This window comes from Nicotiana sylvestris, chromosome 8, assembly GCF_000393655.2.
Source record: "Nicotiana sylvestris chromosome 8, ASM39365v2, whole genome shotgun sequence".
NCBI classification, from domain to species: Eukaryota; Viridiplantae; Streptophyta; class Magnoliopsida; order Solanales; family Solanaceae; genus Nicotiana; species Nicotiana sylvestris.
Genome location: NC_091064.1, coordinates 156,485,866 through 156,557,954, shown reverse-complemented (window position 1 = coordinate 156,557,954; position 72,089 = coordinate 156,485,866). Strand labels below are relative to the sequence as shown.

General features: G+C 39.1%; 4 protein-coding genes across 5 annotated transcripts; 2 read left to right on the top strand and 2 right to left on the bottom strand.

Moving 5' to 3' along the window:
- Positions 1-21,821: 21,821 nt before the first annotated feature.
- On the bottom strand, positions 21,822-38,020 carry LOC104235547 (uncharacterized). 2 transcript variants are annotated; one of them, XM_009789334.2, is made up of 10 exons: positions 37,154-38,020; positions 36,664-36,755; positions 36,274-36,379; positions 35,225-35,478; positions 34,827-34,958; positions 34,479-34,601; positions 30,480-30,608; positions 29,653-29,870; positions 22,392-22,545; positions 21,822-22,253 (listed from the first exon to the last, which is right to left on the bottom strand). In XM_009789334.2, the coding sequence occupies exons 1-10, from the start codon at positions 37,371-37,373 to the stop codon at positions 22,035-22,037; spliced, it is 1,647 nt and encodes a 548-aa protein (XP_009787636.1). In that variant the 5' UTR covers positions 37,374-38,020; the 3' UTR covers positions 21,822-22,034. The 2 variants fall into 2 exon arrangements, with proteins under 2 accessions (XP_009787636.1, XP_009787637.1); XM_009789335.2 differs by having other exon boundaries at positions 36,274-36,376.
- A 14,273-nt stretch (positions 38,021-52,293) lies between these two features.
- On the top strand, positions 52,294-52,988 carry LOC138875890 (uncharacterized). The gene is made up of 3 exons (XM_070154765.1): positions 52,294-52,342; positions 52,462-52,544; positions 52,647-52,988. Exons 1-3 carry the CDS (start codon positions 52,294-52,296, stop codon positions 52,986-52,988), a joined length of 474 nt encoding a protein of 157 aa, XP_070010866.1.
- A 5,162-nt stretch (positions 52,989-58,150) lies between these two features.
- On the bottom strand, positions 58,151-61,416 carry LOC138875889 (uncharacterized). The gene is made up of 5 exons (XM_070154764.1): positions 60,868-61,416; positions 60,469-60,676; positions 59,773-59,996; positions 58,621-58,641; positions 58,151-58,195 (listed from the first exon to the last, which is right to left on the bottom strand). Exons 1-5 carry the CDS (start codon positions 61,414-61,416, stop codon positions 58,151-58,153), a joined length of 1,047 nt encoding a protein of 348 aa, XP_070010865.1.
- An 8,927-nt stretch (positions 61,417-70,343) lies between these two features.
- LOC104235548 (uncharacterized) lies at positions 70,344-71,195 on the top strand. Its single transcript, XM_009789336.2, has one exon. It carries the CDS (start codon positions 70,344-70,346, stop codon positions 71,193-71,195), a length of 852 nt encoding a protein of 283 aa, XP_009787638.2.
- Positions 71,196-72,089: the final 894 nt, after the last annotated feature.

The following is a 72,089-nucleotide window of genomic DNA, read 5'->3' as shown; positions in this document are numbered from 1 at the left end:
CGGTCAAAATTGGTCATCATATTTTTACCCGACAACTCTTTCATCCTTCCCCGGTAAAGAGGGGCAGCTATTGACACCCAATTTTTCCCTATATATTTTTCAATATACAAATATCTTCAAAATAGCATATGTATACATATATAAGTATTTTCAAATGTTTTAGTATTTTTTTTCTTAATTTTTTAAAGATTTTTTAATCAATTTATTTCCCTATTTTATCCATAAAAACCCAATAATTATTTCCAAAATTTTATTTTTGGTAATTAATTTATTGGACATTCATAGTTATGTTAAAATATAGCCAAGATAATATTTTCATATTTTTATAAATTTATTTAGTATTTTTAAAGCCAAATTGCATTTAATTACAATATTAGCCTCTTTTAAGATTTAATTGCATTTACATTTATAAAAAAAAAGTCCAGTATTTTTAAATTGATAATTATATGTTATAAAACATTCTAGTACTTTCAATTTAATTCCAGAATTTAATTTGCTATTTTTACAAAATAAACGGGGAAAATGGTTATTTAAAATCTAGCCAGATTCATTTCAATTTCAGCCTAATTTGAACCACAATTTGAACCCAATTTACCCCGACCCAATTTCAAATTAAACTGACCCTTTACCCGTTTAAATGATCCAACTCGGGTTTCCCACCTAACCACTTTAATCCCAACCATTGATCATTTAGATCAACGGCTCCCATTACCCCTTACTATTTTTAACCCAAACCAACCCCTAAACCTAATTCATTTCTCACCTACCACTGCCCTTGAATCCCTTTCTCTCTCAACTTTCTCTGAAACTCTCATGAACCCTAGCCACCGCCTTCTCACCCCACCCTGATATCTGCCTAATCCATGGCCTTCCATTGTTATTTGAGACTTGTACCAGCCTTCCATGGCTTCTATGTGTTTGTTCTTGTGGTTTCACGGCCAGACCTTGAAGGAGCCTGGTCCAGTCCTTATTCTATTTCAGTTCATGGCTCTTCTCCGGTCATCCTTGACCTTTTCTTCGGCCAACCATGGTCGTTCGAGTCAGAACGTTGACTCTCCCGGTTAGATCGATAACTTTCAGGGCCTTTCTCACCTTTTCTGGGGTTTTCAAAAACCTAATCTTTAAGATCTTTTAACTTTTTGCTTTAGATCTGTGATTACCTTGAACTTTTAAACATTTTCTCAAAGTTTCTTTAACTTTGCTTTCAAAACGACTCTTCATCTTTTCCGATTAGGGTTTTTCTTTTAAGTTACTTCAAAATCTCTTCTCTAATTTTAACATATTTGTGATTCTGCTATGTTTTGCTCGTGTTGTTCTTCTATCTGAGTTAGCATGTTGAAAACCCTAATTTCTTTTGGGTCTCAATCGAGTCTTGAAGATGCTTGTTAAATGTGTGCTTGTTTGTTTAAACTCTTGCTTGACTTGTCTGTTTACCATCTTTTAAACTCGATTATTGCTGAAAACCTGGGTCTTCTTGGCCAGGAATTGTTTGTTTGAGCGTGCACGTGATGCGATTAAAGTTCTTTGTTTCTGGCTCTTTTCTTTATGAGGTTATTTGTTTCTGAGTTTTACTATCCTTTAAACTCAATTGTTGTTGAAACCCTAACTTTTTCAAGAGGTTTCCTCACTTGTTACTGTGAGACCTTTACTCGCTTTTGACTCTCTTCTTTGCTTTGGTTATATGTGTGAGCCTTGACTATCTACTGAACTGTATGCTTATTCCTGCTGCAATTGCATGTTGTTTCTTTTGCCAATAGGTTTGGCCTCGCATGTCTCATGTCTTGTTCACCCTATTTATATGCTGGAGTTTCTTCCTTGATTGATCTTCATCTTATGATTGATTTCTAAAGTTTTTCCTTTATGAACCCTAATTTCACTCGCTTGTTCAAAGCTGATTGATTCTTTTCCTTTATTGTAATATTTACCTTGCTGATTTCTTTCCCAAAATAAGCATATCTCTGTACTGAGACTTGATTGCTTACTTAATGGTTTTACTATTCCATTTATGGCAACAATCAGTCTGCTTACAAACTGATTTTCTTCCCTTATTTTGAATCTATCACTATCGTAAAATAGTGATTCCTTAATTAAAGGGAATCACTTGTGTAATTGATTCTGACTTATGATTGTTTCCATGTTTGTATCTTATTACTTTTCCTTCACTCATTTTCAAAACACACACTTCACTCAAAACTCTCTCATTTTTCTCTGTTACTACTTGTGTTTCTGCCTTACCTAGCCGGCTGAAAGCCAAGGCTAGGCTGTGGGAAATTTGCTTACTTTCTTTCTGCATTTGCTTCTTTACTGGTATGTTCTAATTAATCTTCAGCTTCAACAACAATATGTTTCTTTACTATTTCTTGCACTCTTGCATGTTTCATGCTTGTGTTAAATCGAGTTCCATTATTAAGCATGTTGTGATCTGCCTCTTCCTTTTCTGAATTAACGTTTTTCAAATGTTTGAACTCTGTCAGTCACCTATGATGATTTATGAATCCCAAACCTCCATATCCCCTATGTGTTTGTATTCCTTGGTTAGTTTGAGGGCATGTCAGCATTAGACATTATTGTGCATGACCCAAACATGATCTTCCCTGGATCATATGTTTCGTATCCTCTCTATGTGTTGTGTCCTCTGGCTAGTTTACGGGTATGCCAGCATCACTTATTGCTGCGCATGTCCAGATTTGACCCCTCCTAGGGTCATATGCTACCTGCAATGTATTCCCAAATCCCTGCCCCCTTTGAGCAATTACTGATGCTGTATAATTTTAGCTATACTACTATTGTTTTCCAAACTATCTTTACCCCTTGCTATTGTCAACCCAGTTTTAAACAAATCTCTGCTTCTGCACTTCCATTATACTCTTAGACTTAGGTTCTGCCCCTCTTATGTGAGCCTTGCCTTAGGACCCATGAGTTCCTTCTGAACTTGGACACATAAGGGTTGGCCCTTCCACAGTGCACCCATCTCTATCTGATTATGCAAACTTGGGTGTGAGCACTACCCGGGGTCCCCTTGAGACCCTTAGGGAGCTTTGACACACTCAAGTCTAAGAAAGGCTTTGAAACAATGGCATTTGAGGTGGTTTATTCTATAACTCAGAGAGGAAGTCAAGAATCAGGATTCCTCTGGTTGTAACTTCTTCTTTACACTTTTTCTGACACAATTCATTATTTGGTCTGTAATAAGTTGTAATAAACATTGGGGTTGGCTAGTGAAAAGGGATGGGTAATTATGCATTTTTAGCTGTAGAAGGGTAGAAGACATGCCTATAGGACTTGTTTAAATTTCTGCATGTTTATTACCACTCTTAGATGTCATGCCTATAGGACTTGTTTTCTGCATGTTTAACTCTGCAATTAGAGAACCTATCTATCAGATTTGTTAAATTCTACACGTCTAATTCAGCATTTAGATAACATGCCCATAGGACTTGTTTCAAAATTCTACATGTTATGACCACGCTTAGACACCATGTTCTTAGGATCTAAACGGCTAAAATCAGACATTATGTCCATAAGGTTAAGAATCAGTCCCCTTTTTGTAGAAATCATGCCTATAGGAAGTAAATCCTACTTGTTTCATTTTTTCGATCAAGCTAGATATCATGTCTATAGGAATTAAAATGAGCAATACTATATATCCTGCCTATAGGATCTGAAACCAATTTAAAATCAGTTTGACCCTGAATCTGTTTTAAACACTCTTTATTTTAACACGGTTAGAAAGCATGCCTATAGGATCCAAATCGTTCATTTAAAACTGTTATTGCTTTGCCACGTTCTGGATCAATAGTAGATATCATGTTCATAGGATCTCACCCAAACCCTTAGGCAAGCCTTAGGTGATAACAAATCAAATTAGAACCCGCTTTTGTTAGACAGTTACTGCTACAACCAGCAGACAGGGCTGACACGGACTTTTTATCTGAGTTATGTAATAAACTAGTCTGCCTCAACGATTGAAATTCTCCTTGCCTTAGTATTTTAAATTCAGACCTTAAATGTGTTTAAGTCATGCTATTTATGTGCTTTCTTTGAGGAGGCATACATGAGCCTTTTTGTTGTTTACATATTTCCCCTAATATGCAGTCCTATGTGTTTTTGTATGTTGCCTTAGCTTTTTCACCTTTTAAAACCCAAAAGTCAGCCTAATATCCCTCCCCTTTAGGAATAGTAGTCCTAAGTTCCTCCGAGACTGATAGGAATGGGACGGGTAATAGCATGCAATAGTGGTCGAGACCAATCCACGCTTTAATACCTTAATGGGGTGGGGAGGGTAGATATGGACATGATGACAGGTGCACTAATACCACGTGTATCCCCTCTTTTGAGGAGTGTCATACCGGGTATCGCATTGATGTGATCCATATTATATTTAAACCTAGGACCTCCTTTTTTTATATATCCTCAAGTATATGTAGAACTGTAACTCCTTTTCAAAATTCATCTTTTTCTTTCAAACTCTTATGTATTTAAATTTAAATCCCCTATTATTTGAGCCTATACTTGTCTATTTGCTAAATTGCACAAATTCACAAGAAACTGTCTGGTCGGGAATCACACTAGTGGATCCTAAGGGGTGTCTAACACCTTCCCCTTAGGATAATTTTAAACCCTTACCCTATCTTTGGTTATCAAACGAACTTAGAAGTGAACCCTTATAGGTGTCCTAATGCACCTTCAATCATTAGGTGGCAACTCTTCAAATGCAAAACCCAGTTCCCAAAAGGAATGAGTTGTCCTAAAATGTCATAAACCCGATTTCCCGATGCATAAGAGGGGAAAAAGGGGGCGCAACACCAGGTATTGTTTCACTCTTCCACAGAGATTCCTCTGTATTATTTGATCCCGGTTCTACCTTTTCTTATTTGTCATCATACTTTGCTCGTTATTTGGGTACGCCCCGTGAGTTTCTTACTTTACTTGTTCATGTATATACCCCGGTAGGCGATACTTTTGTTGTAAACCGTGTGTACCGGTCGTGTGTGGTGACTATTGGGGGTCTAGAGACCCCTCTGGATCTTTTATTATTGTGTTTGGTGGATTTCGATGTCATTTTGGGCATGGATTGGATATCTCTGTGTCGTGCTATTCTGGACTGTCATGCTAAGATAGTCACATTGGCTATACTGGGTGTACCACGGATTGAGTGGCGAGGTGTGAATGATTATGTTCCCAGTAGAGTGATCTCATTCTTAAAAGCCCAACATATGGTTGGGAAGGGTTGTCTTTTGTATCTAGACTTTATGTGGGAGGTCAGTGCTGAGACTCCCAGTATTGATTATGTTCTAGTTGTGAGGGATTTTCCCGATGAATTTCCTGCAGACCTGTCGGGCATGCCACCAGACAGGGATATTGATTTTGGTATTGACCTGGTGCCGGGCACTCAGCCCATTTCTATTCCGTCGTATCCTATGGCACCAGTCGAGTTGAAGGAATTAAAGGAGCAGCTTTAGGAACTCCTTGATAAAGGGTTCATTCGGCCTAGTGTGTCACATTGGGGTGAGCTGGTTCTATTTGTGAAGAAAAAGGATGGCACTATGAGAATGTACATTAATTATAGACAATTGAACAAGGTAACAATTAAGAACAAGTATCCTTTGCCTCGCATTGATGATTTATTCGACCAGCTTCAGGGAGTAAGAGTATTCTCCAAGATTGATCTCTGTTCAGGTTATCACCAGTTGAAGATCAAGGACTCGAATATTCTTAAAACAGCTTTTAGGACCCGATATGGTCATTATGAGTTCTTGGTGATGTCTTTTGGGTTCACCAATGCCCCAGCAATGTTTATGCATTTGATGAACAGTGTGTTCCGGCCTTATCTTGACTCGTTTGTCATAGTATTCATTGATGACATTCTGGTGTATTCGCGTAGTCAGGAGGAGCACGCGGAGCATTTGAGAGATGTGTTGCAGAGATTGAGAGAGGAGAAGCTTTATGCAAAATTCTCCAAGTGTGAGTTTTGGCTCAGTTCAGTGGCTTTCTTAGGGCACGTGGTGTCCAGCGAGGGTATTCAGGTTGATCCGAAGAAGATAGAGGCAGTTCAGAGTTGGCCCAGACCGTCCTCAGCCATAGAGATTCGCAGCTTTCTTGGTTTGGCGGGTTATTATTGTCGTTTTGTTTAGGGATTCTCATCTATCGCATTGCCCTTAACCAAGTTGAACCAGAAGGGTGCTTTATTTGTATGGTCGGACGAGTGTGATGAGAGCTTTCAAAAGCTCAAGACAGCTTTGACCATAGCTTCAGTGTTAGTTTTGCCATCAGCTTCAGGTTCATATACCGTGTATTGTGATGCTTCGAGAGTTGGTATTGGTTGTGTATTGATGCAGGAGGGTAGAGTTATTGCTTATGCTTCTCGTCAGTTGAAGCCCTATGAGAAGAACTACCCCGTTCATGATTTACAGTTGGCTGCAATAGTTCATGCGTTGAATATTTGGAGACATTACTTGTATGGTGTGTCTTATGAGGTGTTTACTGATCATTGTAGCCTCCATCACTTGTTCAAACAGAAGGATCTTAATTTGAGGCAGCGGAGATGGTTGGAGTTGCTTAAGGACTATGATATCACTATATTATACCATCCGGGAAAGGCCAATGTGGTGGCCAATTCTTTGAGCTGAAAGGCAGTGAGTATGGGGAGTTTGGCACATATTCCAGTTGGGGAGAGACCTCTTGCAGTTGATGTTCAGGCCTTGGCCAATTGGTTCGTGAGGTTAGATATTTCGGAGCCTAGTCGGGTATTGGCTTGTGTGGTTTCTCGGTCTTTCTTATATGATCGCATCAGAGAGCTCCAGTATGATTATTCGCATTTGCTTATCCTTAAGGACAGAGTTCAGCACCAGGATTCCAGAGATGTGTCCATTGGTGATGATGAGGTGTTGAGGATGCAGGGCCGGATTTGTGTGCCCAATGTGGATGGGCTTCAGGAGTTGATTCTGGAGGAGGCCCATAGCTCGCGGTACTCCATTCATTCGGGTGCCGCGAAGATGTATCAGGATTTGAGGCGGCACTATTGGTGGAAGAGAATGAAGAAAGATATTGTGGGATTTGTAGCTCGGTGTCTCAATTGTCACCAATTGAAATATGAGCATCAGAGACTGGGTGGCTTGCTTCAGCAGATAGATATTCCAGAGTGGAAGTGGGGGGGATCACTATGGACTTTGTAGTTGGACTTCCACGGACCTTAAGGAAGTTTGATACTATTTGGGTGATTGTGGATTGGCTGACCAAGTCCGCGTACTTCATTCCTATGTGTACTACCTATTCTTCAGAGCGGTTGGCAGAGATCTATATCCGAGAGATTGTTCGTTTGCATGGCGTCCCAGTTTCCATCATTTCAGATAGGGACACTCAGTTTACATCGCAGTTTTGGAGGTCTGTGCAGCGAGAGTTGGGTACTCAGGTTGAGTTGAGCACAGCTTTTCACCCTTAGATGGACGGGCAGTCCAAATGCACTATTCAGATATTGGAGGACATGTTGCGTGCTTGTGTCATTGATTTCGGAGGGTCATGGGATCAGTTTCTACTACTTACAGAGTTTTCTTAAAACAACAGCTACCAGTCGAGTATTCAAATGGCTCCATATGAGGCTTTATATGGGAGGCGGTGTAGATCTCCAGTTAGTTGGTTCGAGACCGGTGAGGCTAGACTATTGGGGAAAGACTTGGTGCATGATGCCTTAGAAATGGTGAAGGTGATTCAGGAGAGGCTTCGTACCGCGTAGTCGAGGAAAAAGAGTTATACTGATAGGAAGGTTCGAGATATGTCCTACATGGTTGACGAGAAGGTTCTGTTGAAGGTTTCGCCCATGAAAGGTGTTATGAGATTTGGGAAGAAAGGGAAATTTAGTCCGTGGTTCATTGGGCCTTTTGAGGTGCTTCGGAGGATTGGGGAGGTGGCTTATGAGCTTGCCTTGCCACCCAGCTTGTCGAGTGTGCATCCGGTATTTCATGTTTCTATGCTCCGGAAGTATATTGGGGATCCGTCTCATGTTTTCGATTTCAGCACGGTTCAGTTGGATGATGATTTGACTTATAATGTGGAGCCACTAGCTATTTTGGGTCGTCAGGTTCGAAAGTTAAGGTCAAAGTATATAGCTTCAGTGAAAGTACAGTGGAGAAGTCGGCCCGTGGAGGAGGCTACCAAGGATACCGAGCGAGAGATGCAGAGCAGATATCCTCACTTGTTTGAGGCTTCAGGTATGTTTCTTGACTCGTTCGAGGATGAACCTTTGTTTAAGTTGGGGAGGATGTGACGACCCGGCCAGTCGTCTCATGAGTTTCTGCTCCGTTTTCCCTATTTTTGCTTCTTTATACTTTGTTTATCTGTGTTATGTGGTATCAGGTTGGTCAGATCGAATCCGGAATGATTTTGGTAAGGTTTGAGATACTTAGTTTCTTTTGAGAAATCTTAAGATAGAAAAGTTAACCAGATGTTGACTTAGGAGTTAGAGGGCTCGAATGTGAGTTTCGATGGTTTGGATAGCTTCGGGAGGTGATTTGGGACTTAGGAGTGTGATCAGAATGAGCTTTTGAGGTTCGGAGTAGATTTAGGCTTGAATTGGCAAAGTTGATATAATGGCGATTTTCGGTTGCTAGGAGAGATTTTGATATATGGGTCGGAATGGAATTTTGATAGTTTCAGTAGTTCTGTTGTTTCATTTGGGATGTTTGTGCCAAATTTCAGGTCATTCGGGCGTGGTTTGGTTGGGTTTTTGATCAAAAGCGGAATTCGGAAGATTTTAGAAAGTTTGGATTGAATCCGATGTGTTTAGGTTGATTTGATGTTGTTTGAGGTGTTTTGAAGATTGGAACAAGTTTGAATGAGGTTTTGGGGTATGTTGGTGCCTTTGGTTGAGGTCCCGGGGCCCTCGGGTGAGTTTCGAATGGCCAATCGGACCGTTTCATGCCTTGGAGAGTTGCAGATTTTGGAGTTCAGCGGTTGCAGAGTTTTTACTCTTCGCGATCGCGTAGAGGGTCTCGCGACCGCATAGAGCTATTGTGGGGGCAGTCCAATTTGCTCAGTGCGTTCGCGAAGCTGGGGATGTTATCGCATAAGGTGAAAGCATTGTTGATCACGAATGCATGGAGTGTGTCGCGTTCGCGTAGAGTTAAGTGGACCGGGGGTCTTGGCTTGAAGTTGTTTATTGCAAACGCGGTAGCCAGTCCGCAATCGCGTAGTGTTAGATGCCTGAGCATCATTCACATGGGATTTTACGCATTCGCATAGGGTTAATTTTGGGAGCTGAGAATTTGTGCTTCGCGATCGCGAAAGATGTCCCGCGATCGCGATAAAGGAATTTAGGCCTGGGCAGAAGGTTTAAAAGGTCGTCTTGTCCGCGAATGTGGGGTTTATTTCTTCCATTGTTGGTCGTTTTTGGAGCTTTTTGAAGGGGATTGAAGAGGGATTCAAGGGGAATCACTTGGAGGTAAGATTTTTGGACTTAAAACTCGATTCTAATGTGAATTCCAGCTAAATAATCATGGAAATTAAGCCAAAAATTGAAGAACTAGGGCTTGGAAACTTACACATTTGATTGAGGATTTGAAGGACAATTTGAGGTCGGATTTCAGAACTTTTGATATGTATGAACTCGTGAGGAGATAAGGAATCTATTGATGTAAAAATTATCGAATTCCGAGATGTGGGTCTAGGGGTCGGGTTTTGGTAATTTCGGGATTTGTGTTGTATTTTGATTATTTTCACTTGGGCTTTGTTCCCTTAGCATATTTTGACGTCCTCGTTCTGATTTTTGATAGATTCGACGCGAGTGGAGGCCGATTCGAGGGGCAAAGGCATCGCTTCCTAGAGATTTGACCGGTTCGAGGTGAGTAATAATTGTAAATGATGTTCTGAAGGTATGAAACCCCGGACTTGCACATCGTTGTGCTATATTGAGGTGACGCACACGCTTGATGACGAGTGTGGGGTCATGTTGGGGATTGTGACTTAGTCCATCCCGAATGACTATTTTACCGCGTATTTGACTGAAATCTATTTGCTATCATCACGATTTGGGTTGAATGCTATATTTGGGACTTGTACTAACTATTTGAATCCTTCGGGGATTTTTACTGGTATTTCCTCACTGTTTTGACTTTATACTTGAACTCAGTCATGTTATATTTCGCTGTTTTCGTACTCAGCCATGTTTACTCTATTTTAACACTTACATGATCTTTTAAATGATAATTTGGGCTGAGAATCATGTTTTACTATTGCCCGAGTGGCTTGTGAGGATTTTGACTGAGTAAGGCCGAGGGCCTATGTTGTGAGGAAACATTTGATACTGATTTTGAGGCCGAGGGCCTAAGATATGTACACTACGGGGTGGCTTGATTGATATGAGGCTGAGGGCCTAGTGATAATTCCACGAGGTGGCTTGATATTGCGCTTGGGCCGTAAGGGACCCCTCTAGGAGTCTGTACACCCCCAGTGAGTGCAAGTACCCATTGTGATCTGAGATTGAGCCCGAGGGGCTGGTACTGTTCTGAGATTTAGCCCGAGGGGATGGTATTGTTCAGAGATATTGCCCGAAGGGCGGATTTGTTGATACTGTGCCCGAGGGGCGAACCTTTATGCATTTATCATTTTCTTAATTTCCTGTCAATTACCATGCTTAATTGTTTAAAAAGGATTTTCATGAAGTAAATTTTGAGTTAAAGGATTTTACCTATCTTTCACTAGTTTACTGTTTTAAATGGTTTTACTGCTTCATTATAGCATGCTTTGTGCCTTACGTGATTTCCTGCTTTCAGTCTTTATTTATTATTATTAATCACTGAGTTGGAGTACTCACTTTACTCCCTGCACCCTGTGAGCAGATTCAGGCGTATCTGGTCCTACTCCCGAGTGCTGATCATTTCCGGCTTAGGCGGATCTAAGGAGTTTCTAGGTAGCTGTTGGCATTCGCAACCCCGAGATCTTCCCTATCTTACTTCTTCATGTTCTTGGTTTTCTGTATTAAACTCTGTAGTTTGATTTGGAGTATTCCGGATTGTTTAGATGCTCATGACTAGTGACACCCCGGTATCGGGCTGTGTTGGGTTATTTTTCGCGAATTATGCTATTATCTGTTAACTTTGGATTATCTTACCATGTTTTAGATTTATTTCTTATGGTTTAACTGTTAATAATTGGATATGGGAAGTGTCGGTTGGCCTTGTCTTCACGAGAGGTGCCATCTCGACCGAGTCCGGGTTTAGGGTCGTGACAAGTTGGTAATAGAGCCTAGGTTACATAGGTCTCATGAGTCATGAGCAGGTTTAGTAAAGTCATATGGATCGGTATGGAGACGTCTGTATTTATCCTCGAAATGCTATAGAACCTTTAGGAAAACTTCCACATTCTTCAATTATTATCGTGCATCATTGATTTAGCTTGAAATGTAACTCTTGAAATTCCTTCCACGTGTTTGTATACACACATGAGCGCTCGGTATCAGCTGTGCATTGCCGATTTGTGGTTCTACGAATGAGATTCGAGATATGTATTCGGTGTTTCGATAATGGGCCAGTCTGGAAGACTTGACTTCGGGTTTCGACCATAGCTTAGGCTCGGTAGCTTCAGTGGTGTGAACTTTTACATTTGGACTTATGTGTCTTGTAGGGTCCTTACGAGTTGAAATTGGTGGCTCGACGAGCGGTGGGATGAATAAATGATGATTATGATGAGACTCGGGAATGTGTTCCGAAGGTTTGAGAGTGAAGAGAAGAGTTTTTTAAGAGGCGTAGGCATGTTGGTGCAACACCCCTTACCTGACAGCAGTTCTCCGTTCTCTTTCTGGAGAAGTATGTGTCGCAGTCCCGCAGAGAGGAGCTTTGTAGAGAGTTTGAGTGGTTGCATCAGGGAGAGATGATTGTGACGTAGTACGAGATGAGGTTCTCTGAGTTAGCTCATCATCCTATTTGGATGGTTCCGACAGATAGAGAGACGATTAGGAGGTTTGTTGATAGCCTCACTTATCAGCTTCATATTCTCATGACCAGGGAGAGGGTGATTGGTGCTACCTTTGAGGAGGTTGTAGACATTGCTTGGGAGATTGAGTCTGTTCATCGCTAGGACCGCGAGGAGAGATTGGCCAAGAGGCCTCGAGGATCTGGTAGTTACAGTGGTACTCCTTCGAGAGGTCAGTTTCAACACGACAGAGGCCGTCCATTCAGGCATGCTCAGCCAGCTCGCCTAGGTTATCGTGGGGCGTTATCGGGTCATGGTTCTCATCAGGGCCAGTCATCACTTAGTGCCCTTCCATCTCAGAGTTCGTCCCGTGCTCCATCAGTTCATGGCTCTTCTATGCCGAGTGCATCTGCTACTCACTCCGGTGCGAGGGGTTCCCTTCAATCCTCTTCTCCAGCACCTGGGAGTTATTATGAGTGTGGTGAGATGGGTCATATGTGGAGGTAGTGCCCTCATCGTCTTGCGAGATCATCTTAGTAGAGGGGTCAGTCATCGGCTTCAGCGCTAGTTACTTCACCACCACCCGCCCAGCCAGCTAGGGGTCGCCCTAGAGGGGGAGGTCGATCAGGTGAGGGTCAGTCCCGTTTCTATGCACTTCTAGGCAGACTCGATGCTATTGCTTTAGATGCGATTATTATAGGTATTTTTTCAGTCTGCCACAGAGATGCCTCTATATTATTTGATCTCGATTCCACATTTTCTTATGTGTCATCATACTTTGCTCATTATATGGGTACACCCCATGAGTTTCTTGCTTCACCTATTCATGTATCTACCCCGATGGGCGATACTGTTGTTGTAGACCCTGTGTACCGATCGTGTGAGGTGACTATTGGGCGTCTGAAGACCCGTGTGGATCTTTTATTATTGTGTATGATGGATTTCAATGTCATTTTGGGCATGGATTGGCTATCTCCGTGTCGTGCTATTCTGGACTGTCATGCTAAGACAGTCACATTGGCTATACCGGGTGTGCCACAGATTGAGTGGTAAGGTGTGACTGATTATGTTCCCAATAGAGTGATCTCATTCTTGAAAGACCAACGTATGGTTGGGAAGGGTTGTCTTTTGTATCTAGCCTTTGTGAGGGAGGTCGATGTTGAGACTCCCAGTATTGATTCTATTCTAGTTGTGAGGGATTTTCCCGATGTGTTTCCTGCAGACCTGTTGGGCATGCCACCAGACAGGGATATTGATTTTGGTATTTACCTGGTGTAGGGCACTCAGCCCATTTCTATTTTGTCGTATCGTATGGCACCAGCGGAGTTGAAGGAATTAAAGGAGCAGCTTTAGGAACTCCTTGATAAAGGGTTCATTCAGCCTAGTGTGTCACCTTGGGGTACGCCGGTTCTATTTGTGAAGAAAAAGGATGGCACTATGAGGATGTGCATTGATTATAGACAATTGAACAAGGTAACAATTAAGAACAAGTATCATTTGCCTCGCATTGATGATTTATTCCACCAGCTTCAGGGAGCGAGACTGTTCTCCAAGATTGATCTCCGTTCAAGTTATCACCAGTTGAAGATCAGGGACTCGGATATTCTTAAGACAGCTTTTAGGACCCGATATGGTCATTATGAGTTCTTGGTGATGTCTTTTGGGTTGACCAATGCCCCAGTAGCGTTCATGCATTTGATGAACAGTGTGTTCTGACCTTATCTTGACTGGTTTGTCATAGTCTTCATTGATGACATTCTAGTGTATTCGCGTAGTCAGGAGGAGCACGTAGAATATTTGAGAGATGTGTTGCAGAGATTGAGAGAGGAGAAGCTTTATCCAAAATTCTCCAAGTGTGAGTTTTGGCTCAGTTTAGTGGCTTTCTTAGGGCGCGTGGTGTCCAGCGAGGGTATTCAGGTTGATCCGAAGAAGATAGAGGAGGTTCAGAGTTGGCCCAGACCGTCCTCAGCCACAGAGATTCGCAGCTTTCTTGGTTTGGCGGGTTATTATTGCCATTTTGTTCAGGGATTCTCATTTATCGCATCGCCCTTGACCAAGTTGACCCAGAAGGGTGCTTCATTTGTATGGTCGGACGAGTGTGATGAGAGCTTTCAAAAGCTCAAGACAACTTTGACCACAACCTCAGTGTTAGTTTTGCCATCAGCTTCAGGTTCATATACTGTGTATTGTGATGCTTCGAGAGTTGGTATTGGTTGTGTGTTGATGTAACAGGGTAGAGTTATTGTTTATGCTTCTCGTCAGTTGAAGCCCCATGAGAAGAACTACCCCATTCATGATTTAGAGTTGGCTGTCATAGTTCACGCGTTGAAGATTTGGAGACATTACTTGTATGGTGTGTCTTGTGAGGTGTTTACTGATCATCGTAGCCTCTAGCACTTGTTCAAACAGAAGGATCTTAATTTGAGGCAGTGGAGATGGTTGGAGTTGCTTAAGGACTATGATGTCACTATATTGTACCATCCGAGAAAGGCCAATGTGGTGGCCGATGCTTTGAGCCGAAAGGCAGTGAGTATGGGAAGTTTGGCATATATGCCAGTTAGGGAGAGACCTCTTGCAGTTGATGTTCAGGCCTTGGCCAATCGATTTGTGAGGTTAGATATTTCGGAGCCCAGTCGGGTATTGGCTTGTGTGGTTTCTCGGTCTTTCTTATATGATCTCATCAGAGAGCTCCAGTATGATTATTCGCATTTGCTTATCCTTAAGGACAGAGTTCAGCACCAGGATTCCAGAGATGTGTCCATTGGTGATGATGGGGTGTTGAGGATGTAGGGCCGGATTTGTGTGCCCAATATGGATGGGCTTCAGGAGTTGATTCTGGAGGAGGCCCATAGCTCGTGGTATTCCATTCATCCGGGTGCCGCGAAGATGTATCAGGATTTGAGGCAACACTATTGGTGGAAGAGAATGAAGAAAGATATTGTGGGATTTGTAGCTCGGTGTCTCAATTGTCAGCAGGTGAAATATGAGCATCAGAGACCGGGTGGCTTGCTTCAGCGGATAGATATTCCAGGGTGGAAGTGGGAGAGGATCACTATGGACTTTGTAGTTGGACTTCCACGGACCTTGAGGAATTTCGATGCTATTTGGGTGATTGTGGATTGGCTGACCAAGTCCGTGCACTTCATTCCTGTATGTACTACCTATTCTTCAGAGCGGTTGGCAGAGATCTATATCCGGGAGATTATTCATTTGCATGGCATCCCAGTTTCCATCATTTTAGATAGGGGCACTCAGTTTACATCGTAGTTATGGAGGTTTGTGCAGCGAAAGTTGGGTACTCAGGTTGAGTTTAGTACAGCTTTTCACCCTCAGACAGACGGGCAGTCCGAGTGCACTATTTAGATATTGGAGGACATGTTGCGTGCTTGTGTCATTGATTTCGGAGGGTCATGGGATCAGTTTCTACCACTTGCAGAGTTTACTTATAACAACAGCTACCAGTCGAGTATTCAGATGGCTCTATATGAGGCTTTGTACGGGAGGCGGTGTAGATCTCCAATTGGTTGGTTCGAGCCCGGTGAGGCTAGACTATTGGGGACAAACTTGGTGCAGGATGCCTTAGAAAAGGTGAAGGTGATTCAAGAGAGGCTTCATACCGCGCAGTTGAGGCAAAAAGGTTATGCTGATAAGAAGGTTCGAGATGTGTCATACATGGTTGATGAGAAGGTTCTGTTGAAGGTTTCACCCATGAAGGGTGTTATGAGATTTGGGAAGAAAGGTAAATTGAGTCCACGGTTCATTAGGCCTTTTGAGGTGCTTTGGAGGATTGGGGAAGTGGATTATGAGCTTGCCTTGCCACCCAGCTTGTCGAGTATGCATCCGGTATTTCATGTTTCTATGCTCCGAAAGTATATTGGGGATCCGTCTCATGTTTTGGATTTCAGCACAGTTCAGTTGGATGATGATTTGACTTACGATGTGGAGCCAGTAGCTATTTTGGGTCGTCAGGTTCGAAATTTAAGGCCAAAGGATATAGCTTCAGTGAAAGTACAGTGGAGAGGTCGGCCCGTGGAGGAGGCTACCTGGGAGACCGAGCGGGAGATGCAGAGCAGATATCCTCACCTGTTTGAGGCTTCAGGTATGTTTCTTGACTCGTTCGAGGACGAACGTTTGTTTAAGTTGGGGAAGATGTGATGACCCGGCCAGTTGTCTCATGAGTTACCACTCTGTTTTCCCCATTTCTGCTTCTTTATTCTTTGTTTATCCGTGTTATGTGGTATCGGGTTGATCAGATTGAATCCGGAATGATTTTGGTAAGGTTTGAGACACTTAGTCTCTTTTGAGAAAGCTTAAGTTAGAAAAGTCAACCGGATATTGACATAGGTGTTAGAGGGCTCGGATGTGAGTTCTAATGGTTCAGATAGCTTCGGGAGGTGATTTGGGACTTAGGAGCGTGATCGTAATGAGTTTTGGAGGTTCGGAGTAGATTTAGGCTTGAATTGGCAAAGTTGATATTTTGGTGATTTTTTGTTGGTAGGCAAAATTTTGATATAGGGGTCAGAATGGAATTCCGAGAGTTACAATAGTTCCTTTGTGTCATTTGGGATATGTGTGCAAAATTTCAGGTAATTCGGACGTGGTTTGGTTGGGGTTTTGATCAAAAGCGTAATTCGGAAGATTTTAGAAAGTTTGGCTTGAATCCAATGTGTTTAGGTTAATTTGATGTTGTTTGAGATGTTTTGAAGATTGGAACAAGTTTGAATGAGGTTTTGGGGTATGTTGGTACCTTTGGTATAGGTCCCGGGGGCCTTGGGTGAGTTTCGGATGGTCAATCAGACCATTTCATGCCTTGGAGAGTTGCAGATTTTGGAGTTCAGCTGTTGCAGAGTTTTTACTCTTCGCGATCGCGTAGGGGGTCTCGTGATCACGTAGAGCTGTTGTGGGGGCAGTCCAATTTGCTTAGTGCATTCGCGAAGCTAGGGATGCGATCGCATAAGGTGAAGGCATTGGTGATCGCGAACGCGTGGAGTGGGTCGCGTTCTCATAGAGTTAAGTGGACCAGGGGTCTTGGCTTGAAGTTGTTCATTGCGAACACGGTAGCCAGTCCATGATCGCATTTTATTAGATGCCTGAGCATCACGTTCACATGGGATTTTATGCGTTCGCATAGGGTTAATTTTGGGAGCTAAGAATTTTGTGCTTCGCGATTGCGAAGGATATCCCCCGATCGCGATAAAGGAATTTAGGCCTGGGCAGAAGGTTTAAAAGGTCGTCTTGTCCGTGAATGTGGGGTTTATTTCTTCCATTGTTGGTTGTTTTTGGAGCTTTTTGAAGGGGATTGAAGAGGGATTCAAGGGGAATCACTTGGAGGTAAGATTCTTGAACTTAAAACTCGATTCTAATGTGAATTTCACCTAAATAATCATGGAAATTAAGCCAAAAATTGAAGAACTAGGGCTTGAAAACTTAGACCTTTGATTGAGGATTTGAAAGACCATTTGAGGTCGGATTTCAGAACTTTTGATATGTATGAACTCGTGAGGAGATAAGGAATCTATTGATGTAAAAATTATCAAATTCTGAGACATGGGCCCAGGGGTCGGGTTTTGATAATTTCGGGATTTGTGTTGTATTTTGATTATTTTCGCTTGGGCTTCTTTCCCTTAGCATATTTTGACGTCCTCATTCTGATTTTGGATAGATTCGACGTAAGTGGAGGCCGATTCAAGGGGCAAAGGCGTTGCGAGCTAGAGATTTGACCGGTACGAGGTGAGTAATGATTGTAAATGATGTTCTGAGGGTATGAAACCCCGGACTTGCACATTGTTGTGCTATATTGAGGTGACTCACACGCTTGATGACGAGCATGGGGTCGTGCACTATTGGGGATTGTGACTTAGTCCATCCCGAATGACTATTTACTGCGTATTTGACTGAAATATATTTGCTATCATCATGATTTGGGCTGAATGCCATATCTGGGCCTTGTGCCAACTATTTGAACCCTTCGGGAATTTTTACTGGTATTTCCTCACTGTTTTAACTTTATACTTGAACTCAGTCATGTTATATTTCACTATTTCGTACTCAGCCATGTTTTCTCTGTTTTAACACTTACATGATCTTTTAAATGATATTTTGGGCAGAGAATCATGTTTTACTATTGCCCGAGTGGCTTGTGAGGATTTTGACTGAGTAAGGTCGGGTGCCTATGTTGTGAGAAAACATTTGATACTGATTATGAGGCCGAGGGCCTGAGATATGTACGCCACAATGTGGCTTGATTGATATGAGGCCGAGGGCCTAGTGATGATGTCATGAGGTGGCTTGATATTGCGCTTGAGCCGTAAGGGGCCCCTCCAAGAGTCTGTACACCGCGCGGGTACCCATTGTGATCTGAGATTGAGCCCGAGGGGCTGGTACTGTTCTGAGATTGAGCCCGGGGGGAGGATTTGTTGATACTGTGCCCAAGGGGCAAACCTTTATGCGTTTATCTTTTTCTTAATTTCCTGTCAACTACCATGCTTAATTGTTGAAAAAGCTTTTCATGAAGTAAATTTTGAGTTAAAGGATTTTACCTATCTTTCACTGGTTTACTGTTTTAAATGGTTTTACTGCTTCAGTATAGCATGTTTTGTGCCTTACGTGATTTCCTACTTTCAGTCTTTATTTATGATTATTACTCACTGAGTTGGAGTATTCACTTTACTCTCTGCACCTTGTCTGCAGATTCAGGCGTATCTAGTCCCGCTCCCGAGTGCTGATCATTTCCGACTCAGACGGATCCGAGGAGTCTCTAAGTAGTTGTTGGCGTTCGCAGCCCGGAGCTCTTCCCTATCTAACTTCTTCATGTTCTTGGTTTTCTGTATTAAACTCTGTAGTTTGATTTGGAGTATTTTAGATTGTTTAGATGCTCATGACTAGTGACACCCCGGTATCGGGCTGTGTTGGGTTATTTTTCGCAAATTATGCTATTGTCTGTTAACTTTGGATTATCTTACCATGCTTTAGATTTATTTCTTATGGTTTAACTGTTAATAATTGGATATGGGAAGTGTCGGCTGGCATTGTCTTCACGAGAGGCGCCATCACGACCGGGTCCGGGTTTAGGATCGTGACAAGATAGACTCACATATCATTTCCAGCATGTTGATACAAGGCAACACCAATAATCTCAAATTCAAGAGTCTTATTGAAGATATTGGACAGACATTAACGCAAGCAGATATTAATATTGTTCACTGCTACAGAGAGGCAAATCAAGTATCCGATGTGTAAAAGAATCTTTTCAACTAGATAAATGGCAACTACCTAGCTTTAAAACTAGGTATGACAAAGCTAATTTTTTTTGTAAGTTGATTCATTTAGGTTGTTGAACGAGAGTGGGATGTATATAGTTGTAACCCCTCATGTTTTTTTAAGGAGATTGACTTCGGTTAGTCTTGTGATAAGGATGGAGGTTAGGTCCATGTCCCCCTCCTATGTACTTTTTTGTTGGAATGGATATGGTAGGGATCTTGCCAAATCTCCTGACATATCAGGAGGTGAACGCCTAGGTGATTGGCTTAATTTTAAAAAAAAAAAAAAAAGGAAGAAAGTTCCCATCTTTATTTTTATAAGGGATAATACATAAGTTGCTCTCTTAACTTGTGCCGAAAAATAAGTTTCCATCCCAATCTTTACGGGTATTGTTTTTTCAATCCTATACTTGTTCATACTAAATTAAATTCCTCATTAAATGATGATGTGGTACAGCAAGTGAAGTTACTCGGTTCAAACAGCGTAAAATGCCAAAAAAGCCTTAAAAGTAGTTTAATTGTCCAACTTGAGACTTTCTTAGCTCCATCCTTTCTTTTTTTAGCAACTTTTTAGTACTCTTCTTTTACTTTGCTTTTTCTCCAAATTTCTCCTGCCACTCTCTCTATCAGTTCTTCTTTCACCAAGTGACCCTCTTTATTGTCTTTTCCTTAAAATTAAAAGCTAATCAACTGTATAGAAAATATTTTCTTAATGTACTGAATATTAACCAGAATGGGAAGAAAAAAAGGAATAAAAATGAGTATTATTTTGTTCAAACTCATATCAACATTAATTATGCCCAGATCTAAGAAGCGGCTGCCTCCAGTGATCAAATCCTGGCCAATTCTCGGTGGGTTGCTTCGCTTCCTCAAAGGCCCAGTGGTTATGCTGCGGGAGGAGTACAAGCTTGGTAGTGTGTTCACTCTGAATCTGCTGAACAAGGGTATGCTCAATAATGTTTTCAAGAATTATTAGAAGCTGTGTAAAGGAGCTGTGGGGCCTGCTATGGTGTCTAATAATTTAAGTAACTATACTTCAACTCAAACTCAAATAACAACACTATTTGATCGTTTTATAGGTTTTTTTCCTTCGCTTGCCGGAAAAAATGGAGATGGCAGCAACTGCGACTATGTGTCCTGGGCTGGGGGGAGGGGGGAGAGAAAAATTTTTGTAAAAAAAAAAAAAAAAAAGCAAATAAGAGGGGAAGACATTAAAAAGGAAAAATAACTATAAAAAAAAAGCATTTGACTCTTGACATAGCTCTGATGTAGCTGCTGACGTGGCAGAGCGTGTAAAACATTCTCTCCACAAGACTGGTTATGTATTTTTAAGGAGGAATTAAATTCAGTATGAACAAGTATAGGATGGGAAAACGACGCTCGTAAAGGTTGAGATGGAAACTTACTTTTCGGCACAAGTTAAGAAAGCAACTTATGTATTATCCCTTTTTATAATAATGACTCTGTCCTTGCAACTGTGCATGCCTTCGTCTGTTGTTCACAGTAAAATTCCCTATCCTCTACTATTTCCTCATCATAAATCATTGTCATATAAACATCCTCATGTAATATTTAGGTGTGTGTCTCCTCTAGTTATAAGTGTTATTTCTTTATCTTACGAGCCTACGACCAATTCATCACAACCAAATTTTGGATTCCTCCAACCGCTCTCTAGTACTTCAAACCTACCATCCCAAGACCCAAATAAGGAGGGTTTCTCATTGGCTTGCAATTGCATTGATTTGAACTAAACCGGCTGAAAGCAAGAGCTACTGCCAGTATTAAAAATATTCTCAATTCTGTGCGAGAAATTATTCATTCGCCATTTTGGTCCGATAAATGTCTTTTTCTTTCATCTTCCGTTATAAATGCTTCACTTATACCATCTAATAAATTTAGGGTACCAACTGAAAACTCATCAATATAAGATATATGTAATTTCGTTAATTATAATCGCATTTCTCCCCTATATATTGCATTTGTTCGTATTATTATGTCTTCTGTCTTTATTTCTAAAGTAGTTCAGGATGCATTCATCCACCAGGCAGGAGAAAAGACAATAACAAACGAGATGAGGCTCTTCACTCCACTGGAACTTATATCACTATCTCTTGTCAACTGCTTTAATTTGTTTCCATCGAGTTAACACAATTATTTAATAATGGTCTAGTTGATAAATTGGAAGCTGGTCGTTTGGCTAATTACCAGGATTAAAGTAACGTTTTGGATTACATTTATCTCGTATTTGGTTATTGGTATTAAGCTAAAATCAGTATCAATTTTATACCAAAATCTTAGTATTATTTATCCATATAGGATGTAGGATTATGATCCCGGATATCCTTGTTGTGAGCCAAACAATTTTAGGATCTTTTGTTTAGGTTATGGTCTTACCTTTCAATAGTGATGAACATACAGGCAGTTTGCCTCTTTTTATTACTAGGAAATATGAGTTCAATATCCCCCCCCCCCCCCCCCCCCCTCAAAAAAAAAAACTTCTGAGTTAGTTCGTTTTAAAAATTCACTTATTGAGTAGTAGTCCTGTAAATTTTCCACTATGCAATTGATGTGTAACAGTCAAGTTCCCTTGCATAAGAAAACTGTACACATTGAAACAACACTTACTGGCAGAAGAAGATGAAGAAGAAAAGACGACGATGATGACCAGGTGTCAAACTGCATCTGGCTAGTATACCTTTTTTTTCTTTACAAATATACAAAATATCACATTGCAAAAATGATTTTTGATGATGAATATATACAGTTTCTCTTCAATCTTCACTACCTTCATCATCAAACTCTGCAACTTAGAAGAAGTTGTAGCTTACCAGCCAAATCAAAACCAAAGTAGAATTTCTTTTTCCTATGAACTTATGCTCTGATCAATAACTCATACACATTACAGTTGTTATCACCAGAAACACGCTTCAGCATTTCAAAACTTTTACGGCTACCAAGAAATTCAATTCGTCTGAATTCAACACAACCACGCTCGCTAGTCTCTTTACTGCAGTAAACTGATCTTAGGCGGTCAGCATGCCTTGAATCTGTGTGAATCGCTATCTCTACCTCTGCAACGGACATGTTTTCCTATAGAAATTACAAACGTAATGTTTTAGGGAGTAAAAATTTTCTGTTTGGAATCTATTCTTGAAATAACCCTGAAAATCCACCAAAATCACCAGCCAAAATAGAAGCAGTGAATCTAGCAAGGGAAAAACTCAATACCTGGTAAAATGCATGTATGTAATCCAACACCTGTAAACACGTGAACCCTTTCTCACTAAAAAAGGTCCTGGAACATGGACCCATTTCGGAAAATCGATCAACTGGAAACAGTATATTAAGGAAGTTGGTTTTCAATATTAACTCAGATTTTTCACTGCAATCAACAAAAAAAAAAAAAAAAAAAAACAATCAAAGGAAGATCATTACAAGTGAGGTACACAATACAAGATAAACGGAATTAAAAAAACACGACAAAGAGTAAATCACATCTATAGTCATCAATGATTGAGCTAAGTTGCAATTCTATCCCTATTGTATCTGTTCTACCAAAGTAACCCAATAGTTTGACATTGGTCTTTGAATTATCCTTTGCTAAATTCTAATAAGTACCCACCTGCCTGTGACAAGCACATAACTTATCAATTGGCATTTGTGGAAAATTTTATGAATGTTGTAAATAGTATGTGGATGAAGTCCATGTATGAATAGTTTGTGGATTGATTTCCACTTTATGCCCATCCCTTACACTATCTTACTATAGTAATCTTTACTTTTTATGCCTATAAAAGGCTATGTAATTGCAGTGGAAAGATACACCAAAAGGAAGTGAAATACTCCTTCTTTCTATCTCTATTTCTTATTTACATTTTACTAAATTGCTTTTATTTTATAACATGTTATTAGCACGAAACTCTAATTTTATTCTTAATCCCCGCTAAGTTGAGTCATATTTTATTAAGGTATGTATCACTATATTCATTTTATTTATGGTAGTACATATCATATGCTCACTGTTTGCAGATTACTTGTGCCCTTGGGCATCTTAAATAGTTTAAGTACATTGTCGTGATAAAATAATTATTTCCTTCAATGCTCAACTCTTATATGACCTCAAAGTCATCAAACTAGCTACCCACTAATGACATACTTATAATATTCATGGACTTTCCGGATCAAAACATATCTTTAAGGAATTTTGAAAAACTGTGAGAAATGAATTGACAAGTAATAATTTCATATTAGTTTAATTACTTTATATTTATTGGATTAGAACATATAAATAATATTAGGCACGTTCAATTCTATGAACACATATATATATATCAATAATATAAAGTGAAATGAAACAGTATGTTGTTTTCAATTTATGGCCAGAATAAAATAAAATAGTAGGTTGTTTATATGATATAGTTCTATTTCCGTTTTTTTTTTTTTTTGCCTTACTCATTTTTTTCATTAATTGTTTATAAATATAATTATTTCTCTAACTTATTTATCTTTTATGATAGTTTTTACTATGTCAAACTTATCAAAACTTGAATTTGTGGCACTTGACATCACCGGGAAGAACTATTTATCATGGGTCCTTGATGCTGAAATTCACGTTGACGTTAAAGGTCTTAGAAATACTATTATACAAGGAAATGAAGGATCAAATCAGGATAAAGCGAAGACCATGATTTTCCTTCGTCATCATCTACATGAAGGGTTAAAAACTGAATATTTAACCGTAAAATATCCACTTGAATTATGGATTAATTTGAAGGATCGATATGACCACCTAAAACTTACGGTATTACCGAAAGCTCGATATGAGTGGATACATTTAAGGTTGCAAGACTTTAAAACTGTAAGTGAGTATAATTCTGCTATCTTTAAAGTAAGTTCTCTATCAAAATTATGTGGAAACACTATCACAGATGAGGACTTATTGGAAAAAACATTTTCTACTTTTCACGCTTCAAATGTGGTACTACAACAGCAATGCCGTGAAAAAGGTTTTAAGAAATATTATGATTTAATCACATGCCTACTTGTGGCAGAGCAGAATAATACTCTATTAATGAAAAAACATGAAACCATCCCACTGGGTCAACTCCATTTCCGGAAGTGAATGTTGTAGCAGCATATGATAAGTTTGAAAGAAAACAAAATAATTACCGTGGTCGTGGACATGGTCGTAAACGTGGACGTGGCAGGGGATGAAATAATAATCGTCATATGGTGAAAATAAACTGGAGAACAATAAGGGTTCTCAAATTAATCCTTCAAAAGGTAAAATTAGTATGTGTAAGCTCATTGGGCACGCATTTGTCGTATGCCAGATCATTTTGTCAAACTTTATCAAGCCTCCCTCAGAAAGAAAGAAAATAATGTGGAGGCACACTTGACCTTTCAAAATAATGATGATGAAGTAGGTCCCTCAAACGAATATGATTCTGAGGCACATCTTGCATATAAAGATGATGATTTTGGAGGCCTAGCAAATATTACTCATTTAGAAGCTGGAGGATATTGACTGAAGAACTAATCATCTTACTGGGGAATGAAGCTATAATAAAAGTTGTCATTTTATGTTTGCAACTAGTTTATTTTTCTTGAATGTATTTTCCTAATGCATCATGTGTTGCTAGTTTCTACATTTCTACTGTATTTCTTAATGTTCTTATTCTGTTTGTCTTTCATATTTCTTATAATGTATTTTTTTGATTTTTTTTATGAAGAATATGAAAATTCCTCAGTCTTCAGTTGGACTCAAGATTAATAAAGATGATATATGTCTTCTGAATAGTGCTACAACACACTATTTTAAGAGATAAGAGATATTTCTCTTATTTGGTAATGAAAGAAGCCAATGTTAATACAATATCTGGTAGTACAAGATTAATTGAAGGTTCTGGAAGAGCCAATTTATTACTAACAGGGAAACCAAATTTGGCTATTAATGAAGCACTATATTGTAGTGAATCTCAAAAAAACTTATTAAGTTTCAAAGATATTCGCCAAAATGGCTACCATGTTGAGACTACAAATGATGAAAAGATTGAATATCTTTATATTACTACAATAATGTCTGGTAAGGAATATGTGCTTGAAATGTTACCTGCTCTTTCCTCCGGCTTATACTACACAAGTATTAGCAGGATTGAAATACATGCCGTAGTAAACGAGAAGTTTACTAATCAAGATAATTTTATTATTTGGCATGACCAATTGGGCCATCCTAGTTCTAATATGATGCGTAAAATAATTGAGAATTCACATGGACATTCAATGAAGAACCAGAAGATTCTTCAATTTAAGGAATTCTCTTGTGCTGCATGTTCTCAAGGCAAATTAATTATTAGACCATCAACTATTAAAGTTATGATGGAATCCCCTGCATTTCTGGAACGTATACAGGGTGATATATGGGGGCTCATTCACCCTCCATGTGGACCATTCAGATATTATATGGTTTTGGTAGATGCATCTATAAGATGGTCACATGTGTGCTTACTATCAACTCGCAATATGGCATTTGCGAGATTATTGGCTCAAATAATAAAGCTAAGAGCACAATTTCCAGATTATGCAATTAAGACAATTCGCATTGATAATGCTGGTGAGTTTACATCCCAAGCTTTAATGATTATTGTATATCAACTGGGATAACAATTGAGCATTCGGTTGCTCATGTTCATACACAAAATGGTCTAGCAGAATCATTGATCAAACGCCTCCAATTAATTGCTAGACCAATGCTTATGAGAACAAAACTTCTCATTTCATTATGGGCTCATGCTATTTTACATGCAGCAACACTTGTGCGGAGCCAAATATTTCCCATCTTAGAATCTTTGGTTGTGCGATATATGTTCCAATTGCTCCACCAAAACGCACAAAGATGGGTCCCCAAAGAAGGTTGGGGATATATGTTGGATATGAATCTCCTTCTATTATAAAGTATCTAGAGCCGATGACTGAGGATTTATTCACGGCAAGATTTTCTGATTGCCATTTTGATGAATCAGTATACCCAACATTAGGGGGAGAAAATAAGCAGCTGAAAAAGGAGATAGATTGGAATGCATTATCACTGTCTCATTTAGATCCTCGAACAAACCAATGTGAACAAGAGGTTCAAAAGATTATTCATTTGCAAAATATTGCAAGTCAATTGCCAGATGCATTCACTGACCTACCAAGGGTGACTAAGTCACATATTCCAGCTGCTAATGCTCCAGTTCGAGTTGATATCCCGACAGGACAATCAATTAAAGCAAATGAGTCTAAGTCACGCTTGAAGCGTGGTAGACCAATCGGTTCTAAAAATAAAAATCCTCGAAGAAGAAAATGAGCAAATGATCAAAGTGATCATAACACGGAGGTAGTGGCTCAAGAAGATCCCCAAGACATAACAAATGATAAGACCTTAGGGGAGGTCCAGGTACCTGAAAATAATGAGAATGAAGAGATATCAATAAGTTATGTCTCAACGGCAAAAAGATGGAACCGAAATAATATTGTTATCGATAACATTTTTGCTTATAATGTTGCTGTTGAAATCTATGTTGCTCGGACTCTCCAAAAGTGTTTCTGCACCCGTGTCGGATCCTCCAAAAATACACTAAATTTGTGGGATCCGACACGCACCTAACAACATTTTTGAAGAGTCTGAGTAACATAGGTTGAAATAATGCAACAAGATGAGGATCTTGAACCAAAATTCGTTGATGAATGTAAACAAAGAAATGATTGGCCAAAATGGAAAGACACTATCCAGTCAGAATTAACTTCACTTGGAAAACGTGAAGTCTTCAGACCTATAGTTCGAACACCTGAAGGTATAAAGCCAGTAGGGTACAAATGGGTTTTTGTGCGAAAACGAAATGATAAAAATGAAATCGTTAGATATAAAGCACGACTTGTGGTACAAGGATTTTCGCAAAGACCTGGCATTGATTATATGGAGACATATTCTCCTGTGGTGGATGCTATCACGTTCAGATATCTTATAAATTTGACAGTGCATGAAAAACTTGATATGCGTCTTATGGATGTTGTCACAACCTATTTGTATGGCTCATTAGACAATGAAATCTTTATGAAAAATCCTGAAGGATTTAAAGTGCCTGAAGCATATAAATGTTTTCGAAAAACTTGTTCAATAAAGCTTCAGAAATCCTTATACAGATTAAAACAATCAGGGCGCATGTGGTATAATCGCCTGAGTGAGTACCTGTTGAAAGAAGATCCAATTTGTCCTTGTGTCTTGATAAAAAGATCCGGATCTGAATTTGTTATAATCGCTGTGTATGTTGATGATTTGAATATCATTGGAACTCCAAAGGAGCTTCCACAAGCAGTAGACTATTTGAAGAAAGAATTTGAAATGAAAGATCTTGGAAAGACAAGATTTTGTCTTGGTCTACAAATTGAGTATATGAAAGATGGAATTTTTGTCCATCAATCAACATACACTGAAAAGATCGTAAAGCGATTTTATATGGATAAAGCACATTCATTGAGTAGCCCGATGGTTGTAAGATTACTTGATATAAATAAAGATCCATTCCGACCTCATGAAAATGATGAAGAGCTTCTTGGTGCCGAAATACGACATCTTAGTGCAATCAGGGGGTTAATGTATCTTGCCAACAATTCACGACCAGATATAGCTTTCTCAGTAAGCTTGTTAGCAAGATTTAGTTCTTCACCAACACAAAGACACTGGAATGGTATTAAGCATATATTCAAATACTTGGAAGGGGCCATTGATATGGGTTTATTCTATTCAAATGAATCCAAGTCAGCATTAGTTGGTTATGCAGATGCGGGATATTTGTCTGATCTACATAAAGCTCGATCTCAGACAGGCTACTTATTTACATGTGGAGGTACAGCCATATCATGGCGTTCAACGAAACAGACTATGGTTGCTACTTCTTCAAATCATGCAGAGATAATAGTTATTCATGAAGTAAGTCGAGAATGCGTTTGGTTGAGATCAATAACTCAACATATTCAGGAAACATGTGGTCTTTCTTCGAAAGAAAATATTCCAACAATATTGTATGAAGACAATGCTGCATGTATAGCTCAACTGAAAGGAGGATACATTAAAGGAGACAGAACAAAACATATTTCACCAAAATTCTTCTTCACTCATGATCTTCAAAAGAATGGTGAAATAGATGTTCAACAAGTTCCTTCAACTGATAATTTGGCGGATCTGTTTACTAAGGCATTGCCAACCTCAATATTTGAGAAGTTAATATACAAAATTGGAATGCGGCGTCTCCGAGACCTTAAGTGATATTTTAATCAGGGGGAGTAAAAATACGTGATGTACTCTTTTTTCTTTAACTAAGGTTTTCTCCCATTGGATTTTTTTGGTAAGGCTTTTAATGAGGCAGCAAGTAATGCGTATTACAAATAAATATGTATTTCCCCATGTTTTTCCTATTAAGCTCTGAATGATGCATTTTTTTTACATGGTCATCCAAGGGGGAGTGTTGTAAATAGTATGTGGATGAAGTCCATGTATGAATAGTTTGTGGATTGATTTCCACTTTATGTCCATCCCTTACACTATTTTACTATAGTAATTTTTACTTTTTATACCTATAAAAGGCTATGTAATTGCAGTGGAAAGATACACCAAAAGTAAGTGAAATACTCCTTTCTATCTCTATCTCTTATTTACAACAACAACCCAGTATAATCCCACAAGTGAGGTCTGGGGAGGGTAGTGTGTACGCAGACCTTACCCCTACCCTAGGGTAGAAAGGCTGTTTCCAATAGACCCTCGGCATCCTTCCCTCCAAGAACTCCCCACCTTGCTCTTGGGGTGACTCGAACTCACTATCTCTTGGTTGGAAGTGGAGGGTGCTTACCATCAGAGTAACCCACCTTGTCTTACTAAATTGCTTTTATTTTATAACAATGAAATAATTGAAGACAAATTTTTCCTGTTGGAAATGACATAAACATTTGTGTAGCATCGGGAAACAAAAAGAGTTAATGTAGAATAAGAACTCTTAGTAGGAGGTGATGTAGAATTAGAAATAATAGGATTAGTTGTTGAAACTTGAAAATCTGTTGAAAATATAAGATGTAATTAATCTTTTAGTATCATACTAGTCACCTTTAGTCTATTCTCAATCAAATCGGGTTTTGTGCCCTCTCTTCTTTGTATCCAAGAACTGCTATCTGGTCAGCCTAACACAATCATTGGACCAGACAAAAATAATCTAATATACCAATCCAAATTTCCAACTACATGGTAATACTCTAACAGAACCAACATGATATGCTCAGCGAAGCAATGATATATGCAATAATTTGCACACAAGTTTCAAGTCTAGAATACTTGGAAGGGGCATTAAGCATATAATTTGCACACAAGTTTCAAGGTGAAAGTAACACTATATCTAGCGGGTTTCAAGTCTGCTCGTTGAAACTGTAACAGTCACTGAAAGTAAGAGATCTGACGAACCTTTCAGAAAGCGGTCGGGATAGGTTCACAAATGAAGCATCAGATGCTTTCTGATCCTCCTTTGCGTCAAAGAATACAGAAGTGTTCTGTTGTTTTGCATCTTCAGCACTAGAAGCATCCATGTAAATCGAAGCAGTCGAAGTTGGGTCAGATATCGACCAGCAGATGGAATCTAGAAGGATGTTCGGTGATAGGTGACGTAAAGGGGTCTGACATGTCTGAAACAACAAAACGGACAAGTAAAATTAAATTTCAATTTCATTGAGAACAACAATATATACAAGATCATGATTAATTGTTGGCAAATTGAGTGCTATACACAAACAAGGGAAGAACAACAGTCAAAAGAATTAACTAGGATAAAACAGTCATGACTCCTGGAAATGCTTAATTGTATTTTGGTAAGCACTGAAAACAAGCAATTTACCGGTGAACTAGAAATTCAAAAAATGAACCAAAATCATGCCAAGAATAAAAAGAACTAAGTACAAGATTACTGTTCAACCAAACGCATTTTGGACTGACAGATGTAGATATTAACACTAAGTGCCTCAACCTTGGACCAAACCACACACAATTTAGAAGAATTAAACATGTAACTCATGATTCTTGCTCTAGCTCAAGAATGCAACTCGCATTAAGACGTTACATCTGAAAAGAGAGGTATGCCATGTCATAACACAGTATATTGCCAAGTAACATATTAGCCATAACAGAAAACAGAATTGTAAGCCTAAACCATCTATGCATCTATTTACATAGTGTATCTGGTAGCATCGTTGAAACAAAAGAAAGGAGCTGCATCACAAAAACTGAAGTGCTTTTACCTGCATACGCCAACCACGACGCTTCCTTACTCCCTCTTTGGCCACATTGACGACATTTAGTCTTTCTTCCTGGTTCACTATAGGTGTAGAACTTGTGGTATCTTGAAGAAGAGCACCAGCATTAATTTCCTATAAACAATTCATAAGAATTTTTTAAAATTGAAGAACTATAGCAGGAAAATCTCCAAAGGACATGCTACAATGCAGAACATTCAGGAAAATATATCAACAGAAAATTCAAATGCATTCACATTTTTAGCAGTACATGACCAGTTTGAAAAGGTCAGCCACTGGAAGCCACCCTATCCAACTAATCACTTGCTACATCTTGAAGTTTAGGAAAAGTAGGTGATGACAAACCCAGGCAATGGTTTACATGGCATCCGTTCAGCACCTATGTGTCATGACCCGCCACATCATCATGCCACGTAGGTGCCACTTGGCATATATTTTTGCCCTATGGAATGGTTACATAAGTTAGAGACAAGATCTTGGTGGAATATTCTAGAACTATAGAGAATCTCCTTGGGAAAAGCTCTAAATATTTATGCACTTGTAGGAAGGTTCTAGAGAAATATAGAGGTTTCTCTAGGAAGACCCTAGAACCCTATAGAATTGTTAGGAAAGTCCTTAGAAGATTCTAGCTACGTAAAATATTCTAGAGAAAAGGACTTATTTGTAAATATGGAAGGACTTGTAGAGCAATTATTATTTGCATACTAGCCCCTAGGTGATTAGTATAAATAGGGGGTATTCATTGGTAATTCAAAAAACCAAGCTAAATTATCAAGTTCTCTCTAATACAAAAGTTTCCTTTGGCAATTCTCATGTGTTCTAACATTTCTTAGCGATCATGAGTGTAGTAGCGCTGACTTGGCATAGCAAGAACGTGAGCAAGTTATGCAAGATCGTGAGCGAGTTGTCAAGTGTCGCACGTGTACTTAGTTAACAACTAAGGACGTGACAACGTGGTATCAAAGCAAAGGTTATGACTAAGGAATGTTAGAAAGAATACAAGAGATTGCTAGAAGGAAGTTTTGTAGGGAATCATGGGCGGAATTACCAAGGGCTTGGTACTTGCAGAAGGGATCAACGCGAAGGTCCCTAAGCGGAAGCAGTATGGTGGTGTACGGGCTGCACGCGAGGTGGCAGACTGGCGGAAGCTAAGGGAGCTCCGACGGAGGCCACAATTCGGGAGTATGTACGCGAGTTCACTACCGACTGGCGGAAGCTAAGGGAGCTCCGACGGAGGCCACAATTCGGGAGTATGTACGCGAGTTCACTACCTTAATGCTGCAAATCTCGTCATTGTCCGAGGAAGATTTCCTCTTCTACTTCATGGATGGGTTGCAAAATTGGACAAAGCATAAGTTAAGAAGACATCAAATAGCCAACGTGAATGAGGCCATTGGAGTAGCCTAGTCACTTGTTGACTTCAAGATGGAGCCTGCTAAGTCCAAAGAAGGCAACGCCGAGAGGGATGAGGGAGATCATGATGAGGACAACGGGAAATGCATAGCCGAGGTATACAAGGGTAATGGCAAGGGGTCATCCCATAACGGACAGGGGTCCAAGAGAAACGGCAAGGGGCCAGAAAATGGTAGGGAGTACGTGCCTAAGGGAGGGTGCTACTTCTGCAAAGGGTCACATCGAGCAAGTGAATGCCTAGAGTTGGGGAAGCTTGCAGCAATGATAGGGAACTTTGTTCAAGCACATAAGGGTGACATAGGAGAAACTGCAAGGATGGCGAGTTACAAAGTGATGGTATACTATCAGACTCAGACGATGCACCAAGCAGAGGGGTCAAGTTAGCCAGCAAGGTTGTGACCACGGAGGGCAGCCAAATAGAGAGTGGAAACATGGACCCGATGCTTGAGAAGCTACTAGACTTGGTTGAGTCATGGGAAGATTCAGGCCAAGAGCAAAGAGGAGCATCCGATGGGCGGAGGACTGAGGCCATCACTGCTAGCCGTCCAAAGTTCAAACAGCGTAAGAAGAAACGTGGCTAGTCCTTGTGAAATGGGAAGGAGAACCACTTCATAGGGTATCATGGCTAATGGACAAAGATTTCTGACGACGCCAAGGCAATGTGCGCGCGTACGTGTTGATGTTTTGTGCCGAGGGCGGCACAAAATTGGGTGGGGGAGAGTGTCATGACCCGCCACATCATCATGTCACGTAGGTGCCACTTGGCATATATTTTTGTCATATGGAATGGTTACATAAGTTAGGGACAAGATCTTGGTAGAATATTCTAGAACTATAGAGCTCTAGATATTTATGCACTTGTAGGAAGGTTCTAGAGAAATATAGAGGTTTCTCTAGGAAGACCCTAGAACTCTATAGAATTGTTAGGAAAGTCCTTAGAAGATTCTAGCTAGGTAGAATATTCTAGAGAAAGGGACTTATTTGTAAATATAGAAGGACTTGTAGAGTAATTATTATTTGCATACTAGCCCCTAGGTGATTAGTATAAATAGGGGGTATTCATTGGTAATTCAAAAAACCAAGCTAAACTATCAAGTTCTCTCTAATACAAAAGTTTCCTTTGGCAATTCTCATGTGTTCTAACATTTCTTAGCGATCATGAGTGTAGTAGGGCTGACTTGGCATAGCAAGAACGTGAGCAAGTTATGCAAGATCGTGAGCAAGTTGTCAAGTGCTGCACGTGTACTTAGTTAACAACTAAGGACGTGACATATGTCTGCATAGCATTCAACTATGACGTCTGTAGTTTAAGTCAAGAAATTAGAAAGATAGTCAAGGTATTTAACGACCAACCAACCTCCTTATTATATATCCACCAATCAACTGTAGATCAAAGGACCTTAGAATAGCCACAAGATGCAAGGATCACTCTAACTATAAATTGCTCCATTCATCTGTTATTATAGTCCACCTCTTCCTCAGCACAACTACCAAGAAAAGGTTTGAAATAGAGAACTACAGAAGTTGTTGTTTAGAAATGTGAAGTCACAAGATAACTTCGTGTATTTGGAGAATAGCATAGAGGAAAAGTAAAGAGTAAAAGCAGGGTCCTGCTGAACTTTATGTATTATTATATAAGAAGTATTAGAATGTTTCCTTTAAGAAAAGTGGTAATCACTATGGAGCTAACCAAAAAGACTACTTCCATTTTTCGGTCAATGCGAGCAGTGAATTACTGAGTTTAGCTAGGATCCAATCGCAAATTCTGTAACTACTCCAAGTCCATAGTCAAGAGAAAGATATAAAGCTACATCAATGGGAAACCCTATATAAAACCAACAATACATGGTCCATCTAAAGATCTTAATTTCCAGAAAAGACAACCCTAAAGAGTTTGGGAAAAATTACCAGGATACCATTATGACATGTATATTTCTTTGAGATTTGTGGGAAAACCAGAAAAACAGAGTACTACTTCGAAATAAGACTAAAACCCCCTAGCATATGGTCAAAATTACAAATTGCTAGGCCAGGATCCTTGAAACAATGTTAGACTATAGTTTTCCTTGACCACCAACCCCAATTGAAGCCCTACTTATGTGACTTTTGGATAAGATAGTGGGCAGGAAAAAGATGTGAAAGACATGAACCAGCCATAGGCATATCTGTTATACTTACATAAGCTTTCAGTAACGACAATGCAGAAAGTTACTGCCAAGAACGAGTGAATTTTATCACTTAAAAGTAATGTATCCCCTGTGCTAAAAATCCTTCAGGCACATACATCCATATGTAATCAGAGAATTAGTATGTTGTCCTTGTTTGAGAAAGAAAAGGATAAATATGCTTTGTGTAACGACATAGATCAATCTGCTTTCTGATGGAGCATTGTCATAGAAACACAAAGCTAACATACTTCGGATTTAAACAATAGGAAGATATTCTAAACAGTCTTTAAGATGATAGAGAAAGCACTTTAGGAAAGTTCACCAGTAATCATATGGAGAGAGAGAGAGAGAGAGAGAAAGCGAGAAAAGAGGGCAAGCGGCAGGAAGGAGGGTGAATATATACCTTGCTATTAATTGTATTCTGAATGCTATCAAGTAATGCTCCAGTTTGCCTAGCCAAATCAGCAGACATATGAACAAGCCGTTGCAGGCACTTTTCCTTCGCACTCTTCAGAACCCAAAGCGGCTGACAGAAAAAGTTATTCAAATGAAAATGAATCAGGGGAATGATACAGTAGTCCTTGAGGAGATACTAATAGAAGGACCTATGTAAAGCTCTTGCCTGGGACAAGATAAACGTGGGGTCAGAGAAATTGTAATTTCATAGTAAGTTAATTTTCACTTTTGATCAAGGTCCCAATCATGAGAAAGCATTCATGCTTACTCATTAAATGGATAGAGTAACACTTACAGTAACAATGTTAGAGGAATGGCCAAGGTATTTCTGAATTGAGTTTCCTTCACAGACTACATGACTTGCACCACAACCAACAAACCACCGATCCACCAAACTAGCACCTTCTGCTGCAGCAGACTCGATAACCTAAGTTTTACACAAGTCAGAGAAAAGGTAAGCACCTTCTATAACTTGATTTGACTCAGATGACCTAAGCTTTAGAATATGATGCAGTATAAGGATTCATATTGTTGTAAAAAAAATAATATGCCAAGTGGCGTAGCACCGATTTTCAGTGAAACAAAAGGCATAAACATATAAGACTTAGATAAGCAGTACTACAGCAAAATAATCCTGTATTTGTTTGAAAAATTTATTAAATGTTGAGCTTTTTTATAACAACCTAAACCTACCTTACTGCGCAGCTCATCAGAAACATCTCCATCAACATAAAAGGCATGACCGAGCAGAGTCCTTCTTTTAGGTTCTCTTTCAGCATGCATAAGTGGCTCTTCAATCATGTCAGCTCGTTTGCTATTTTCAGGCAATGCAACAGGGAGACATGAATGCTGCCTGCTGGCTCTCTGAACAAGCCCGTCGATATCATCCACTGAGAGACCACCTTGTCCAACACCTTTAACACTATAAAGCGATTCACTCAACCTCACTGGAGCAAACATAAACATTAATGTGTTGGTCATAGACAAAATAGAACGAATCAAAAGTAATATATTTCCTAAACCTTAAGCGACAGAAATATGGGTTGCGTTTTGATAACAAATGAAAAGTAAAAAAGGCTTATTCATTATAGAAGGAAACAAATTCTAGTTAACCATCAATTTTTGTAACTACTTTTAGTTGATTATCCATGTAGAAGCATCTTAAGCAGAACAATGACAGCTCAACTTCAAGAAATAAAAGAAGCGGCTTATTTCATTCTAAATAAAAACATGAAGGATAAAGCTTCGCATATCTCTCAACCATTTCAACACCAAATACTAAGTTCAGGAAGTTCAAGAAAGCCTATATATCAGCATTGTCTCTCTGTTCTACAGTTGTGCTTCTGTAGAATAGAATTAAATGCTATGGCGGATTCAAAGCGCTAACCCACTGCCTTCTGCTTAAACGATGTATACGTCGTCGAAAATTTTCCAGAATATATATTTATACTACACTCGCATCCATTATCATAAAAAGGCAGTGGCTTAAAATCATGTATCTGCCTTTGCCAAAAAAAAAAAAAATCTATTACGAATCACAACTGACAATGTTATTCAAATTGAAAGAAGTAAAGGTTACCCAAAAAACAGAAGCAGGATCAGCACATTCAACAGTCCATTTCGAGGAAGAATAAATAAGAAAGTTAATCAATTGAAAAAGAACATAAAACATGCAATACAAGAGTAATACAGAAAACAAGTAATGAAGCTAATAAAATTTACAAACAAATGACACTCCTTACCGTTCCTTCTCACACTATCCACAAACCATGCCAATGTAACAACCAGGAGACCATTTTTTGAACCATGTTTCGAGGCATGCTCAAACTTACGTCCAGAAAAGCTGTGGTAGACATATTAAGGAATCCCAATCCAGGCAACAAATCTTAACCAAAAAATTACAACCACTAGGCCTGAATCACCTGATAACCTGTGTCTAATGAGCAAGTTATAATCATTTAACTAGACCCATCTATATGGTTTTCATTTCTCCGCCTTGTTTAAGCATGGAAAAGATAAGCTGTCAATGGAAAAAATACTACAAATACTATTATTTAGCAGAGTTGGAAACATAAAGTGGGTATAGAGAAAAATGATCAAGGAATTCAAAGATGCAGAAAGAAAAAGGATATCTGAACCACCAGATGGGTACATTGAGGGTGCAAATGTGGGCTGTATTTACCACCTAATCTCTCTGTTGCTTCCATCACTTGCTTCCTGGCTTCTGTAAATAGCATATTGAAAACATTTACACGTTGGAAAAAAACAATTAAAGTAGAAGCAATAGAACCAGTGGCAGAGCCAGGAATTCAACAAGTGATTCAAAAAAATGCAAACTTGAATAAGTGAGTGAAGACACTAAACTATCAAGGAGATACAACAACTACTATATACCAAAATTTTCATTTTTTTCCCTTATTTGTACGGTGTAATTTTTTTACGAAAGTTATTCAATTGAACCCCTTCAAGACACTTAGCTCTGCAACTAAATAGAACACATCATTACACATCACCGTAAACTTCATACTGAAAAACAAAAAAAAACTACAATCTTTCATCTTCTCGTTCAATTCAAAACAGTTTTTTAAGGCAAAAGCTCACAAGATATTCCAAAAATCATACCTTTAGAAAGTCCAGTAACACAGATAACAAGTCCATAAAATGGATTATTGGATCGAGTGATAACTGTTGATTCAGACATAACTGAGGCAGAGGAAGCAGGAGACATTATGAGTGGTTCCAACGAATAAGAAGGAATCCCTCTGAATGAAGAAGAAAAATCCACTAACAACTTTGAACACCCTTTGCTGCTTACCACCTCCACTCTTCCTCCCCTACCCATTTCAAACCAAACATCAAGAAAACACAAAAGTATAATAAAATGGTTCAAATGGAGGGAAAAAGAAAAAAGTAAAAGACTTAATTGGATTGATTCTTTGAAAAAAAAATTAGAGAAGGGTTGAAATGAAAAGGGAAAAGAGGGAGATGGATTTTAAGGAATATACTAGTACAAGGAAGAGGTGTAAAAAGAGAGAGGAAAATAAAGTGAGGATTTTGGATCAATGGGTATTATAAGAATGAAGAGACAAATGGAATAATTTTTTTATTTTCAAAAGAATCTCCCTCTTTAGAGCCTTTTCTTTATCATTCTTTCAGTCATAGGGAAGTGAAGAAAAGGGTCTTTGGAATCAATGGTATTTGGAGTCTCTCTCTACGCGCACACGCACACACACACACACACAAAAAAAAAAAAAGAGCAAAATAACTGTATTTTTTCACTGTTGAAGGCAAGAGAGGGGAGGGTTCAGAGAGTGCGAGAGAGTGAAGGATTTGAAAGTTGAAAGTGGTGACAGTCTGAAATAAGAATCTTATGAATAACTTTATTCAAAAAAATGGTGGGTTTGTTGTTTTTGCTTCAACTTTTGCTTTTTTGAGGGGTGGGTTCAGAAATGAGAGGGATGGAATGAAGAGAAAGGAGGGGACCCTTTTTTGAAGTTCAAACGAACATGAGCTTGGTGACACTTTGCAGAAATAAGAATAGCAAAAATGTTTCAAAATTAGTTATGGAAATGGACGATTTCTTCTCCCTTATTACTTGCTATGCCCTTGTCTCTCTTTTTCTCAAAAGGAAAAAAGATCAAATTTGTGGATGTGCCATCTCAAATTAAGCAACTTTATCAACTTTTAAAATTTTGATCTAATATTAATATGTTGTTACCCTTCGGGGTGGTCGAGTTGGTCGAGGGAGGAACTTGCCAAATAGAAGTTTTAGGGTTCACATTCCATCTCGATTCAGACCGTTGCACGAAGCTTGCCTAGTATAAGAGAGGGATTTGCCAAATAGAAGGTCTAGGGTTCAAATCCCACCTTGAATCAGACTGTTGCACGAAGCTTATCTATACCTGATTATTATAAAGAAACGGCTTTTAAATTGTACGGTGCGGGTTCCGTTAATCACATTTTTCTAAATTAAAAAAAATGATGCATGAAATCCACACATTTCACCCTAAACCCTAAAACTTTTTGTTGGTTACAAGGACAAATGAGAAATGATTTAAGAGTGATAACGTATGAACCGACCAGACGTATACGAGATGATAAAGATGAACTATATGAAATAGTATAGAAACAATTTTTTGTATATTGGGTGTAAAATTTCCTCCTTAGTAAATGGCGTCCTTGTTTTGTTACTCTCTCTTTAATTGATTCGTTGATTGTTTTCACACATATTAAGAAAGATACTTTTTCCCATTAATTATTAATAATATTAACCTCAATATGTTTAGAAAATATAACAAATATTCCTAGGCTCTTTACTCCAAAGGCACTTTAAAAAAAAAAAAGTTAATTCCTTCTTAATATTTGAAAAAACTACGTATATATTATAAATCACAAAAAAATCAAAAAATCAATTAAAGTAGATTGGAAGAATTACTAGTTAGGAGGAAGAAATAAATTTACGGCTGAAGTGAAAGAATTCCGAAATTTGATGGCGTATTAAATTGTCATTGGAATTACAACAACGAGAAAAAAATTATTTCTTCTCTGTTTTATAGATGGAAAATGACTCTAGGTTTAAGTACATTCAAACTGTGGGATTCAAGCCAAACAGCACATGGTTGAGCTGTGCAATGAAAGGATGTATTACAAGCTAGCTTTCCCAATCAGTGTTTTAAAAGAAGTTTTCGGGGCGACTTTCGGGGCGAGCTCTGGGGTGAGGCGCACAAAAAACATCCCCATGCAATAGTGTGGGGCAAAAGTCTCAAGAGGCGTACGCCCAACAATTCGGGGCGTACGTCCGGGCGTTTGAGGCGCATTTTTTTAGTGATGCGTAAGCCCCGAAACTTTGTCAAATTAAAATAAAAATTATTGAATAAGTCCTTCATATAATACCCAAATTCTCAAAAGTCAGCTTGGTAATTACTCAAAAGTTTTAAAAAGAAACTGAAATGTATTATATGTAAAAGTCAAGACTTTTTTTATTTATTTCATGGTCTTTTGTAATTCTTTATCTTGTACACTAGTATGCTAATATATCCCAAAGCGACGAATATTCAAAATATTTTTTTACAAATAAAAATAGAGCTTCATTCTCCTTCATATCAACAAGTTCAAAGTTCAAAGTTCAAATTACAGGTTAGTCATCCTTTTTGTCCTCTATGTAGAAAACCTTATTCTTTTCGACTCAAATTAGTTGTGCTTCTAAGTAACGTATAATAGATTGTTTTGACTAATTTTTTATGGGGATAGAGCGTGCGCGCGCGCGACACACACACACACACACATACACACATATTCACATATTTATAGTTTTCTTCAATTTTTATGCAATTTTACCTGTTTATAAATATTTACTGTAATTATATTATTTTATAAAATATTAAAAATTAAATACTTATGGGGCTTACGCCTGTAAAATATCTCGCCTTACGCCCAGGCCTTTTAAAACATTGTTCCCAACCAATGGAAAAGAACTCGTCTAAGCAATACTCCATTATTCTTGAGATAACATATATGTTAGTATGTTACCACCAAGAGTGTATTGAGAAGAATAAAATCACTAGAAATAGAAAATATTTTTGATAGAGAGCGAATTACTTCTTAATAAATATTGTGTGACGTGATTCGCATGATTACAGAGGAAGAAAGAACGGTACATGTTCTTTAGTCTTTTATTCATTTTAACAGCTTGTTTGGACGATTGTTACCTATTACTTCATATTGTATTTTATTGTTATTTTAATATAATATTTATTTTGATGTTATAAACTTAAATCTTATTATATCATATTGTTAGATCCGTTATCACTATTTAATAATCTTAATTTATGTTTTACCCTTATTTTTTATATAATAATTTTACTCTGTACCTTTTTTTTGTAATATTGTATAAATTTATTCTTCGTATTGTTGATGTATGACATCATAAAACAACGACAAACGATACAATTTATATATTCAAACAATATTTTATCAAAACAATACAATACAAGATTACATAACGACCATCGAAACAAGCTATAAGTAGGACATGGCTCCTCGCATACTGTCCCTTGTCCTTGCAAAGTAGTTGACTTAACAATAGTTTTGATTAAAAAAGAGAGGGAAATGAACTCTTGTCACTCTTGATGGGGTATAACGGATGGTGAAAGGGCTCGTCTTCCAATTTACAGATCCCACGCATCGTGTGGCACCAGTACGCGTAGTGTAGTTATCACGTCTTAGTTTTTATTTTTATTATTTAATTTCCTTAACAATAATACAAGATTGTTTCTGGCATGTTTCTCTAAACTTTTCCATGATTACATATCATACGATAACACTCTCTCAAATATTAACTAATGCATCCGTCTCACTTCTACACTATATATATAACTCTCCTGAATTTATAATTCTGTGCTAATTGTTATTGTGTAGATATAAAATAATGTAATATTTGTAATGCAGAAAAGGAATAATTTTAAGTAATATATTTAGCTAATATGGAACGTATATAATTAATGTTTACCGTGAAAATGGTAATAACAATTAAATTTGATTAAGTGATTTTAAAAATACGTGATCTATTTTTATGCTAGTTGTTAGGCAGTTGATGCTATGTGAAAGACTTTAGAAACGAGATAAGAGCTTAAAAACGAGATGTTAATCAAACCGAATCGCTGTCAATCGGGGCCTCGAGCTTCCCTATTCGAGGGCCTCGAGGTCGAGTCTGAAGCTCGACTGGGAGCTATCGAAGGTGGTCGATGGAGACTAACAGTTATAAATAAATCAATGACGGCTCTTTATGGCCAATAATAAGCAATGAATGCTGAACTTTTAGTAGAACACGATAAATACGAGCAATAAATGAAGTAATAAAATCGAGAGAATGTGTTAGAGAGCAGAGAGAATGTTCTTATGCATTTAGTATGGAGCAACAAATATTTACAAAATGACAAGGATCCTCTTTATATAAGAGGGGGAATCACAACATAGTACAAGTGCATTTATTACAAAGATATGGAGATTGGACAGCTAGTTAATGCCACGATACGGGCACAGACTAGCCTGACAGACTTTGTCGGCTCTAGTTTCACGCCTTGGGAACTCCCCACTTTCTTTCCATAATCGTCGGTCTCATATTGTCCCGAGGTCGAGCGTCGATGGCCCTCGAGGGATGAAACTCGACCGTGATTTCGAGTCTTCGAGACGTTATATCGATGGAAAATTGGACCCCCGATTTTACCGTATACAATTAACTTATTCGACAACTTCTAATTAATTACACTGTAATTATATAGATTTTTATCCCCTATTTTTGTTATATTAAACTTGTGAAATTAAGTAGTAATACTATGTTTACTTGAGAGATACTTGATTTTAGTTTTACAATCAATTGCATGATGAGTTGTTACAAGAATTTCGACATGATATTTTTCCAATTTCAGATACACTTGGAGGGATACACAACATCATATGGGGAGTTGAAAAAAGAAACCAAACATCTCTTTTACAGTGTAGTTGGATACAAGAAAGCTCAAGTTTACCAAGTTTCTATCGAAGAATTAAATATATTGAGACCATTTTAGAACTGAATTTATAGAAATGGAGCAGGATCTTTTTCCACGTACTCAATGTATTTATGTGCGCGCACAAATGTTGATATTATCACAATTGATTTGCTCCAAAAAAAATTAAAGCTATTGAAGACAACTCCATGATTCCATCTTACATCCATATCCTTATGCATTTTGTTATAATCTAGAATTGACAATCCAACGCAAAGACCAATTACAAAAAAAACATTTTGAATTGGGTACCTTTGAAGCTTTATTACCTCGGGAGGGAAAATAGTTTTTCTTTCTTAGGTTTTAATTGGTAGGGTAGAAGATCACGCGTATCAAAATGTCACTTTAGAGTTGGGATCAGGGAACATTTGCTTTTGGTAAAGATCTAAGGTGACCGTCTACAATTCAAAAAGAAACAAACAAAAAAAACAAGCATTATTCTAACACATACTATACCTTTTCATTTTGTTTTCAGAAAGAAAAATAGTTGAATATTTTATTCAAAAAAATCTCTATTTTAGGCTAGGAAAAATTATTTAGGAACAGATTGTTGCAGGACACCATATGTGTGATTGTATGCGGCGAAAATCAGAGGACTTAATTTCTCGCTATCAAGACATTTCGGAAGAATGCTTCGAGACCCCGAGAGCGTGGAGCCATGATCGAATTCCCTCCCTCGGGGCTCATCAAGGCCCGACTCAGAGAAAACAGAGATCGAAGCCAGGACAGAGGGGGAAACTCCTAAGGCACACGGCTAAGTCTGACAGGGCCGGCCTATCCAGAGCCTATGCTGAGGCATCGCGTCAAGTCGTCCCATCTCCATACTTTATAATTAATGTCCATGTACTAGTAGCTGGGTTCCCCTCTTATATAAAGGGAACTCACACTACCTTATAAAAGGCTGATGTTGCTCCATTTTTCCACAAGATCAATAATATCTCTCTCTCTTCTTTCTAATTTGCTCGTTCTCACTGGCCCGAGGCCACTTTAATATTTGTCGCTTTCTCACTTATTCTTCATTTTATCGCCTGGTATTGGACATAAAGAGCCTTATTTAATCGTATCCTAACTGTTATCCCATTCCCGATTGCCCCCGATAGCTCGAGCTCGACCCTGACGTTGACCCCGAGGTCCCCCATCGACCAATCCTATACCTGGGCAGCAGGCCCCTCGGTTAGATTACTGCCTCGTTTTAGCTTGCATTTCATCATTAAACTTCATAATCTTAGCATCATCTGCTCTAACAACTAGCTCGAGAATAGATCACGTATTTCTAGAACCCCATTTACAAATTTAATTGTTATTACCATTTGCACAGTAAACAGTTTGGCGCCCACCGTGGGGCTAAAAATAATAGTGATTATTTCCTGCTGGTTTCATTGCAAAAACGCACGTTATCTTTCACATTTTTCTTGTCCAAAGATCTCTTGATTTCAGGTCAAAATGTCTGGCTCGGTAAATAGAGCCGAGAACGACTACCCCGAAAATCACGACGAAAACGGTGTGGCTGTTCCAGTGGTTGGCGCGATGCCGTAGAACCCCGATAACGTATTCAGGCCGATTCCAGCGGACGCGGGTTCGCAAGGCGCGCAGCAGGTCGACGAAGCCTCACACACTGATGGGAGCATACAGCATATCGACCGACAGGAAGCCTAACAAATCCCGGCTCGGGAAACACAGGAAGTTAGTCTTCACGATATTTTTGAAATGTTGCAGGCACAACAGTTGGCTATTGCTCAGTTGCAGAGCCATCCGAAGACTCCCAGCACGGTAGTGCCGAAAACAGCTCCCCGCGGCGAACGAGTACCCGAGGGATCAAGCAACAACGGATCGATAACGGACGCTGCCATAGCAAAGATGCTTGGGGATCTCTCCAAGAGGATCGAGTCAGGTTCGTGGAAGTTCATGTAACAGTTGTCCCCTGAGAAATTTGAAACGCCGAAACTCCCTAAGTGCGACAGGACCTCGGATCCCGACAAACACACCACCGCTTACATATGCGCGGGAAAAGGCAGCGACCTTCAAGATGATGAGTTCGTTCCCGTCTCGTTTAGGAAGTTTGGGGAAACATTCTCAAAAGGAACCATGATATGGCGCCAAAGCCTAGCGCCTGACCTCACAAACTCGCTTACCGTACCAGCAGATTCCTCCGCAGAGGCACACGCTGATGCCATCGAAGAAGCAACGGGATAGCCCGACACATCTGAGGTCGAACAAAGAAAGAATGAAACACCACAGGAAGTCGCGCCTCATTCCCTAATAGAACGAATGAGATCGCCCCCGGTTTCGGATGACTGGGCAACACAGGCCTTCTCCCGAAGCCTACACAAACCATGCCCAACAACTCCAGGACATTTCAAATGAAGCTTGATCAGACACCCAGTCGAGATCTGGTCGGATGCCCATACCTCGCACCAGCCACGAATCAGGGCCGTAGACGACCATCCGGGAGCCTCCTCGGGCTCGGTATACCCAAGCAGGCTCCCGGCAAAGAAACTAATGCCAAACAGATTGAGGCACCATCCATGCGCCACGGATAGGAGGAACGCCGCAAGATGCAACCTACCTCGTAACAATTGAGAAATGGCTTGGGGGAAACATCCTCGAGGAATCTTCAGCAGAACCAGAATCGACGAGGCATGGCCAGCGGGGGTACCCCACCCAGTAGAGTGCGATTTCAGCATTGCTATACCAAACATTGTGATCAGCATAAGTGAAACCAGGGATGCCGAACGACTCAGACCTATTCGACCAAGACCCCTCCAAAGGAACCGCAACCCAGCACGGGAACCGCAGGGTGCGCGCGGCCACGGAGTCAAAAATGGCTATCAGCTCAGGAGAACAATGGTCGTGCTACTCAATAAAAATCGCCACCAAGTACTGCTGAGCGATCAGGCTCGAATCCAGCTTTAAGGGAGGAAGGCAACTAGGAAGAGCGAAGCAAACAAGCCACGACGTATTACCACGACAGTGGAGGAGCGGCGACACCCTCCGAGGACTCATAAAATGGAAAGTAAAAATGTTCGTCCCTAGGGAAGAACAGGTCCAGGGATATATTCCAGAGGACACCCTTACATCCAGAGAAAGGGACACCGAGACTTCACCTCGGCCCCACACTGACGCATTGGTAACCCTCTCCCTCATTTGATCTATTCCAAATAAAACATGTGTTCATGAATACAGGTGGCTCGATCAAGCATAACAACGATGTCGGGCCAAAGTCAATGGGGCGGTTCGGACTAACGAACCAAATCGCTCCCGCACCCCGAACCTTTGACAGATCCCAAACGACGATCACCACAAGAAGCAAGAAGATCGTTCTCTCGATACAGCCCATCTAAGCTCAAGCTGTGACGTCGGGCTCTGTACCATCAAAGAAGGTGCAAGGTACGGACGTCTTATTCAGATGGCAACGGGCACACCGCCCGGAGACAGCGTCGGCCCCATTTTGCCAAAAGAATGAAATCTCACGCAAAGGGCGAAACTAAAATAAGTCGACAGGGAGCAGTACGCGACAAGGGGAAATTCCCCACCATATGGCGCATCGCCGGTATCGATGCCTCCACCCTCGGAAGGATCAAAGGGTAAACTAATCACAGCTTTGGCCAAGCCTGATTAAACAAAGTAGAGGGATGTATTAGGGCTCGCACCTCAAGAGGGCAGGAATGTACCAAACCTCGAAACGTCGCCTACACATCCCGCGGTGAGGAAGAACTGCTTCACTCCTTTGTTATTTTTCACTAACCCGTGTGCAGACAACCGGCCAGGACATTCGAAAGTTCTAACTCTGCCCGGAAATCCCAAGGCCTTAGCAGGGCCCGCCGCACTCTCTTCCTCAATCGAATTTCTGCCCCAAAGAGGGTCTCGCTAGCAAGATTATTAGCGGAGCAACGTACCCTCGGAGGAGGATCCGACAAGATCACTGGATTTCTCCTACAGACAAATGATGAGCGATGATCTTCTTTTAAGGGCATCATCCCCTCGGAAGGACCGAGAAACGTCAAACTAAGTTTCAATAGTAGACTATGTACCGGATCGAATGGTCCAAAGAGACGCGCCCCCGCGAGTCGAGCTCACGACAATGAAACAATGTGTGTTTACGCCAAGCAATAAAAGGATATCTTTTCAGCATCTCATACGCCAAACAAGGAAACCTCAGTATACTCCCGACAGGGACCCCTCCATCAAAGGCATCTCGAAATACTCGGAGACTTAACGCAAAAAATTTGGCACCCGCACGACCCCAGGGTCGGAACTCCGAGCTCATAAAGCCCCTGCAAGGCAACTCCGAGCTCACAAAAAGTGGCCATTGAGCTTAAACAAACTCGATGACTCGGAGACTATCATTAATCGCCATGCACTAGAAAACTCGAAACTATAAAAAACCCTAGCGAGCAGACTCGGCGTGACCAGATCTATTCTACATTACAACAAAAATTGTAAGACCTCAACAGGCATGACAAATTGTAAGACCTCAACAGGCATAAAAATCTCGAAGTTTAGGCTATACGTCGCATTTGTAAGAATCCCGAAATGGCATACCCTCGGTGTAGATGCCTAAACTATTACTCGGGATTAAAAACAGCTCCGACCAAACACATATGACTACGGTCAGAACGGTTGATATAACCAAATTAACGTGACTCGGGGACGCCCGATCGTCGCTAAACAAAAATCGCAGGCTACTACTTCGAATATACTTCGGAAAGAACCGGTTAAAACAGGCTTCCCTCAATAGGCAAAAAAGAGCTTCGACCATGTTAGCTCTAAATCACAAGGCTTCGAACTACTCAGCCTACGAGCTATGACCCTTCCGAGGTGCTCGAACTTCGCCGATAACGACTTGAAATCGAGGTTCCTCCGAACCAACGACGGGTCAGGCAAAATTATTTCAAAAGACCTTAACGAGCGAAAAACAAAGCCTACAAAAAGCCCTTGGGCAAAACATCGTAAGAGATATTGTCGCCAGCCAAATGAGCCTCTGTGCCCCACACTAAAATTCCTTAACCCAGACTCAAGACATGAGACCCAAGCATAAAACCAACACCATCTAAGACTCATAAGCCGTTGAATACTCTCTCAAATATCCCCAAGCACCACATTCGAAATACTTTACTCTAAAGAGACTTCTTGCGAATCCAACGTCATTACTTTCGCCTTCCTGATACTGCCATATATAGAATTCCCTAATTGATATAAAAATACCACAAGTCTTGACACCCTCCAAATGCAAACCTCAGTATCTAGCCAAAAGTACAACCTAAAAATCTCCAATTATTAAATGCAAAATCTTGAACACATTAGAACCATTCTTGAGAGTCATTCCCTCTACTCAGACTGCAATTAGCTTGATCAAATGAACTGAACAACCTGTGCCTCATTAGCACTCCGACACCGCAGAATGTAACCTCATCCTAATACAACCAAGCAACTTCCTGCGCTTTGCACCGAGCATCCTTTACCAATCAACAACTCAAGACACCCCATGATTATCATATGCCCATAAAGCATAACATAACCTTATTCGAAATTTTTCCTTTACTCGATCCATCCTCGGTCTCAATCTCCGTAAGCCATAACTGATTCACCCGTACGCCTCAAACTGGAACCAACATAGCACATAACCGTGCAACCAACTAATCAATAACCGACTCCCCCACTTGGCTCAAAGCCATAGATCAAAACACACATACAATAACTCGTAACGCGTATTCTCTATTACTGTCATACTACCGTAGTGAGATTAAACTCAATCCTTCATAAGCTCGTGAGATACAGACCATCTAGTACTTTAAATCTTCTGCAAACCTCGCATTCTCTCTCGTAAGAGTTAAACCCAAATTTAAATTGCAACACATATATTCCACTTATAATTGAGACCTTCTAACAGACAACATAAGGATCGCACAACTTTCGAACACTCCGCAGGAGATAACCCACCAGGTTTGCCTCAAACTAACATCTCTTTACACCCTTCCAGCGTCATAAACATTACGTAGTCACTTAATCTTCCTGAGTCTAAACTCATATCACAACGTGAAATCTACTTCACTTTCTAACTAGGCAACATGAAAAGATTCTTCATACACCCATAACTCGAGGCTATACCTCAAATCAAGATGAACATCAAGTACCTAATAGTCCTTCTATCCTCCAGCAGACCCTTTTCGTCGCTTCCAAATCATATGAATATATCTCGCAGTCACATCACCCTCATCACGTAGCTATCAAGTCATTACTCCCCTTAATAGGGACACAACAGAACATATAGATTCAGAAACACGCGCTCGCGCAATCAACAGCTCAAGGCTCAAGCTATAGGCAAAAATCCGACCCCAAGTCTTCTAGACTGGACCAACATCATCACACAGAGATCACATCTCGCCACTCGATCAGGGATTCACAAGCCATCGATGCACATCTAATACTGAGCGCTCATGAGCGCATACGAATGAGTGGAAGGAATTCAAAGAGTTACTTTTCAAGCTGAATCAAGGACGCACGATAAGAATTCAAGAATGTGATGTTTTTCCTAAAGGTTTTGCAGCCTCCCGAGGATAAATACAGACGTCTCCGTACCTATCCACGAGACTCTACTTAACCTGCTCATGACTCGTGAGACCTATGTAACCTAGGCTCTGATACCAACTTGTAACGACCCCAAACCAGACCCGGTCATGATGACGCCTCTCGTGAAGACAAAGCCAGCCGGCACAATCCCCAAGTCTCATTTCAAAAGTTATAATAAGTCGATTTAAGCCTTTTTAGTTAATCAGGTATTACATAATGTAAGTTTAGAAGAACAGTGCGAAAATAGATAAAGCCTGACATCGGGGTGTCACAAGTCACGAGTATCTACTAAGGTGTAAAATACAACAAAATTTCTGTAAATGTATTAAATACAGTCTAATGAGATCAAAGGGAGAAAAGCAGTATTGCGAACATTGGGCAGCTACCTTGCTAAACTCCAAAGACTCTGCCTATGATCAACTAATACCCGCTACCGGGTGCAGAAATACCTGAATCTGCACACAAGGTGCATGGAGTAAAGTGAGTACTCCAACCCAGTAAGTAATAATCATAATTAAAGACTGAGTGATAGGAAAGCATGAAAAGTACATCAACATGCTGTATAGAAGTAGTACAAAACCAGTAAGAAAACAATGAAGCTGTGAAATCTCTTAAAGCATCTTATCTTAGTTTAAACTTCTTTAAAATAATGACTTTTCAACGGTTAAGCAATTGAATGCAAAGCAATTAGAACAGATAAACATAGAAAATCCGCCCATCGGGCACAAATACACAATTAAACAGGTAAATGACAGACAAATAAGACAAATAAGCACATAAAGGATTGCCCCTCGGGCACAATGTCAACAATACCAGCCCCTCGGGCTATATCTCACATCACCATGGGTACCCGCGCTCACTGGGGTGTGCAGACTCCTGAAGGGGCCCCTTACGACCCAAACTCAATATCAAGCCATCTCGTGGCATCATCACTAGGCTCTCGGCCTCATATCAACAAGCCACCTCGTAGCGTATAAATATCAGGCCCTCGGCCTCATAATCATAATCAGCGTATCACCGCTGCGGCGTATAGCCCGACCCAAAAATATCCTCACAACACAGGCCCTCGGCCTTACTCAGTCAAAATTACATAAGCCACTCGGACAACAGTAAAATATGATGCTTAGCCCAAACTATTATTTGAAATATCATTTAGTATGTTAAAACAGGGTAAACATGGCTAGGTTATGAAAACAGTAAATTATAGCATGACTGAGTACAAGTATAAAGTCAAAAATAGTGAGGAAATACCAATAATAATCCCCTAAGGATTCAAATAGTTGGCACGAGGCCCAAATATGGCATTCAGCCCAAAACATGATGTTCACAAATAGATTTCAGTCAAATACGCGGTAAAATAGTCATTTGAGATGAACTAAGTCACAATCTCTAATAGTGCACGACCCCACGCTCATCATCAAACGTGTGCGTCACCTCAATATAGCACAACGATGTGCAAATCCGGGGTTTCATACCCTCAAAACATCATTTACAATCATTACTCACCTCGATCCGGTCCAAACTATAGCCCGCGATGCCTTTGCCCTCACGAATTGACCTTCGGATGCTCCAAATCTAGCCATAATCAGTACATAACCATTAAAATATGCTAAGGGAACAAAGCCCACTCAAAAATATCCAATTTACATCAAAAATCCCAAAATTGCTCAAACCCGGCCCTCTGACCCACGTCTCGGAATCTAACAAAATTTACTTCAATGGAATCCTCATCCTCTCATGAGTCTATACATACCAAGAACATCAAAATAGGACCTCAATTTCCCCCTCAAACTACTAATTTACACTCTTCAAATTCAAGCCCTAATTCCCCAATTTTAGGCTTTAATTTTCACATTTTTCATGATAAAACAAGTAAGAATCAACATAGGATCGAGTATGGAGTTCAAAAATCTTACCTCCAAGTGTTTTCCTTTGATTCCCTCTTCAATATTTTCTCAAAAGCTCCAAAAATTGCTCAACAATGGAGAAAATAGACCAAAAATCGCGAAACTCACATTTTAAACATTCTGCCCCAGGTAAAATTACCTTCTTCGCGAACGCGACCGGCCTCTCGCGTTCGCATAGACCAAATTAACTGCCTCTCCACTTTTTCCTTCGTGAAAGCAGACAATTCCACGCGAACTCAATGCTTCGCCATACCAGGCTTTCGCGAACGCGATGCAACTCTCGCGAACGCATAGCATATAGGCCTGGGGTGCGTAACGACCTCACTCCTCTACGCGAACGCGACCCCAGTCTCGCATTCGCGATGCACATGAATCCTCCACCTTCGTGTTCTCATCCTCGCAAAGGCATAGAACAAAAACATCATCACACAAAAACACCCTTCGCGAACGCGAGTCCCTGACCGCGAAAGCGAAGAACAAATTGTCTACAACACAAAACCAGCAAAAACTGCCAAGTCCAAAGTCCAAAATTGATCCGTTTAACCATCCGAAACTCACTCTAGGCCCTCGGGACCTCAACCAAACATGCCAACATATCCTATATCCTCATTCAAACTTTTTCCAACCTTCGGAATGCTCAAAACAACATCAAAACACCAAAATCACATCGGATTCAAGCCTAAGAATTTCAAGAACTTCCAAATTACACTTTTTATCAAAAACCCAACCAAACCACGTCCGAATGACCTGAAATTTTGCACACACGTCATGATTAACACAACAAAGCTACTACAACTTCCGGAATTCCATTTCGACCCCTATATCAAAATCTCACCTATCTACCGGAAAAGCCAAAATCTCATTTTCGCCAATTCAAGCCTAAACCTTCCACGAACTTCCAAAATGCATTCCGATCATGCTCCTAAGTCCCAACTCACCTAACGGAGCAAACCAAATCATAAAATTTCCAATCTGAGATCATATACAAACAAGTCAAATCTTGGTCAAGCCTTTCAAATTTCAATCTTCAAACTGAGAACTGTTCTTCCAAATTCATTCTGATTACCCTGAAAACCAAAACCAACAATTTACATAAGTCATAATACATCACACGATCAAGTCATATCCAAGAACTGGCGATCAAAGTGCAAAAGCTCAAAACGACCGGTCAGGTCATTACAGTTCGCGAACTTGGCAAATTTTCTTGTGAGTGGAATCATTCCGGATGATTTCTCTTCATACTAAAGGAAGAACTCAAAAGAGATTGTCAAGATTATTATTGGGATAAAGCATACCTTTTCTGGATTTGTACAGATGGGGTGACTCGGAGGTGTGTACTGAAAGAAGAGCAAGGTGATATTCTTGGGGCTTGTCATTCTTCACCATATGGTGGTCATCATGGTGGAGCAAGAACGGTGGCCAAAGTACTTAGTTGTGGTTTCTATTGACTACTCTTTATAAGGATGCTAGTGATTTGGTGAAAAGATGTGATCAATGTCAACGGGCCGGTGGAATCTCAAAGAAAAATGAAATTCCTCTCACAATCATCTGAGAGATTGAGATTTTCGATGTTTGGGGTATTGTTCTTGCAGAAAAACCTACATCTTGGTCGTGGTGGATTATGTGTCTAAATAGATTGAAGCCGTTGCTTTACCCAACAATGAGGTGAGAAGTATAGTGGCTTTCTTGAAGAAGAAAGTTTTTACAAGATTTGGTATTCCACATGCAATCATAAGTGATGGGGGGTCACACTTTTGCAATAAAGCTTTTGACTCTTTACTTAGCAAGTATGGTGTTACTCACAAGGTCTCGACTCCCTATCACCTACAAGCTAGTGGGCAAGTGGAAGTGTCCGACTGAGAGATAAAGAGTATCTTGCCTAAAACGGTGAATGCTAATCGGACAGATTGGTCCAAGAAGCTTGATGATGCGTTATGGGCTTATCGGACGGCTTACAAAACACCTATCAGAATGTCTCCATATCGGTTGGTATTCGATAAAGCTTATCATCTTCCGGTGTAACTAGAGCACAAGGCAATGTGGACTCTAAAGAAATTGAATCTTGATTAAGATGTAGTCGTTAACATACAGGTTGCACATTTAAATGAATTAGATGAGTTCCGGTACCATGCATATGCAAGTTCGTCCTTGTACAAAGAAAAGATAAAATATCTTCATGACAAATACATTTGGAACAAAAAGTTCAAGGTGGGCGATCTTGTATTGTTGTTTAACTCAAGGTTGAGAATGTTTTCCGGGAAGCTAAAATCCAAGTGGAGTGGTTCATTTGAAATTATTGGCGTGATACCTTTTGGTGCATTAGACTTGAAGAACAAAAATAATGAAATATTTCGAGTCAATGGTCACCGGGTGAAGCATTACTTGGGAAAGGTTGGAGATATCCACGTGGTGGTGATCATTTACTTTACTTGAGTGTGTTTAATATTGCGTCGTGCCGCGACGTTAAATCAGATGCTTCTTGGGAGGCAACCCATGTTCTTTTCCTTTTTCTTTTGTAGTTAGATGTTATTTGTGTTCTAACTTAATTTGAAGTGTGCTACATGGTTGAATGTGACTTGCAAGAAAGGTGGACTAAAAATGGCTAAGTGTTGAAGGAACTGCGAACCACACTTTATTTGTGTGGATCGCACAATTCTATGTGCCACAACAAAAGTACATTCGCGGCCGCGCATTTTACATGCGAACCACACAATTAGAATCTTTCCAAAGTGTAAAAATGTAAACTCTCTGAAGTTTTAAGTTTGTTAGTGCGGGGAAAATCTGCGACCGCAAGGCTATTTGTGCGGTCGCACTCAAAAAAGTGCAGACCGCATATGAACTTAGAGAAGGTAGACCTAGGTGAAAGAATGTGAATCGCACATGGAATTGTGCGGCCACACTCGACTCTTTTTCCCTCTTATGTCTCTTAGTATTAATAGAACCTTTAAGTTCATTTTACACTTTCCACTCTCCTTACAATCACTGTTACTCTGCAAGTTCCTGAGAGATTTTCATGGTCCTCCATACACACCTACTCATGCTTACACACCCAGTGCACTCACTCTATCTGGTATGTTTCATTTCATGTTAGTTTTTTGTGTTAGTTTAATTTTTGAAATTTTAGTTTCTTTTAGGATATTTGTTATTAGAGTTCATCCATGTGTCCATGTGGGGTAGATCTGTACTGGATAGTTGATAATACATAATCTAGCGGGTTGGGTTAGTGAGATTTCATGTTTATACCATGTCTCCATACCGATGTGTACAAGTAATTGCTAAATCGAAGTGAAAAGATAACTACATGTTCATAAATTTTAAAATCTCCAGTCGCACTTGATTTGTGCGGTCCGTTGTTGTGTGTTCTTTGCAACCTGGTAAAGGCAAATTCTTCTGCGGCCGCACTTTATTGTGCGGACCACAAAAATCTGAGAGAGGCCGCACTTAAGTCCATCAGAGGCCTAGCTTTTGAGACCCATATATGCGGACTACAATGATACATATGCGGACCGCAGATGTATTCTGCGACTGCAAAATGGTCTCCGCACTGTCTTCAGAGAAGAGGCTTTTGAGCCTCTGAAGTTTACTTGTTAAAAGCGCGGCCACACTTGCAATTGTGTGGTCCTCACTTCCTGTCTGCGACCGCATATAAAAAAATGTGCGAACTACAATTCCCCATTCCTGCAACATGTTATTTTGTAGTAACCCCACTGTGTCCCCAATATTCTCCCTTGCCTATATAAGTCTCGAATGTGTTGAATAATAACTTTCAACTAACAATTCTCTTTGCTTTTATACAAACAATGGTTTGGTCGCGCGACCACGACAAAAATACAAAAGGTAGATGTGATTCTTCTAGGAGTCGAGGTAGAGGTACCATGCCCCATATCCAACCCAAAACTATCAGGAAGAAGGCCACTACAGGCAGAGAGATGGGTGCAGACCTCTCCAAGTCTAGCTCTTATATCCCATCTAGGGAAGCTTCCGAGGGTAACTCCGCCTCTATTCCGGAGGAGCATGCAGTTATATAGTCTAGACCATATGGGCGATTTGAGCCCATGGATGAGGCCTCTTCGTCTCACAGCACTTTTGAGGGTTCAAAAAGTGCTAGCTAGAATTCTGAACCAATAACTGCTCCAGACATGGATGCGCAGACGGTCTAGGATATCCCTGATGATGGTAGAGGGGGAGAGGGTACATCTGCTGGTGTGGAGAGATCAAAGAAGAAAGAGATATGGGAGGACATATTTGTTAGCTTGGCTACCTTCACTAACTTCCGAATGTGGTGGCCCACGAGATCTTTGACCCTTAAAATGCAGTTTCTATTGGAGGATCTAGAGACATACAACCCTGCAGTGCTGAGACATTTCAGAGCGAGGAAGGGTTGGATGTTGATCACTGAGAGAGTGATAGATTCAAAGGAGTACCTTGTCCGAGAGTTCTATGCTAATATTTTTCACATCAAAAAGGGGACGAAGGTGACCAAAGTACGCAACCTCAAGGTGAGGTTTGACCAGCACACACTAAATGCGTATTTGGGGTTTGAGGACATAGAGCCGAAAGAGTACCTAGAGAAGTGTGCTATGAAAGAAGAAGTCTAACCATGGCTAGCTGAGATCTTAGCAATACCGAGGCTGCCACCGCCATGGATCACTATTGGGGTTCCCATTCAGCGGAACACATTGAGTTTTGAAGCAAAGGGCTGGCAGACTTTAATGTGTAACGGACTTGATCCATGCTAGGATAAGACGTATCTGCCTATTCCACCGGCTGTTCTAGTGGCTTATATCATGGCCAAGTACCTAATTAATATGGGTGTCATGATGTCGGTTAACATTTCATTGGTAGCACAGCAGACCAACACGGCCTACCCTTATCCCAACACTATCACAAAGTACCTTACTAATGCAAAGGTAGAGCTAAGATCATATGATACAAAGGTGAAGCCAAAAAAGCCATTTAACCGGTACTCATTGATGGATTTGACCAACCCAAAGAAAAGAGCTCAACCTTCTACCACCCACAGGCCAGTCTTATGAGCCGGCAGTGGTAGTCTCTAAGACAGCTAACATTACATCTACCTCTACTGAGCCCTCATCTAGTGTTGTTGTTATGCCTCTACCGCCGTCTCCAGGTCCTACCACATCCCCTAGGGCAACCCTTGCTACAGCTCCGAGTCTGGAGCCCATGCCTACAACTCCATTATCTGCTCTGCGAGTCTCCTATACATTGGCGAGTCTCAACAACTGCATGCAGATAGCTACTTCAAAGTTGTTTGAGATATCTAGTACTGTTGTAGCACTATCATCTACACAGGCACCACATGTCTCTACTGATCTTGATGAGAAGCTGCGCAAAATCATGGACACTCTAGTACAACACGGGTCGGTTATTGAAGAGTTGACCAAGGAAGTGAAGAAGATGAGGAACTCCCAAGCAAGCAAGATATCAGTTGATAAGCTTAGAAAGGAGGTGACTCGACTTGCGACAGTTGGGGATTTTCCATTTGACATGTTACTTGACCCAGCCAGTCCACCCCGGATCCATATGCACCATCTGCACTGGTTGCACCAGTTGGCCAGTTTGATGAGCCATGTCTTGCTGCCGACACTGCTGAGGTAGTGCATGCGATATTTGCCACTCCTGCCACTCCCAGATATGATGATAATAAGATATAGTTGGCTGACCCAAGATGATGTTGATAGGGGACACTGAGATGTCCAAGGATGCTTTGGGAGTTTTCTTTGCACTCTCTCTTTTTACTCTTATTTTGTTAAGTATTGGGGACGACGCTTACTTTTATTCGGGGGGAGGGGGTGAAGTTTATTTGATTGACACATTTTGGATGCATTTGGACTGTAATAATTTGATGATTCTGTTTCTTTTCATTTTTTTAGTTTATCTATCTTTAGTAATTATTGTTCATTAGATTCTTTAATTTTCCTCTTTAGTTTTTGTTTTGTTAGTAGCTTCTTTTTATGTTAGTAACTTACTTTTATGTTTTTCGTAGTAGTATCGATAATAAGCCTTTGGTTTTCTTAATTCCACGGTTCTTACCAAAGGTAGTTTTGTGTGATCCGATGATGGATGGCGTGACAACCTTTTTAAGGGAATGAGTCTGTTTTTTATGTGTTTAGGTAATAATAATAGTAATAGTAATGAATAAAAGGCATAATCAAGTCATTCTCGAAAAAGAGTTATTCATGCTTCATTTGGTACCAACACACTTAACTACGTGGTTATGGTTTGAAACAAGGTTTTTGAAAGAAAAATGGCTCTAGTTAGTGACTTTGAGACTCTTGAGTTGACTTTGGTAATCATCGAGTGGTTTATTGGACTATAGTAATCTTTAACTTGATTGTGGTTGTTGTAGGCTCTCGACTCTATCCTCTTTTACGGTCTAGTTGTGTGAGGGGTGAGGTGATCTTTTGTTGCTAGTCCAAGTACCTGTGCGAATGGTCTAGAACTTGCCCCGAATGTGCTTCAAGGCAAAATCCTAAGTTTTGCTTGGTTTAGGAAATGATTATAGGCTTTCCTTGTTCCGTTTGAGCCTTTTATTTCCAACCAATATTGTTACCCCTATTCAACCCCCTTTGAGCCTCTAGCCTTTCTCATTTAATAACCATGATATAAGTTTTTACCCATTTTGTCGTGATCCTCTCTTGGCACCCGGACATTCCTTAACACTCTTGTGAAATAAGTGGCTTAAGGCATAAGTTTGGGTGGGGGGAGTTGAGGAATATGAAAGAGGTATCAAGACAGAGAGAAAAGAAATAATCTTTATGAAAAGAGAAGTCAAGAAAAGAAAAGAAAAAGAACAAAAAGAAAATTGCAAGAAATAGAATAAAGAAGGGTTGATGGAATAAAAAAGAGGTAATTATCCCTAACATGAGCATCAATGGAGAAAAAGAATAAAATGAACAAGAAAGAGTGATGCCAAGTCTCTCTAACCCGCAAGAAAAATAGAATGCCTCTAAAAATTAGTAAATGTAAGCCAAAAAATGAAAATGTAAAAAATGAAATCACTATTATGCTTCAGAGCTGTTATGCTTGAAGGCCTGGTTCCCAAGTTTAGATTGGGCCTATGAAGGCTCCTTATAGTGTAATTGTTACTGTTATGTAATTCCTTTATTTTGGGCTGTAATAATCTCGGTAATAACAGACTTGGGGTTTATTAGTAAAAGCTTGGGGGGGAGGGTTCTTATACCTTTGTTAAAACTGGGTGGAAATCCTGCCTATAGGTTTAATTATGCCGATTGAATTACGTGAATGCTATACTGTGTTTAGAGATCCTGCCTATAAGACTTTTCATGATCATTTTGATTCTATGTTGCACATTTGCATGCTGGAAACCCTGCTTATAGGACTTCACGTTTAATTCTACATATTAGAAACCATGCACATAGGATCTACACATGTTTTCAACTAAATGTGCATTAGTGACCATGCCTATAGGACCTTGTTTGTTTGAGTCAATTATACTTCCTGGCAATCGAGTCATTTCTGTCAAAATACGATTAATAGATATCATGCATATAGGAATAAAAATCAGTTTCAAACCTAGAAATCATGCTTATAGGATTTAAAACTAATAGATATCATGCATATAGGGTAAAATCAGTTCTGATACTTAGAAATCCTGCCTGCAATAGTTTAAATCAAGTCAGCAATTAGAAATCATGCCTATAGCGGTTTAAATCAAGTCTGCAATTAGAAATCATGCCTATAGGAGTTTAAATTAATTTAGTAAATTAGAAAGCATGCCTATAGGATCTAAAAGGAATAAAAAATTGTCTTTATGAGTTAAAATCAGTGATACACTTAGAAACCATGTTTATAGGTCTGTAATTGACAAACTCGTAAAAATCATGCCTATAGGATCCTGTTGGTCTATTCTGAATTCAAACGCTCTTATAAATCACTTAGGTAACGTATCCGTAGGACTCACTAATGATTCTGGGTTTAAAACTATGACATACTACTGCCTGAAATGCCCAGATCCATGCTGAATAAAATCAATAGGCAAATAAATAGGTCCCAGTGCTCGCCTTAATAAAATTGTCTTTACCTGTTTTCTCACGTAGATATCCTGCATATAGGATTCCAAAGTTAACAAAGCTTGCTGATTTAATTGCATGCCTTTTGTTGCCCATGTGTGGAGGTCAATGTGAGCCCATACTTGTTTTTTATCTGAAAGTCCTACTTGTTTTGTTTGTCGCCTATATTTCACATTTTTAAGTAACGTAAGATTGGTCTAGGACTATCCCAAATAGAGGTCCTAATACCTCCAGGGCCATAGGTAAGGGACGGGTAATACACGTATAGTGTACGGTTTAAAATCAACTAGTGCACTTTAGGTAACAACTTAAAGATAGTAATTGGGTAGTAAAGGAGATGATAGCCTGTGCGCTAATGCTATGAGTAACACTCCGACTTGAGAGAGTTACAAAGCATTGCATGGAATGATCCTATAGGCTAAAAACCTTAGGACCCCTATACCCTATTTTGAATAAATTAGATATTGTATTTGTCCAAATTGTTTTCTCCCTTTTTAGACTAATTTGCTTAAAATAAGTTCAATCGGGACCCACCGTTGTGGACTTCGAGGGGTGCCTAACGCCTTCTTCTCAAGGTAATTTCGAGCCCTTACCTGATCTCTGGTGATGTAAACTGGTTATATGAGTTATTTGCTTAAGGTGCCCCAACGCACCTTAATCCGTTAGGTGGCGACTCTTCCAATTCCCTATCCTTTCAAAAAGAGTTGTCCCAGAAATATCGAAACCCGATTTCGCGAGAAAAATGGGGAGCAACACTATTCATGATCTTACTAGCATAGTAGATCATGTGAAAAATATTATTGATATGTTGCCCCAAAATAGACCCAACCGCTACGTCACTCATATCACACATGAGATCAAAAGGCCCACTCCAATTTGGAGCGGTAATATGATATGAGTAGATGTCAACTTGAGCTTCAATAGTTCAAAAGCTCTCATGCAATCATCATTGAAATTAAACTTCGCATCCCTCTCAAGGAGCTTGCAAAACGGGTTCTCCACTTTAGAAAAATCTTTGATAAAGCGTCGGTAAAAACCCACTTGGCCTAGGAAACTCCGCACACCCTTCACCGAAGTTGGGGGTGGAAGTTTAGAAATCACCTAAATCTTTGCATTGTCAACTTCAACTCCATTCCTTGAGATTTTATGGCCAAGGACAATACCTTCCTCAACCATGAAATGACGTTTCTCCCAATTGAGTACCAAGTTGATCTCTTCACATCTAGCCAACACTTTGTCCGAATCAAGATATAATCATCAAAAGAGTCCTCAACCATTGATAAGTCATCCATGAAAACTTCAAGGTAGTCCTCCACCATGTCCGTGAAATAGCCATTATACACCGTTGAAAAGTCGTCGGTGCATTGCACAAACCAAATGGCATCCTCTTAAAAGCAAAAGTACCATAGGTACATGTAAATGTTGTTTTCTCTTGATCCTCCGGAGCAATGAGAATTTGGTTGTAGCACGAGTACCCATTAAGAAAGCAATAGAAAGCACGACTGGCCAATCTATCGAGCATTAGATTTAAGAAAGGAAGTGTAAAGTGATCCTTCCTTGTTACTTTGTTGAGCTTATGATAATCTATACAAACCCTCCAACCAGTCACCGTTCTTGTAGGAATCATCTCATTCTTATCATTGAGAACCACTGTCATGCCCCCCTCTTTGGGACACATTGAACTGGAGAGGTCCATGAACTATAGGAGATGGCGTAGACAACCCCAATATCTAACCACTTGATAATCTCCTTCTTGACAACTTCTTGTATAGCCTCATTGAGTCTTCTTTGATGTTCAATGGATGGTTTAGCACCATCCTACAACTTGATCTTATGCATGCAAAAGGCAGGGATTATACCCCAAATATGTGCCATGGTCCACCCAATAGCCTTCTTCCTCTTTTGTAACACCGCCAATGTGGAATCAACATGCACATTAGTCAAACAAGAGGAAAGAATAACCAGTAAAGTAGAACAAAGGCCAAGAAATTCATACCGAATGTGTGGTGGCAATTGCTTCAACTCCAAAGTAGGTGGCTCTTCAATAGAATTATAGGAGGAGTCTTCCTACTTTCAATATCCAAAGATAATTTCCAGGGTGCATATTGTACGACCCTATTCCTTGCAAAAACTTCACGTATTCCATGAAACCATCCAACATCGATAGTAGCACTTGTATCATCAACAATAATATCGGTCACTAGGTCCACAAAAGAACACACTTCATTGCTATTTGGTTACCGCATGGACTTACACACATGGAATACTGCTTTTTTATCACTAACGCAGAAAGTGAGCTCTCCGGTTTCTACATCACAAAGAGCCTTACCCTTAGAAAGGAAAGGTCTCCCAAGAATGATCAACACCTCATAATCAACTTCACAATCTAGAATGACAAAGACCGTTGGAAGAATGAATTTATCAACCCGGACCAAAACATCTTCAATCGCACCCAACAGCCTCTTCATGGTACAATTGGTCGTTTGCAATCTCATAGAAGTGGGTCTTGGTTGCCCAATCCCCAAAGTCTTGAAAACCAAATAGAGCATCAAATTTATACTTGCCCCAATATCATAAAGAGCTTTAGCAAACTCGGCACTACCAATTGTACAAAGAATCGTGAAAGCACCGATATCCTCCAACTTAGGAGCCATTGAATGAACAATCGCACTCACTTGATGAATGACTTCGATAGTTTCAAAATTCATCGACCGCTTCTTTGTCACAACATCTCTCATAAACTTTGTATAACGAGGCATTTTGTCCAAAGCTTCCACTAATGGCACATTGATTGAAAGACTCTTCATCATTTGAATGAATTTCTTGAATTGATTCTCACCATTTTACTTGCCAAGTCTTTGAGGGTATGGAGGTAGAGGTTTAGGTAATGATGCCTTTTCCTTTTTCACTACCGTTTCTGGTATGTCAATGATGTGTTCTCTAGATGAAATTCACCTCCTCTTGAGTCTCTTCCACACCATCATCAATATCAATCCAAACTTCCTTATTTTCTTGAACGACGTTGTTTGGGATCTCTTCTTCTTGAATCACTTGGTCATCATCGACAAATCTCCTTTCACTTGAGGTTAGTGCATTCCCGCCTCTTTCATTTCTTGTGATAACCACCATAGCATGCCTCATATTGTTACCACCCTTTGGTTTCACCATCGTGTCACTTGGTAGTGAACCTTAGGATGAGAATTTAGAGCTTGAGAGAGTTGCCCTATTTGAACTTCTAGATTTCGGATTGATGTGATGTGTAAGGCAAGCTGGGTATCCAAATCGGCATTCTTTTCCATCATTTGCTTGAACATATTCTCAATACAACCCATTTCATTGTTTGAAGAACTTAAATCATGGGAAGGATAAAGAGGTGGATTTCTCGGTTGTTGATACATTGGGGGCCTTTGAAAACCCGACCCTTAGTTGCCTTGATTTTTACCCCAACCACCTTGGTTGTGCTTCTCCAATTTCCTTGGTTGTTTTCACCCTAATTTCCTTGATTGTTGTTGTTATGTTAATTCCCTTTATTATTAGAACTCCAATCCCCATGGTTGTTTTGTGGTCGCCATATTGTTGTTTTGGGCCTTGGAAGTTATTTCTTTGCCCTTGAAAATTGTTCACATATTGCACTACTTCCTCTTGCTCATTATAAGAATCATCTTGATCAAAACCGCCATCATCTTGCACATAGTTCTCCACTTGGGTTTGCATTTGTGGACCCTTGGTCATCTTCTTGTTTACCAAAATATTAACTTCCTCCATAGCATGAACTTTCTTAGGGGCTTGCACTTAATTGATTTGAGCCTTTGCTAATTGAGTCATGGTAGAGGTCAATTCAGCAATGGCTTGCCCATGGTCTTGCAATTCTTTGTGGAGCTGAATCATATTCGAATTACTTTGTGAGACATTGGCCCGGGATTGCCAAGAGGATAACGTCTCTGCCAACTCATCTAGAATGTCACACGCCTCTGCATATGGCATGGTCATAAAGTTTTCACCGGCTAGTTGATTCACTACACATTGCTTGGTTGTGTTAATCTCACGATAAAAGGTTTGATGCAACATGTTTTCTGTCATATCTTTTTTGGGACATTCCTTAACCATATTCTACAGCGCTCCCAAATTTCGTGTAGATGTTCATTCGAATCTTGTTTGAATGCCAAGATCTCATCTCGAAGTGTAGCCATGTGCCCGGGAGAGAGAAACTTAGCAATGAACTTGACCGCCAACTCATCCTAAATGTGAATGATGGTTCGAAAAATGTTCCAACCAATCTAAAGCTTTCCCACACAGAGAGAAGATCCTTAGCATCAATGTATCCTCAAAAACATTTGTTTGCTTGCTCTCCCAACATGTATCCACAAAGCCCTTCAAATGTTTGTAAGAATTTCGGGTTGGTGCACTAGTGATAAAGCCCTGTTGCTTAAGTAAAGTGAGCATCACGTTGGTGATTTGAAAGTTTCCCACCCTAACACGGGGAGGGACTATTGCACGCTAACCTTCATGGGGCAATATACGATGTTGAGCCGTTTGTGGTGGATGTGGTGGAGGCAGGGGTGGAATGGCCAGGGATATCTTGGAGAAAGTCAAGTTGATTTAGGATCAGCTTCGTACAACCCAATCTAGGCAGAAGAATTACGCTAATCGAAGAGCTCGTGATGTAGCATTCATGGTGAGAGAGAGGGTTTTGTTGCGGGTTTTACCCATGAAGGGTGTGATGAGGTTCGGGAAGAAGGGCAAGTTGAGCCCTAGGTATATCGATCCCTTTGAGATCCTTGAAAGAGTTGGTGAGGTGGCCTACAAACTTGCATTTCCACTCAGCTTATCGGTAGTCCACCCAGTGTTTCATGTTTCCATGCTTCAAAAGTATCACGGTGATCCGTCCCATGTAGTAGATTTCAGCTCAGTCCAATTGGACAAGGATTTGACTTATGAGGAGGAGCCGGTGGCTATTCTATCATGGTAGGTCCAACATTTGAGGTCTAAGAGTTGTCCTTATGTGAGAGTGCAGTGGAGAGATCAAACGATTGAGGCAGCTATATAAGAGTCTAAGTATGATATGTGGAGTAGAGATTCACACCTTTTTACCAGTCCAGGTACTTTTCTATGTCCGTTCGAGGACGAACGTTTCTTTTAGAGGTGGAGAATGCGATGACATGATAGGTCGTTTTGAGTACTAGACTTATTATATGTTTCAAGGCCTCTATTAGCTCCATTTATTATTTCTTGATTTGCGTGCGCAATCCGTGTCTTTTTTCAGAAAGATTTTACGTGAAAATTTGAAGAAAACATAATTTATGGCTTTAAAGAAAATAACTTGAATTGACCACGATCAACATTTTATGTGAACGACCCCGGATTGGTATTTTGACAATCTCGGCGGGTCCGTATCGTGATTTTGGACTTAGGCGTTTGCCTAGAATTGAATTCGAAAGTCCTTAACTTGATTTGACTTTTTTATCGAAAGCTAGTATTTGAAGGTTTGGAAATTTCTTATGTTTGATCGTAGGTTGACTTTATGACTACCGGGTTCAAATTTCGGTTCCAGGACTTGGTGTAGATCCATTTTGCTACTTGAAACTTGTCTGCAAAATTTGATGAAAATCGGAGTTTGTTTGATAGGATTCAGATGCTCGGTTGTGATTTTTGAAGTTCTTGAGTTTCTTTGAAAATTTCATGTATTTTGATGTTCAATTCGTAGTTCTAGGTATTATTTTTGTATTTTGATCGCGAGCAAGTTTGTATGATGTTATTACACTTGTATGCATATTTGGTTTGGAGCCCGAGGGGCTTGGGTGAGTTTTGGATAAGCTACGGACCATTACGGTCTTAGGAAGTTGTTGGTTTCAACTATCTACTGATGTATTGTGCTTCGCGGTCGCAAAGCTACTCTCGTGATCGCGAAGGGAAAATTGGTACTGGGGCGGAGCTACTCTTCGCGAACGTAAGGAAATGGTTGCGAACGTGAAGTTGAGGGGGGCTTACCCTTCGCGGACGCAAAGCTTTGTGGGATCTTGGGGGAATTTGGTTGTTACTCTACATGAAAGTGGGTTGTGGCTCACGAACGCGAAGACAAGGGGGAGCTAAGCCTTCACGAACACGAAGGTAAAATCGCGAACTCGTAGGCCTTCTGACCGTTGTTCTTCACGAACACGAAGTGCACCTGACGCCCAGTTAATAAAATAGCTGAAAGTCAGGGTTTTCCTCATTTTTCACCATTTTCAAGTTTGAGCTCGGCCTAGAGGCGATTTTGAAGGATTCTTCATCTCCACTTCATTTCTTAGTAGATTTTAACGGTTTCATTACATTTTCATAAATATCCATTAATCTTAACCTTTAATCTAAGCTTTCTCATGGTAGAAATTAAGAATTTGGGTAGAAATTGGGGATTTTGTAAAATTGAGATTTAGACCTCAAATTAAGGTCAAATTTTGAAACTAATCATATAACCAGGGTTGGGGGTAAATGAATAATTGAATTTTGGTCCAAATTTCGATTTTTGACCAACTGGGCTCGGGGTTAACTTTGCTGACTTTTTTCGAAATCATTAAAGATTGAATCTTTTTCATTCGTGGTTAGTTTCTAAAGCTTAATTTGAATTATTTGAACTATATTTGACTAGATTTGAATTGTTCGAAGGCTAACTCTAAAGGAAAGGTCGCAGTTGTGCCTTGATTTGGTTGCGGAGTGGGGTAAGTGTGGCGTCTAACTTAACTTGAGGGAATTAGGACTCGTTGAATTATTTGTTATGTGTATTATGTGGAAAATGGCGTACATGTGAGCTGACGAGTGTATATATGCCGTCGCGGAATTTAGCATGCGGGGTTGGAGTATTTACTTCCATATTTTCATTTGTTCCATGTTATGTCGTGTTATATGCTTTTCTTACATGTTTTTACTTGACATCTATGTAATATTTGTTACTTGTTATTTAACTGCTATTTGTCTTGATTTGTCCGCTTCCTGTGTAATTCTGCTTATTTGCTACTTGTTTCAATTTGCTTTAGTTGTCATCTGTTTTACCTGTTCCCATTGTTTGAGATTCTGAGATGTTGGGTTTTCTCTGTTTATTCTGTGGTTCTTTATTGTTGGTACATTTCACCTCTCGGTGTTTATACTTTGCAAGTATTGTTGTTGAGTTATTTGAGTTAATCGTTTGAAATTGTTTGGGCATCGGTTTGCACGTCGCAATGGTATTGAACAGTATTGGAATGATAAGAAGGAATAAGGCTGGATTATGATATGAACAGTTGATGATATGGTAGGATCGGGTTGCGCGTCGTAACAGATTTGAGATGTGGTATTGTACTGGTTTGAGATTGTAGGGTTATTCTTGATATTGTAATATGAGGTTTGAGGTTCTGTTATTCTGATTTCATTGGTAATTGATTTTCGGATATGTTTCATGAGTTTATTGCTTTATTCTATTCTTTTTCTCCTGTTATTATTATTTCGAACAGGTTATTTGTGAGTGACATGCCTTAGCCTCGCCACTACTTTGTTAAAGTTAGGCTCAACACTTACAGGGTATATGGGATCGGGTATACTCATACTATATTTATGCACTTCTTATGCAGATACCGGAGTTGATCGCAGTTGTGTGTAGTGAGATTGATCAGACTCACATACTTGTGGAGACTTGAGGTATAGCTGCATGGCGTCCGCAACCCTTAAGTCCCTTACATCCTATCATTACTGTTTATTTAGCTTCAACACAATTGTATTTTGTTCAGACTTTATTTGTAGTACTCTAGATGCTCATATATTCGTGACTCCAGATTCTGGGTTATGTTTAGATTGCGTTATTCAGTATTATATCACTCTATTTCATACTATTACGGTTATTGTTGTTGATATTTTGATTAGAATTATTAAAACTGGTAAAGAAATTTAGCTAACATTGGCTTGCCTAGCAAGTGAAATGTTAGGCGTCATCACGGTCCCGAGGGTGGATTCCGGGTCGTGACAAATATTTTGTACATTTTCAAATCAAATCACAAATTATTTTTCATTTTCAAAATCATAAATGAAACTTTTCATAAAAATGGTATAATCAAAATAAATAATTATTCCTTTATGCATGACGTCCATGATCCTATTTTTACAATCCAACACAACTATCTATGGAGCCTATATACCAAAGAATAGAATTAACACTTGGAGTAATTCCAATAAAACAAAATAAGAAATAACATGATAGTTACCACGAGATAAAATGGTGTTTCATCATATCTTGGAAAGCGAGTCATCCTAGCATGTCCACACATCACATGTCACACTTCATCCTGAAATACGTAAAGAAAGCGGGACCCTAAAGAGGGCCCCCTAAAGGCTGAGTACACTAGCATGATACTCAATAAGTGTCATAGACTCTCTCTAACTTAAGTGTTTGGGACAAACTTTATAAAAATAATGCACCAATATTTGATATAAAACGGTAAGTAATTTCATCAATTAATGATATGTATCATCATATCATATCATATTTATACTAAAAGTGAAAAGCTAAAAGTGTCAAACTTGAATTACTAAAATGCCCACATAAAATTAATGAACTATTTTGCCCTTGAAAACTAAATAATACTCTGCATAATAAAAATACAAAAATGTAACTTGACGTTAACTATTTTTGTTTTTGGAATTCACATTAAGATTATGAAATTTTAATGTAGCAATTAATAGTTCCATTTCAACGTACAAGGGAATCGAAGGGGTAGAGGCACATTTTCTATTTTTTGGTTGTTTCACATTTTTTTCTATCCAATTGTATAAATAAAAAGCTTAATTAAATGTCCCCAAGAGGACGTCTATATGAAATGTGCAACTAAATAATTACTAACCGTTTTGCTTCTATTATTAACCCCTAATTATAGACAACCGTTTCTTTTTATCAGATTCCTATGTTTTCTGTTCATATGGAATAATAAAGAATTCCAACTCACTTTTCAAATCGATTTAGTTACACATCCATTTCTCTCATAGCAATTATAGCAATTGAAAGTTGCATGATAAAATACAGTGTACAAAGTGAAACGAATTACAAAAAATATACTTCCCCACCTCAAAGTAGGAAAAAAGAATGATAAAAAAACACACAGAGAACCATTATACATAGATGTGGCCCCTTCTGATTCTCAACGTTGATGCATATTTGGTTAGCAATTTTCACTTTTTTTCTCTATCTATATATGATTTTATAAGCCTGTATTTCGATAATTGTTATTCCGCAAATTGTTGCTTAATTTCTCAAAAAGATTGAAACTTTCCCATCATTGTATAAATTGTTGACTATGCTTGCATATGAGAGACATATACTAATTTGAGAACATTTACCCGAAGCTTACAGTGTTCAGGAAAAAACAACAATGGTATGCTGGCTGCTTATCTTTATTCTTCTTCTGTTTCTTTTTGGAGGTTATGTGAAATTACTAACAAACGAAGAGTAAGAGAAATAAAGATGTTTTTCTGTATTTTGCAGACACTCATTTGAAGGAGCAAGGTTGAAGTAGGATCACTAAATTGCAAGAAGAGATGGAAACAAAAATAATTTCTCAGAATTTACCCACTTCCATCAACAATAGTTAATTACTTATTGAGTGTTCACATACATTAAAATGTCGCCATTGGATTATCACAGGCAATAAACGATTGTTTAATTATTTTATAGTAGTGGATTTTGAACTTCTTTTTTATGTTTGAATGTCCTTGAAGGGATATAACTTTTGGAATTGTAATATTAATTGAACAGAGTTTTGGTACTCTTTTGGATGGATAATTGTATAATTGTACTGATTATTCAAAAACTAATAGAATTTGTGCTTGATTTGAATTTGTTTTGGCGGGTGATATGTAGGTGAAAATATACCATATGGAACTGGGATGTCTTTACCTACAAAGGAGCTAGGCACATTGAAGTACTCTTGAGCTGGGAAATATATATATGTTGATAATTGGAATCAATAACATGCTGAGAGAAGGGAAGTGACGGTCTTCTCAATATGTTATTGCTTAGTTTAGAATCAACGGCCACTAAAAGTCATTTGGTAACAAACAAGAAACACAACTTTAGATGTTATTTATTCTTCCTTTTTCTTTTTGTTTTTAGTTGCCTTGCATTTCATTTGAAGTTCTTGTTTAAATAGAAGATTTTTTTTTTTTTTTCACAATTTCATGAAAGAATCAAATAAAGAAGTGAAAGGAAATGAGGTGAGCATACACAAACACACATATTTATGAAAGTGAATTTTTTTTTTTATGAATTTTTTTTATCCATTTCATAAAGAAATCATATTATGAAAAATATTGTCCACCTAACCTCTAACTCTAATAAAATATTTAAGTTTGTGGTTAATTAATATATATATAATTTAGTTTTTTTATGTATATACATTAAAATTTTATCTCTTTTATGTTGATTAAATTATAAAAAGATCGTTTTTGAATTAAATATATTTTTCACGGGGTTAAACTCATAAATCTATGTCACCTAACAAACCGTTAGGATATAATACAAAGTTACTTAGTGTACTTCAATAATATTTGAAGTAATTCAATATGGCATCTTTCTGTGGAGTATTATGATGTCTTCTTTACCGAGTTAACTATATAATAATTTGAACGTGAATTCCTTTAATTTTATTTTAGAACTCAAATATATTTTTAAATAATATTATTGTGGTTTTAAAAAAGAATATTATACTAATTGATATAGGACACACGTGTAATGCACGTGTCCAGAAACTAGTTTCAAATAAAAGACAAATGAAATATAAACCACGATATAAACTTTTAAAACATTTATATCCATCTAAGTTTTTGAATAAAATCATATGAAATCATTCTATTTGCTTTAAGTCATTGAAATTACTTTCTGCTCCTTTAACCTAAATATAAGAAAATTATTCTTTATCTTTCACCGGAGCACTATATCGACATCGACATAAGAACAAGGTCAACTAGGTGATCAACCCAGCGGCAAGTATCATATATCCTACTTGCTCAGTTCGTCTCATCGCAATGCTGCATGAATTAGTTTAGCCATACTAATATAGCACATTTGCCCCACTTGGGAGACTTATCCCACAAAACTCGGCTTAGCCTTGGAATGTGTCTCTATACCGGCACATATAGTTTCATGGTAACGAACTCAACATTCGAACCAATCTCGGTATTCTCCACTAGTAACTCCCAAAATATTTGACATTCAAAAAATAGATTCATAGCACAGTAGCCTCAAAGGATATATTTTTATCAAATCATAGCATTAATAGAAAATCTAAATCATTTGAACAAAAATTAGATAAACAATCTTTTACATGCTAAAGCATTTGGCAATTTAACATCAATCTTTAAAAAGAAACCATAAGTCTATTCTATTTCTCAATTTTCAAAAAAAATATTTTCCATGAAACTTATCTTTAGCACCCAGATATGTATACTATTATCAATACGTAAATTTTGATAAAAACTTATAACATTTACCTTAAGAATCATTTTGCCAATAAGATTTAAAATAAATTTTTATAAAACAACATGACATTATATATGCAACATAATATTTTAGTACATGGAGACATCCGCACTTGTTTGTCCCCACAAGCATGAAAGCACATTTGCAAACAACTTAAGCATTAACTCGAAACATGCTTTTAGAGAAAATCCCTCAAGAAGAGTAAGTTGATTAACTTACCTCACTTTCTCTTTATTAACAGTCACAAGCTTTTAGCTCATGATGAACTCCAATTACTCTTATAGAGAAAAACTCATTCCTGCACCACCTAAACCACCAGACATCACCCATGAAAATACCATGGTTAATGGCGTGGAAGACAAAGCGTCCTTCAAGGAAATGTTGTTAGCCTCAAACCCAATGAACTTTACAAATTCTCTAACTCTATCCGAGAACCCAATGGAAGAAATCCTACCAGAAGAGGGAGTGCAGGAGCATTTAATCGAGCTCAATACACGGGGAATTAAAGCAATTACACTAACCGAAGAAGAGAAGCAAAGAATTTATGAACCTTGGAAGTTCTCACTAATAGTTAAGCTATTTGGCAAAAGAATGCTACATCATTACCTAAAAAAGAATATCCAAGAACTGTGGCGACCAACGAAATTTTTTTCACTAATTGATCTAGGAGACGACTACTACATCATAAAGTTTACAAAGAGAGAGAATATGGAGAAGGCTTTCACTCATGGCCCATGGTTTATCAACGGCCACTACTTGTCAATTACTAAATGGAGACCAAACTTTGTAGCAAATAAAGAGAAGCTGACAGTCTCAGTAGTTTGGATCCGACTTCCACAATTGCCAACCGAGTTCTATGATGGAAAGCTCCTCGAAAAAATTGGGAATGCTATAGGAAGATTATTAAAAATTGATGTTTGCACCTCTACCACGGTCAGAGGCCACTATGCTAGGCTTTGTGTTGAACTTCCACTGGAAACACTCGTCCAACCCTACATCTACATTGGACAACACAAGCAATATATACATTGCAAAGGAGAAAAGTTTTTATGCAAGAACTGTGGACGTCTGGGCCACATCCAAACTCAGTGTAACTTCATACACAAGAAATAGTGGACAAAAAAATGCAAGCCACGGATCAAGCATCAATAGACAAGGAACAACAAGTCAAGAAAGGGGAGGAAGAAATAGAGGGGTGGAAGACAGTCTCCTTCAATAAAAAGAAGAGGCCTGAACCAAAAAACAATCAAGACCATCCTCCAAAGTCAGTGGAAAATGACAAAAGGTATCCCAGTAAAACTGTTCAATGCAACAATTGGTAAGTACTTAGACGCCAAAATCTTGCATTACAAGTCCAAAAATACGGTTAAAACTCAAGAGTCCATCGAGGAAACAAGCTCAAAAACTCCAGCGATGGAAAATACCACCATCAAAATTAAAAACAACTATACTCTTTTGGAAGAGGAGCAAATGGTTTTGGATAAAACCACTGTTTCTGATAAAAAAATAATAACAATAATAAATGTAAGCACGTAATTTTTGTCCAATATGAGAATTACTCCCAAAAAATTCAAAAATAAAATGATTTTTCTTTGGTATGCAATTTTGTGATATTTTGAATAATTATTTGTATTTGTCTGTGCGTGTTTATTTGCTAAATTAATAAAAAAAATACAAAAATATGTCGCATTTGCATGTAGGATTTAATTCTATAATTGTTACTAATTAAATTTGTTTACAAAAAATTAAAAATTACAAAAATAGGCATCGTTTGCATTTTTAGCATTTAATGTCCAAATATACAATTTTATGCTTAATTATTACTTAATTGTGCGTTAATTGTTATTGGGAGTTAATTTGCGCTTTTATAACTTAATTTAGTTCTTAATAATAGTTTAAGTATTTTTTATAATTTAGTTTTAGAGAAATAAAAGAAGAAAAGAGAGCGAAAATATAAAGAAAGTCGGAATTGGGCCTCTTCTTCGATTTCAAGCCACCGGCCCAAAA

Bases quoted from the DNA above. Each gene is read 5' to 3' on its own strand.
- LOC104235547 (XM_009789334.2), bottom strand. From the start codon at position 37,373: ATGGGTAGGGGAGGAAGAGTGGAGGTGGTAAGCAGCAAAGGGTGTTCA. The intron at 34,602-34,826 runs GTAAGTGTTACT...TTTTTCTGTCAG, and splicing joins ATTCCTCTAACATTGTTACT to CCGCTTTGGGTTCTGAAGAG. The intron at 30,609-34,478 runs GTATATATTCAC...AATTGTTTATAG, and splicing joins AGAATACAATTAATAGCAAG to GAAATTAATGCTGGTGCTCT.
- LOC104235548 (XM_009789336.2), top strand. From the start codon at position 70,344: ATGAACTCCAATTACTCTTATAGAGAAAAACTCATTCCTGCACCACCT.
- LOC138875890 (XM_070154765.1), top strand. From the start codon at position 52,294: ATGGGGGGTCACACTTTTGCAATAAAGCTTTTGACTCTTTACTTAGCA. The intron at 52,343-52,461 runs GTATGGTGTTAC...CTAATCGGACAG, and splicing joins TTTGACTCTTTACTTAGCAA to ATTGGTCCAAGAAGCTTGAT. The intron at 52,545-52,646 runs GTATTCGATAAA...GTTAACATACAG, and splicing joins GAATGTCTCCATATCGGTTG to GTTGCACATTTAAATGAATT.
- LOC138875889 (XM_070154764.1), bottom strand. From the start codon at position 61,416: ATGAAGAGTCTTTCAATCAATGTGCCATTAGTGGAAGCTTTGGACAAA. The intron at 59,997-60,468 runs GTATAATCCCTG...TTTGCTTTTAAG, and splicing joins GACCATGGCACATATTTGGG to AGGATGCCATTTGGTTTGTG. The intron at 58,642-59,772 runs GTATTGTCCTTG...TCCTATATGCAG, and splicing joins TCATTTCATGGTTGAGGAAG to GATATCTACGTGAGAAAACA.